The sequence below is a fragment of the Cryptomeria japonica genome, chromosome 4 (genome assembly GCF_030272615.1).
Source record: "Cryptomeria japonica chromosome 4, Sugi_1.0, whole genome shotgun sequence".
NCBI classification, from domain to species: domain Eukaryota; kingdom Viridiplantae; phylum Streptophyta; class Pinopsida; order Cupressales; family Cupressaceae; genus Cryptomeria; species Cryptomeria japonica.
In genome coordinates this window covers 507,367,211-507,439,299 of record NC_081408.1, presented here as the reverse complement: position 1 = coordinate 507,439,299, position 72,089 = coordinate 507,367,211, and positions in this window count along the sequence as shown.

Below are 72,089 nucleotides of genomic sequence, written 5' to 3'. Positions count from 1 at the left end.
TCATCCAATTTATAGACAAATTGGAGAAATGACAAGATTAGCATGAAGAGATTTGAAAGGAAATTTCAAATCAAGAATGACAAATATGACAAATTATGACAAATTGACACTTTCTATGTGAGATTGATTGATTGACAAATTATGACAAATTGCTATGTCAAAATTGATTGATTGACAATTATGACAAATTATGACAAATATGCTATGTCATTCCCATGAAATTAGGAGAAATATTAGAGAAAATAGAAAATTAGATGAATTAGAAATTAGGAAATTAGAAAATTGATGAAAATTAGAAAATTAGGAATTAGGAGAAATTAGTAAATTGGAAAATTAGGTAAATTAATTAATAATTTTTCATTCATTAATTAATTCACAAAGAGAGGAGGAATTAGTTAGCCAATTAAATAAATATTTAATTGTGACAAGAAGACTTAGGATAAATAAATAAATAATTTAACCTAGAGAGAAAATGGACAAACAAGATTAAATGAATAAATCATAAAACCCTAGAAGATGAATTAGAAATGCAAGGATGACAATTAGGTCTTGACAAAAGATAATTGATGTAGGATCGATTTGATCATGATTTTGATTAACAAAGGACCAATGCTGACAAACGATTTGATTGATAAATGCGCCAATTGACGAGGAACAATGACTAATTGATCCAAATTGACATGATTGAGAAGGATGACGATCGATGACAAATTGATCGCAAAATGACAAGATTGAAAATGACAACAATCGATGGCAAATCGATCGCCAGATGACAAGATTGAAAATGACAACGATCGATGACAAATTGATCGCAAGATGACAAGATTGAAAAGAGGACAAAAACCCTAATTAGGATTGACGATGTCCAAAATGATGACAAATGAACATGCACATTGATGCGACAAGATAAGATCGACCAAAATCATGACTAAAAGATTGTTATTGACAAGACCAAATTCAAAAGCGAGGCAAATGAAGAATGCAGAAGAAGGACTCGATGCTCACAAATGATAAAGACCAAGTGTGTAACATAGGAGAAATGTTAATGCGATGCAAAAACCCTAAAATAAGGCAATGCGCCAATGTTAAAGTATGACTCCGCAAGCATTGACCAATTTTAGAAGTCTACAACTACAAATGAAAGATGAGATTTTCATTACTCAATCCAAGTACATAAAGGAAATATTGAAGAAATTTGGAATGGAGGATTCAAAACCAGTAAGTACTCCTATGACTACCAACTGTAAACTATCAAAGAATGATGAATCTGCATCTTTTGATGAGAAACTTTACCGATCCATGATTGGAAAGTTGCAATATGTTGTTCACAATAGACTAGACATAACACATGTAGTAGGTATAGTTGCAAGATTCTCTGCAGATCCCAAGGAAACACACATGACAATGATCAAGATAATTTTCAGATACTTGAAAGACACTGAGGATTATGGCTTAGTATATCAGAAAGGAAATGTTTTTGATTTAAAAGTTTATACTGATGCTGATTGGGCAGGCAACATTGATGATAGAAAAAGAACAAGTGGAGGAGCTTTCCTTTTAGGAGAAAGACTAGTGAGTTGGCTTAGCAAGAAATAAGGATATGTTTCACAATCAATAGCAGAATCTGAATACGTTGTTGCAGCATTGAATTGTACCAGTATAGCATGGATCAAACAATTGCTAGATGGTATAAATGAGAAAGTTACCGAGCCAGTAACTATATTCTGTGACAATACTAGTGCCATTAACATTTCAAAGAATCATGTTATGCACTCTAAGACAAAGCACATCTCTATCAAATATCATTATCTTAGAGAAGAAGTTCAAGAGAAGAAAGTGGTGTTGGAGTATGTTAGCACAAAGGAACAAACAGTAGATATCTTCACCAAGCCACTACCAAGGGACACTTTTGAGTATCTCAGAAGTAAGTTAGGGGTCCTACCGGTATCTTCCATTCACTGACCGAGTTCGGTGAAAGCATCAATTTGATGACTCTACAGAATATCTTTTAGGAGTTGATGCTGATTTACACACTTTAGGATGTTTTCTAAAGGTGTACAGGAAACAATAACAGGGAACAGGAATTGAAGTCAAAATGGTCTGACTAAGACTAAGTTGACACATAACAGCAAGAAATCACTTCATACAAGAAGAAATTATGTTTTAGTTCTTTACTTTTTGGCATTGTTGTCAAAGGGGGAGAAGACCAAAGAAAATGAGAGAAGAATATTGTATGGGGGAGAAGACTAATGATAGGGGGAGAGCATTTCGGCATGTCAGAATCTCACAACAATCCAAATCAATTAGGTCAAATCAATTGGTTTTGCCATCAATGCCAAAGGGGGAGATGGTTGGCATTATAACAGACAAAGGGAGGCATTCCAATTACAATAAGAGATTGTTGGCATTTCAATAAGGATATTGAGAAGGTTGTTGATGATTATGGATATAACTGATTAAGGATGTTTACTCTCTTAATATTATTATTTTTTCATTGATGTCAAGAAATTGATTTTCTAATTCAGTATGATGTTGCCATATATTAAGAAGTATGATTTGGTGAGTATAAAGATGTCGGTAAAAGACACATAAAGATTGTGATGAATAAGGGGAGGAATAAGTTATTCAATGGGCAACTATTACCGAGTTGGACAATGATGAGATCATGATGTTTAGATTATTTTGATATCCTACATATGTTGTTGATTGTAAGGTTAATACTATACTATGTTACTGAGCAAAGAACCTAGTCGGTAAATCCTAAGGTTATCGCTATCGGTTAATGAAGGCAGAATGTCTACCGAGTGAAGTTTAGTATTTATTGAGTTGTAACTGAGTAATAACATAATGAATTGAATTATTAAAAGCATTATTTAATGAAGGAAGCTGATGAGCTAGTTATGATTAAATGATTGGTATGTCGTGCATGAAGTTTCTTAAAGAATATATGGCAAAGGAAAATCGGTAGGAATATCTATAGCTCAGATTGAACCGCAATACCCTAGCACAAGTTCCAAGAAATGTATGCAAGTTCCAAGGCAGGGTAAAACATTTTCAGATTGAAGGATACATTGAACATGGTCAAGTTTGAAGATTTGATAGCTATGATTGATCATGGGAAATGTGATCAAGGAGATTAAGCAGTTGGCAAATTGTTTATAAATAAGGAACTGTTGATAAACAGTGTATGCGGGCAAGTGTATGCACAGGGTTGCTACATAGTGATTACCGAGCATAGAAGATTGAAGACTTGTTTGAATAACAGAGTATAGAGCCTAGCAGATGGACAAGATAATTCCTATGACTAGATTGTATTGAGCAAATAAGAATCTGCTTTAGCATTTCAAATGTGAAGTTGCAGATAGATTTTTATTATTGTTATTTTGTAAAGTGACAGAAAATCTCTTAACTAAGTGGACTTAACAGTCTTATTTGTAAAACCCTCTAGCAAGGTGACATTCTGATTGAGTTTTTGAAATCCTTTAACAAGGTCACTTCTTACAAGGTGAAGATCCTAACAGATCTGAGGGAAATCCCTTAACCGGGTCACATCTAGCAATGTGTTTGTAATCTTTAACAAGATTTTCTTTTAACCGAGCATACTCTAGAAGAGTATATTTCTTGGTGGGTCCGAAATCCCACAGTGGTTTTTCCCTATTTGGGTTTCCACGTTAAATCTAGTGTTATGAGTGTTATGATGTTTATATGCTTATGAGTTTGCATGTTTAGCAGTTTTGGTTATATTGCTGAAGTATATGTTACTAAGGTTGAATCTGTTGTTTTTATGAAAGATTAAGTTTGTATGATTCACCCCCCCTCTCATCTTGTTAGCTTGGCATCTGTACTTAACATTAAGTATCATAACTATCAGACATTAGAGCATTGACATGCTCTACATTAATGTTTGATGATAAGTTTATGTAGTCATTAGAATTTAGGGACTTTGTCCTAAAGAACAAAAAGGAACAATTTCCCTATTATGGTTAGAGAAAGGTTGGCATCAAGAACTCATGAATTTATCAATCAATTTATATTTAAAGGCTTAGAGGAAGTTAATTTTTATATATTGAAGATGACCCCTAAGGAGGCAACGTGTATTGTAAGGAATAGTGGATGACTATTACTAGAAGGATGGGACCTCTCTTCTACAATTGTATTGGATTCCATAAGAAGGGAATCTTTAGACTTCCTAGCTTTACCAACTAAAGAGCAGGCTCAGGAGTTGTATTTTGGATCAAGTTATATCTCTCGATATGAGGCACTAGCAGTGTGGTCAATATTTCTTGATGACCATAAGCATCACATTACAAACAAGGTAGGAGATTTTACTGTCAACTTGATGTTACAAGGTCAAGTGACACATCTACAACACAAGTAGTGTACAATTAAGAATTTGTTGACAAAATCAAAGCTAATTTTAGTAAGTTGAAAATTGTCAAAGAAAAATTGCTTGCAGAGTATTATAAGGTGGTGTCACTCCTCCCTTCTCCATATGCTAGTTCTACTTCTTTTTCTCCTTCATCTTTCCATCCATTAGATGATAGAGAGAAAAGAGTCAATGATTTTCTTGAGGATAATAATAAGGTTGTTTCACTCCTCCCTTCTCCATATGCTAGTTCTAGTTCTAGTTCTAGTTCTTCTGCTTCTTTGTCTTCCGAGCCATTGGTGTCAAATCAAATTGCTTCAAATTGAGTTCAAGAGATACAAGCCCTCAAGGATGAAGTAGTAAGTTTGAAAGACGATATCAAAAGGAGTAAAGAGGCTAAAAAAATTTCAATAGACGATGGAGAAAAAAGAGTCAGTGATTTGCTTGGGGAGTATAATAAGGTGGTGTCACTGTCAAACCCTTCTGAATCCCTATCACCAGTGTCAGATCAATATGTTTTAAGTGAGTTTATTATAAACCTACTAAGCCACATGACATCCAACATGATTGGAAATGCTGAAAAGTTTTGGGAGTGTTATTAAATATTGTTGAAGAGGCACAAGTGAGCTTGCTATGCTTCAAAAAAAGTTGGTCTCCTCAAGTTAAATTTATAAAAGTCTTACTTGATCATGCAAAATTTGATGATAATAGTCTTAGTTCTATCACATGTAAAAATTCATCTAATGTAAAGTAAACTAGGAATGAATGGGAAAATCACAAATCCCTATCCTAATCAAAATTCAAACAAACAGACAACAAAATAACACAAAAAACAAGAAACAAGAATATAATTAAAATCAATCAATCCCCCCTATTCCAAGACTGCGTATAGCTTTCATTGCTCTTCTCCTCTTTGTGGTATGGTGGCTCTCAAATATTGCACTGGAAACCTACAATTGGCACAAATATTCAAAATAGATCAAGAGGTGGAACTCAGGTGAGCTCACATGCTGATTGATAGTTGAACTGTTGATTTGGAGGTGGACCAGAATAGATTGAATAGATGGAGGAAATAGTTAACTGATTGAAAGCTAATTGAGAGCTTTATTTAGAAAAAAGCTAACTAAAATATAGAAATAGGATTTGGAGAGATAATTGAATTAATTAATTTAGCATGCGCTTGCACTTTGACTTAGATTTTCAGTTTGATCTTTGCATGAGATTTAATTCAAATATTGAATTTATTTTAAATTCAATTTAGTGTTTGAATATATTTAAACTTGACTTTGATTTTCAATTTGATTTTTTAAATCATGCACATATATTTGAAATTAGGAGAAATTAGAAGAATAAATTAATTAAATTAAATTAAATTAAAAGAATTAGAATTAATTAGTTAATTATATAATTTAAAGAAATTATTTAATTATTTAGAAAATGGACTTTAATTAAATAATAAATATTATTTAAATTAAAGGATTAAAATTACAATTAATTAAATAATAATATTTAATTAATATTTAGAAGAGGGTTAATGATTAATTGATTAGAGATAGAAATTGAGAGTTAATTTATTTAAATAATAAAGATTATTTAAATTGAGGAATTAATCAGAATTAATTAAATAATAAATACTTAATTAATATTAGAAAGTGCAATCTATTCCTCTGTTGGAATTAGTATTCTTCAAGCTGGTAAGACAAGATGTGCTCCCCTCGGCCTCGTTCCATGAAGCTCTAGCAAAATATAATCTATGGTAGGGGTCGGCTCTCCTTGGGGCCTTTTTCTGCATCACTTCAATCAATCTAGCCATGCTTACATGGTACTCTATGACCAAATTAAGAATGGCCTTGAACGACAAAATTTTTGCCATGTGAAGAACGGCCTGTATCAATTCGACAGACAATTGGATGACCACATTGTACACAAGGTCAAAACTAAAGTTGGGGCTCTAATGGAAATCCTGGAAATAGAAAATGTTGACCCTTGTTTACAAATATCGCACCCTGTGGAAAGAGGTCAGACCACAGATAGGGTTCCTGACCTCAATGTACCGACGCAGGATGAAGCCATGGGATGGACTTCCTCCTTCATGCCTGTCTTCGATGCCTCCGCAAGTCAGACCTAGGAAGATGCTGCCATGGAAGAGTAAAGTCATTCTGGCTTTGTTTTTGCTATCCAAAAATTGCTTCTTTTTGATGGATGGAAAATCTAATGATAACCGGTATGACACTATGTTCTGTTTGCCCCTAGCTTTCCGGTGATTGGCTCTTGCTTTTATTGCAACTGGTATTTCAGAACCAGTAGAGGAACCATTTTTGCTTGACAACTAATACCGGTATTGGAGGCTTTTCTTTTTATGAACCGATCATCAGGACTTCATACTGGTATCAAAGCACGGGTACAACAAAATCAACAACCGGTTGTCACAACTCTTCAGTGCTGTGACATTCAGAGCCACACTTTACAGTTGCCATGGTAACCGGTTAAGGGGGCCGGTTATTTATGATTTCCTCCGGTCTTGCCCCGACTGGTTACTCTAATTTTGGCCCCTAAGCGACCCATTCTATGAGCAGTCCCTATCTATCTCTCTGGATTGGGTGGCTTCTTCTCTTTGCCTCCTTTCCTCTTTTTCATTGTATCTGAGCAAGGATATAGGGTTTTCTTCCTAGTTCTTTCCCTATTGAGCTCTTGAATCGGTTTTTTTTTTATTAATATATATATCAGTGGCTTGCCACTTTTGCCAAAAAAAATAAAAAAATTAGAAAGTGGTTAAAATTATTAAATGATGATAGAATTGGTAATAGAATAATTAGTAAGATGACGAGGAAATATGAAATTAGAAGAATGAGATTAATTAACTCAATTAAATAATTAAAGAATTATTTAACTAATTTAGAGGAATAATTAGTACATGATCAAGGAGACATTTTTAGGTGTCTACATTTGCCCCTCTTTGAGACAAAGTCGAAATGACATTGTTTCAGAGAAAATGAAAAAAATTCTACTCCAGTATGCCTTATTATCACTGTATAGTGTAAATATGCCCCCTTAGAAAAGGTGGTTGAAAAATTTGGTAATTGAGACCATATTTTCGATATCAGTATAATGAGAAATCATGTGAAGTTTCATGCATTTTTTAGACCATTTGAGTAGCCTACATGTTGTTTGAAGTTGGCAGGGACCACGGGCATCGGAGTGGTAAAAAACCCTAATTTTGAGCTATAAATAAAGATTTTAGCTTTTCATTTGCTCCTTTGCATTGTGGTGAGTTCTTGGAAATCCTTGCAAGTTTTGTGCTTTCTTGTGAGTATTTGATCATCATGACTAGCTATAGGGCACGAGTGCACTTGTCTGACCAAGTATGTTCTTATCAGAGACCTCTGAGACTGGTAGCATGGTATTTTTCTAAATTTTTGCCTGATTTTTTGCCTATTTTTTGCAATTTTTCCAAAAAAATTCCAGAGACCTAATTTTTATTCATCACGCATTCGCCTATCAGTTTTAATGCATTAGAATTAAGTGTTATACATTCGCCCTAAATGTACCACAAAAGCTTAAGTGTTACACATTCATTTTTCTGTTTACGCATTAGATGTAAATGCTACGCATATGTTTCAATTGTTATACATAAGCATTAGTTGTATCGCAATAGTGTTAAATGTTACGCATAAGTGTTTAACTTCATGCATTCATTTGTAATTGAATTTTTTTATCATGCATTTAATAATTTCTTGTAATCTCGTTATCTAATATCTAACATTTTTAATATTTTCTCTATGTAGGAGAATATTGGAGTGTTATACTACTGACAGAGCAGACCCAGTGGACTTGATCTTCATGTTGATTTACTTGATGAGGAGATTGCACATATCCGACATCTTGACTATATCATGTTTTACATTTTTCAAAGGTTACGGCCAACAGGGCCTTGATTACAATGTTAGTAGAGCAGTGGCATTCTGAGATGTGCTCCTTCCATCTTCCTACTAGTGAGGCATCCATTACTTTATAGGATGTATGGCATATACTGCATATTCCCATTCATGGTGCAAGATTTTTCTACAATCATGATGATGGCATTGCTGGACTGTGTGCCCTTTTTTAGTGTGAGGAGCAGGATTTACAGATTAGTGGACATTATGATATCCCTTGGTCTTGATTGGACTATGATGATCTGACTATCATATTGTGCAGTATCATAGGTGGTTTGTTGATTCCTAATAGACGAGGTCATGGTTTTCCAGTTGGATGGGGCAGAGTGCTCCATGATATGATTGTTCATCATCAAGTATATGCTTGGGGTCCTTGTCTTTTAGCCATGGTTTATTATCAGATGCACGACATTGTATACCTAAGATACTGATCTATCCGTTGTGGTGTGACATTACTCCAGACTTGGGCGTGGGAGTACATTTCTATCTCGAGATCAGTTATTCATGTTGACTTGCAGCCTGGTGAGCCTTGTGTGTTTAGATACACACCTGGTATTAGACACAAGGGTTCGGGTAACACCTTGTATTGGTGACATCAACTTGATATCTTGTAGCATTTCATTTGGAGACCATATTTAGATTGCCCCGGTTGGGTAGATGATGCACAACACTTGCCTTTCTGCAAATAATAGAGATATATTATTGGGAGGACCATTGAGAATCAGAGGATCATTGAGATGTCTCTTCCAGGATGGGTACTCAGATAGTTTGGAAAGATATAGGTGACACATGTTGTTACAGCGTACTTTTCTCATGTTTCTCATGAGGTTTCTGATAGGGGTGTATGCATATAGCCACATGTTGTTGTTGTCAAGTTTGATGCTCTTCAGGCATTACCGTGGGGTTGGAATGCAAGTGCAACAGATCCAGGGAGTACTGCGGAGTATGATGCATGGTGGGCCAGACATAGGCCTATTCCACTGACTGATCTAACTATTCTAATGATAGCATAGCAGATACGACATCCTAGACAGTGACAGAGGATCGACATGGGGGAGAGGAGGGGAGATGATAGGGAAGAGGAGGGAGGAGGAGGAGAGGGGGGTGAAGGAGATGAGGGAGGAGATGAGTATGTAGACATTGGTGGAGACACCAAGTCTATGAGTAGTAGAGATGATGATGATTCTTCAGATTCATTGAGCAGTGAGGACAAGGATGATGATGATATGCCAAAACTAGAGGACATGCCTACTGTAGAGGGGGGAGGAGGATAGGGTGGTGATGGAGATGAGGATGATCCATAGATTCTTAGAGTGCAAATTCAGAGTCTAGAGGATGAGGTTGCCAGACTTTAGGCAATGATGAGATGCTAAGAGGGAGGCATTCCACAGAGACTACAGTGCACCAGAGATCGAGAGGGATCGTCTCTAGAGGGAGAGACATGAGGCAGTCGGGAGAGCTCTGATCACCATGGATGCATATGATCAGTTATTTGGACTAGTGACAAAGGCACATAGCCAGGTAGATAGATATTTTGCTACTACATAGGAGGCTATTTATTATCGGCAGGATTATGAGAGATCTATTCCTAAGGGTCAGAGGGAGCCTAGTTTTAGTGCTTTTATGGGGAGAAGATCGAGTCGATCTACCTCTCTACGGACTGGTAGTGGAGGATTCATGGGTCCACCTCAACATCCTGGGGTAGGATCTAGTGGGTAGGATCCGTCTGTTGATAGAGGCAGTGTTGGTTGAGATGTTTGATATCATGTTATCTGAGCCTTCGGGCTTGTTTATGATTATTGTATTCGAACACATTACCATTTTTGAGTTATATATATGATATGCAGTTTTTTGGTGACCATCTATTATGCCTTGTTTTCCATGTATGTTATATGATGCTATGAGCTATGTGATGCATGTCTATATGATTTATGAATGATGTTATGAATGAAATGGTTTAATGTTTTCTATATGATTTATTAATGATGTTATGGAATGCACTTTAAACTAGATGAATGCAACTTTAAAACTATATGTATGCAATTTGAAGCTATATGGATGCACTTTTGTTTTTGTATGATAATGCCAGAATGTTCTTTTAACTCAGATGTACCTTGAAGAAATGTTAGTAAGATGAAAGAAAGAAGAGATTGATGAAAGAATAATGTTTTAGAAAAGAACATGATTTAGAAAGAAGATGAGAAATCAACAAACTATCAATAAACAAATGAGATGAGAATAAGAATGATTGAATCATGAACCTGTGTCATTATTTATTGCACAATATATATTCATCATTGAGCCTTATTATTGAACAATGAAGCTTAGCACATCAGGGTATAAGGAACCAATATGTAAAGGTATCTCATTGAAGAAACAAACACATAGCTAACAAGGAGTGAACCCCTCCATTCTAGGAAATACAGTAGGGGTCGAGGTATGTGTGGCATTTAATAGTTGAATGCTCCTATCACAGACACCCACTAGAGAAATTTCCCTATAAATTCATCGGTTCACACCACAAATAGCAAACAAAGAAAAAGATAATGCCCATCATGGCTCCTCTAGTCACTTGTGGACATCCTTGAGTAGCATAGGAACATGATCTGTCACCAAATGATAAAAGATAAAGACTGACCCAGACAAAATTCAGAAGCTATAATGACCTTGTGCCTTCAGTCTCAGTTGCTTGATGTGATGGTTGATAATGTCTGATCTCATAAGTTGTGGACCCCGTTTAAGACTGACCTGTCTAATTTTGAGTGTATCCTCTTCTATTTAAGACAACATAATGATCACTTGATATGAATATGTTACAATTGATAAGACAGATCGATCAGTTGATTGCAAGCATTTGACTGGATAGTCATATCCTTTGTTAACTTCATGTGAAGTGTTTGCTGGATATCTGCTAGGGTATTTGATTCTTGCGAGACATTTTATTGCAAGTTTTTGATTGATTGATTTTTTATTTTTAGTTCTTTTCCAAGAGATTTTTTGATGTTTTTGGATTATGTAGATTGACATTTGAATGTTTTTGGTTGACTCTTTCCTAATGTTTTTTTTATTTTTGAAGGATTTTCCAATGTTTTTGGATTTTATGTTTTCTCATATTTGAATGTTTTTGAATGATTTTTTTAGGATCGTATTTGATTTTTAGGGTTTTTTAGGACTTTATATGATTTTTAGGATTTTTTCAGTTATGACCCCAATGTACAGACCTATATGACATAATGATCTGCAAAATGTATGTGGAGACAATGAATTTTTGATATGACCTATGTTAATGCAGTATGCATGATGAAGATGCATTTCCTATTCAAACAAGGATGATTGTGTTTGTTTAGCATTTTGTAATACACCGATTGAATTGGATGTACAAAACATTTAGTAGATAAGCAGTCAATTGATCCTTAAGGTCCCTTGGAACATCCAAATTAACACACTTAGTGACTAGGATTTACAAATGGAGACGCGGAAAACTTCCCCATTGGTTCTTGAAACTTTGATTTTCTTTTGCCCATGTGTGTGCAAATGAGTTAATTCTTGCTCTTGTGTTCACTAAAGATCCTTAACATCCCATATGACTAGCTACATGGATTATTCTAACTTCAAAACCATCTCAATCAGAGCCTCGCTACCAGCAAGCTTTTAGAGCTCCAACGAGGTTATAGACTGTAATTTCTCAAATATTGCTCCATTGCCAACAGGCATTCATAGCCCTGATGGAGTTACTTGCATGTTCCTATAGTCAAGCTTTTTGTCGCACTTTGTATGTGTGATATTTTAGTTATATATCATTGCTCTTTTGCCTTGAGATGAATATTTGGCATAACACTTTTTTTTTCTTGCCTTGACTTGTAAGTAATGAAACCTACTTGGGTGTGACAATTACAATGGCGCTGAAGTAGAATTTTAGATTTTTCACTAGTCATATGATCAACTAGGTGTCTAGAATGAATTAGAGATTTTGTTAATGTGTTTGAGATATAGCAATTGATAGCTTTTGGGTTAACAAGTCTCAAATAGTGAAATCACTACCCAACCATAAGTAAAGCGTCGTCACAGGGTAATGCTAAAAATGAATGACCTTAGGACCTCAAAGACTTCCCATCTGAATATATAGGAAAGGAGATGACCCTTGTTTCTCTTGAATGCAAACATATGATAACTTTGACAGTTGCCTTGTTTTATTGATGCTGCTATATGCTAATGCAAAAATTTTATGAATGCGATGCATTTGAAAAAGGAAACTATATGCGATGCAATGTTTTGAATAAAATGATATGCAATGCGGAAAGTAAAACCTGAACTAACCTAGCCCTTAGATATAATATCGTTTAAGGTGCATGTTGTTCATAGGGTTAGAAAGTGGATCTCCCTCCATGGTAGCCAAATTGTATGCTCCATTGCCTATAACCCTTGTTATGATAAAAGGACCTAGCTAGTTAGGTTCAAACTTCCATGGCTTTTCTCATTCCGCTAGGTTCCTTTGGTTCTCCTTGAGAACTAGATCTCCCACTTAAATCCTTGGGTGTACTCATTTATTATAACTCCTTCTCAACCTGTTCTGGTAACCTTTTAAGTGATTGAAAGCAGTTTGTCTCTTTTCATCTAGCGTTTCTAGCTCTTGTAATCTTGTAACCCGATAGTCTTCCTCTAATATGATTTTTTTAAGGAGACTCTTAAAGATGATAATTCTATTTCAAAAGGTAGTATTGCTTCTATACCATAGACCAAGGAATATGGTATTGCTCCTGTAGGGGTGCGTACTCCTATTCTGTAATCCCAAAGAGTAGGATTTAATTGGAGATGTCAGTCCCATCCTCCGTAAGTGACAACTTTCTTAAGGATCTTCAATATTGTCTTGTTTGTTGCCTCTGCTTGTCCATTGCTTTGTGGATAATATGGTATTACAAATCTCTGTTGTATTTGAAATTTTTTCACACAATTCTCTCATTTCTTGATTTTTGAATGGACTTCCATTGTCTGTCACTGTGCACATTGGAATCTCGTAGCGACAGATAATGTAATTAAGCATGAATTTTTCTGTTTGCTTGTGAGTGGTGTATGTAAGGGGAATTCCGTCAACCCGTTTAGTAAAATACTTAATAGTTGTTAAGATGAATTTATGCTTGTTGGAAGAAGTAGGATTGACTTTATGAACTAGATCCAACCCCCATTGTGAAAATGGCCATGGTGATGTAATAGGTTGAAAATCCTGTGCCAGTGCATGATTGAGATCTCCATACATTTGACATTGTTTACATTTTTGTACATATTTATTGGCATCCTTTTCCATAGTTGGCCAATAGTATCCAGTGATGGTATGATGAGAGAATAAAGATCTGATCAACTACTCAGAAGGGGGGGTGAAACAGTAGATAGAAAAACTGATATAAACTTTCACCAAACTCAGAAATAACCTCTCAAAGTAAACTTAGAACTACCAAGTTAAACCACTAAACTATAAATGCAATATCACTATCAGAATTGATGGTATGATGAAAGAACAAGGATCCATCAACTATTGAGAGAGGGGGTGAGTCAATAGATAGAAAAATGGATAAACTTTCACCTTTCTCAGAAATAACCACTCAAAGTAAACATGGAACTATCAATGCAATATCTCTGTCAAGATTAAAACTGTCAAGCTAAACCGGTTGACTGTTACAATAGATAACAGTAAACAACTTGAAACTCATAAACATCCAAAATACTTTTACTGACATAAGTAAAACTTCATTTCATATTGTTGCCAGTTATCATGACTTATCAAAGTGGATTAAGTAGTTAAGAAAATCAATCATAGAAAGCATAACCACAAAAACATTCACCACTTGACACAATATTTTTGACGTGGAAACCCAAATGGGAAAAACCACGGTGAGATGAGACTCACAAGATAACTATCTGAACTCTTCTGAAGTTCTCTTTGTTAGGAGCTAGGCCTATTAAAGCTTTTACAAAAGTCATGTTAGAACAGATCCTATTAGGGACCACCCGGTTAAGGGATTGACTATAATGCCTTGTTAGAAGAAATACCCTATGAGGAGTAACCTTTGTAAAGGATTTAGAATCCAAGCTAATGGATCACCTTGTTAGAGGATTTGAGTAACACTAAGCTTGTAAGAGCTTACTTGGTTAGGAGATTTAACTACTATAATTGTTAGAAAACAATAGGAGTTTGCTTATTTGTTTGAATAGAACTTCACTTGCTTGTTCAGATCCTTTTCATGCTCCTATCTGCTTTTACTCAAACTGCAGATACATCATTTGGCTCGGCAACCATGCACTCAATTCAACTTTGCCAACTCTTAAACTAAAACAACTCATCAACCTTATAAACAAATCAATTAGGTCGGTAACACAAAAAAAACCTAATTCTCTCATAGAGATTACAAACAAGTTGGTCCAGGTATGATCGTTGGATTACATAACAATCTCTACACATCATTCAAGAAAGCCTCAACCGCTCCTTCATCACCACTTCATTGAGTTGAGTAACTCATCACGCCCTTTGCATTTAATGCAATATACTTGCTCATTCCCAAGACAAAAAACATTAACTCAATGCACCAAAAACTCTTTGTAACTCTCTTCATACAATATGCATATGTGTCATAATCATTACCACTCATCATCAGATCATAAACCAATATAAACAATTCACCAAACTTAATTGGTTAGGGTTTATCAAAACAACAGGTAGGGTTTACCGGTTCAACTCTCTAATACTTAGCAATACTGGTTCAACTCTCCAATACTTAGCAATATCGGTTTACTCCACAAACTTACCTACCGGTTATAGTTCCTTTCACTAGCTCTTCCTAGCCGTTACAAAATATCATTACAATAATAACATTACCGGTTTAATTGACATCAATGACAACATAACAAATCATTAGTGCAATCTTCATGAAAATGCCAACAATCTCCCCCTTTGGCATTGATGACAATACAAATATCAATACCATTGATTTTTGTGATTGTAAATTAGATCCTGGTTTATATTTTACCATGTACTCTCCTTGTCTTCAGTTTGTCACTAGTTCTTCTCCCCCTTTGACAACAATGCCAAAGTGAAAGTAAAATATACAATGTAAAACTTCATTGTTTAGCATCAACAACTTGCAACTTGATGCTCCCCCTATGGAATAACTCCACTTCTACATTAATCCTGCTAAAATATTTTGCAAGTAGCTCCAGGACTGATGTAATCTACATCATGCTCAATTAACCTCATGAAGGGGTACAACCCCTAGCTGACTTCTAGATACTCAAAAGTAGTCTTAGACAGAGGTTTAGTAAAGATATCTGCAAGCTACTCCTTGGTAGAAGCATGCTCTAAGATCACATCTTTACTCTATACTTTTTCCCTCAAGAAATGATACTGCAATTCAATGTGCTTGGTTCATGCATGCAACACAGGGTTCTTTGAAATATTTATGGCACTGGTATTGTCACATAAGATCTTTACAGGTTCAGTAAACTTCATCTTGAAACCTTACAAAATGTGCCTCATCCTGATAGCCTGGGTACAATTCATATAAGTTGCAACATACTCAGCTTTAGCAGTAGACTGTGAAATACAACTCTTCTTCTTTCTACTCCATGAAACAAGTTTTCCTCCAAGAAATAATGTTCCACCAGTTGTGCTTTTTCAGTCATCAATATTGCTTTCCCAATCTACATCTGTGTACACCTTCAAGTCAACAATACCTTTCAAATATCTAAAAATCCTCCTGCTTCCTATCAAATGTGCTTCCTTAGGATTCTTCTCAAAATCTTGCAACTAGACCAACTACATGAGCTATATCCAGTCTACTATGAACAACATAGTGCAATTTCGCAATCATTTACCTATACTCTTTCTCATCAATAGATGTGGCCTCATCTTCCTTAGAAAACTTACAATTGATAACTCAATGATGAACGGATAGTACCAAACTAGTACTGAGAGGGGGGGTGAATCAGTACAGACAAAAATCACAATCCTAAACTGGTTTGTAGCAGACAAAGTGCTTTTACAGACAAATAGTAACACTGGTCTTAAATAGAGTACAACCGGCAAAAACCAGAATAACTGAAACAAGCATAAACTGGTTGACACTTATCTTCTCACACAATCTAATACTTCATTTGCATTCATCCTAGTGCATGAACAGGTAAACTATCATCAAAGACATATATGTAAACAGCCAGATCAACATGATTCACCGCTTGACAGAAAACAACATATCATCACATGAAAAGGACATCACATATGACACACATATTTTTCACGTGGAAACCCAACAGGGAAAAACCACAGTGGGGATGAATACCCACAAGCTTGTTTTTGAACTCTTTAGAAGTCCACTTTGTTAGGAGCCTTGTCTGATTAAAGACTGATACAATAGGTTTTGTTAGGAACTAATCCTGTTAGGGATCGCCCAATTAAGGGATGGCTAGAATACCCAGTTAAGGGTTAAACCCTATTAAAGGCTACCTTGTTAGAGGATTTCAAGAACTCAATGGTTTTGAGTCACCCTGTTAAAGGATTTATAGCAAGCTGGTTAAAGCTACCCTGTTAAGGGATTTCTTGACTGTTGAAGTGGTTAGAGATCAATAGGTATTACAATGATCTGGTAACAACACTCAATGCCAATGCAGATCCGCTTTAGCTCCTCTTCACCTTCTACACTTACACTCTATAGGGATCACTTCTCTCCTATGGTCTAGCAAGAATCATGTATCTCTTCACTTTGATACACACACAAAACTTTCGCCAACAATCTCAGAAAGAAACACAACATCGACCTTATAGGAAAATAGATAGGTCGGTAGCATAAACCCTAAACCCTAACCTATTAGGTTAAGGAATTCAAACGGTTCAATCCTGACCATTAAGCACACTGCATTAAATGCAATAGTCTTGATCCAGTCTCAAGACATTCTCCATCGTTCATTTTCCACCGATTTCATGGTGGCTGATAACCCATCACGTGTTATCATGATTTATAGGCTTCACACATTCTTGAGGTAGATGGGAACAATCTCCTTCATGCCACATCCTTCATGCGCACAAGGCTGACGTGGCAACATGATCTATTCTTTGTTACAAAGATAACTCATCACACAAAGTCACCGATTGAGTCCCACAGGCTTGAGACACTTTAACCGAAAACCCTGAAGTTGTGACTACCAACCAGTAGTCATACAAAGCTTCCATGTGCCGATTCCCATAACCACATGCTGATTCACCTTAAGCAAACACACTGCTTCACTTTGGCACAAATGTCGGTTCGCAGTGTTATATTAGTTCTCACATATACCAGTTCTCTCATCTTCAGCATATTGACATCAGTGACAACATACAATGTCATTATGTCCTCATACCGGTTCACATAATGCCAACAATCTCCCCCTTTTTCATTGATGGCAATAAACAAAGATATCTCTCCACTTCACATCTTCTCCCCCAATTTTTGCAGATATCTTCTCCACTTCTCTTCTTCTCCCCCTTTGACAACAATGCCAAAGTGGAGGCACAAGATTCCCTATTCCATTATGTTGCTCCCCCTGAGGAGTAGCATCCTTTAACACATCAATCCTAAAGAAAAATTTGACTATGCAATACCTGACTGATGTGGAGCATATACCTTTAGTTCACCTCTTGAAGGGGAAGCACCCCTAATTCACCTCTTAGGTACATAAATGTAGCCTTTGGGAGAGGCTTGGTGAATATGTCTGCTAACTGCTCCTTACTGGAAACATGTTCCAGTGCAATCTCTTTGTTCTGAACCTTTTCCCTCAAGAAATGATACTTAAGCTCAAAGTGCTTGGTTCTTGAATGTAAAACCGGATTCTTGGAGATGTTAATTGCACTAGTATTGTCAGAAAATATACTTACCGATTCAGATATAGGAACTTTGAAGCCATTTAATACATGCTTCATCCAAATTGTCTGAGTGCAATTCATGAAAGCTGCAACATACTCTACTTCCGTTGTAGACTGAGAGATACAACTATGCTTCTTACTCATCCATGAGACCAGTCTACCATCGAGAAAGAATGCACCACCGGTTGTGCTCTTCTGATCATCTACATTACTAGCCCAATCAGCATCTGTGAACACTCTTAGGTTAAAATCATTATTGTATGGATACCATAACCCATAGTCAATAGTTCCCTTTAGATACCTAAGAATCTACTTGATTGCAACCAAGTGGGATTCTCTTGGACTTTTCTTGAACCTTGCAGTAATGCCAACTGCATGTGCAATATCTGGTCTGCTATGCACTACATAATGCAACTTAACAATCATTGATCGGTATTCCTTCTCATCAACCAATGTTGGGTCATCCTCTTTGGATAGTTTACAACTAGTCACCATCAGTGTACCAACTGGTTTTCTATCTTCCATGCCAAAGGTCTTCAACACCTCTTTGACATACTTGGACTGGGTGATAAATATTCCATCTTTCATCTACTGGATCTGCAGTCAAATGAAGAACTTAATCTCCCCTATGAGTGACATCTCAAACTCATGACTCATCTTGTCATCTCCACCAAAGATAATGTCATCAACAAATACCTCACAGATCAAGATCTGATCTCCTTCAGACTTCAAGTAGATATTGCTATCTTCACTTGTTCTCTCAAATCCAATCTTCACAAGATGGGAGTGTAGGCGTTCATGCCATGCTCTAGGTGCCTACTTTAGACCATATAAGGCTTTATGTAGCCTACACACCATGTCACTATCTTCAGATAGGGAAAACCCATCTGGTTGCTCTATATACACTTCCTCTTCAAGTACACCATTTAGGAATGCAAATTTTACATCCATTTGATATACTTTGAATCCTTTAAAAGCTGCATATGCAAGAAGCATATGAACTCCTTCCAATCTGGCTACAGGAGCAAAGGTTTCTCCATAGTCTTCACCTTCTTCTTGGGAATATCCTTTACACACCAGTCTGGATTTGTTTCTAATCACTATTCCATCCTCATTCAACTTATTTCTGAAAACCCATTTGGTACCAATGACATTTTTATGCTTCGGTCTGGGTACCAAAGACCATGTAGCATTTTTCTCTATCTGGTCAAGTTCCTCTTCCATTGCCTTGATCCAGTCTTCATCTTTATGTGCCTCTTTGAATGATTTAGGCTCAAATTCAGAGATCATACATGATTTTTCTCTGACCTTTCTTCTTGTAAGGATTCCTGCATCCTTATCTCCTATGATCTTCTTAGGATCATGATTTAGCTTGACATACCAAGGAACTGTCTTGATAGATTCCTCTTTCTTTTCTTCTTCATCCTCATCTCCATTAGTATCAGCATCTACACCTACCGATGTAGGAACACTATTACTGGTACTCAGTTGACTGACAACTAGTTCCCAGAAGGTTACAACCGGTTCATTTACTACTTGCTCACTATCGGTTTCCTTAGTTTTCTCAGAGGTTTCATCAACTCTTACATTGATGCTTTCCATAATTCTTTGAGTCCTATTATTGAAACACTTGAGATCTTTGCTCTTGGTGGAATACCATAGGAATATTCCCTCACATTTCGCATCAAATTTGCTCTAGTGTTCCCTCCTCTTGATGTAGCATTTTCTACCAAACACTCTAAAGTAGCTAACCATAGGTGTCCTACCGGTCGAATACTCATAAGGAGTTTTATCCTTACCTTTCTTGATGAGTACCCGGTTCATTGTGTAGACTGCAGTGCTCACCACTTCTCTCCAAAAGGTGTGAGCCACCTTTCCTTGAATCAACATGGTTCTAGTTGCTTCAACCATAGTTCGGTTATTCCTCTCTGCTAGGCCATTCTGTTGTGGAGTCTTGGGGACAGATAGTTGCCTCTTGATGCCATGTTCTTCATAGTAATTGTTGAATTCACCAGACGTGAATTCCCCTCCTTGATCAGTTCTCAGGCACTTGATCCTTTTACCGCTTTCCTTCTTCACTAATGCTCTGAAAGATTTGAACTTTACAAAAGCTTCAGACTTATCTTTCAAGAATGTGACCCACATCATTCTTGAGCAGTCATCAGTGAGAATCATGAAGTACCTATCACCCTGCACACTCCTAGTTTTCATAGGACCACACAAATCAGTATGCACAAGATCAAGCAAATTGTCAGTAGTGAAAGGTTTACCTTTAAAGGTTGAGGAAGACATTTTCCCTAGTTGACATTCTCTGCACAAGGTATTGTTCGGTTTGCTTAGCATCTGCAACCCTCTAACTACCTTGATCTTACTGGCCTTCACAATGTTATCAAAGTTTACATGGTAGAGTCTCCTATGCCATATCCAGCTATCATCAAATTTAGCCATAAGACATGTACTTATATTTGCATTCAGCTGAAATAGGTTACCTTTGGTCTGCATACCAGTAGCCACCAATTCACCATTCTTTCCTTTGATTCTGCACACTCCATTCTTGAATTCTAGAGTGAGACCACTGTCATTCAGCTGGCCAACACTCAAAAGGTTGTGTCTGAGACCATCAACCCAATACACATTGTCAGCACTACTCTTTCCATTCAAAGAGATGAACCCTCTACCTTTGACCATGCATGGTGCATCATTACCAAAGCGAACCACACCACCATCATACTCTTCCAGGGATAGAAACTTGATTTGGTCACCAGTCATATGGTGAGAACAACCACTATCAATAATCCACTCATTGGAATTATCAAACCGAGAGACAAGAGCCTTCTTGTCTGACACATCTTCCTTGACAACAACAAATACAATATCTTCCTTTTCTTCATCTTCTGATTCCTCATCTATGACACCTTCATCAACTGCTACAAAACAGTTTCTCCGATTTCCTTCTTTGAATTTCTTGAACCTTTCTGGTTTGTCCTTGTTGTCGCTATTAGGACAATTTACAACAATATGTCTTATCCAGTTGCAAGAAAAGCATTTCAAAGGGAGCTAACCTCTGTATTTGTCAGTTCCTTTAGGAAGTTTCCTAGAAAGAAGAGCTTCAAATGCCATCAGAATCTCCTCATCATCCATTTCTTTGCTCTGACTTGGTTCACCACTAGTGCTAGCTTCTTTTCCTTTTCTGGATGGTACAACAAAAGCTTTAAAAGTTGATTCAGTCTTTTGAACACTGCCATCAAAATTGTTTAGTTCATATGTTGTCAACTTTGCAATGGAGTCTAAGGATACCTTAGTCTTGTCTATTGATCTCAACTCCTGAATAGTAGCAACCCTTATTGCATAGACCGGTAATAAGGATCTTGGGACTTTTCTCACCACAGTGGAATCTTCTATTTTACCACCTGCACTCTTGATATCTCCAACAATGGTTTCGATTCTTATTCCATACTGTTGAATGGTCTCACCTTCAACCATCCACATGTCTTCAAACTTCCCTCTAAGGCTTTCTTCCTTAGCTTGTTTTACATGCTCATCACCGCCATAGATATTTTCAAGAGTATCCCATACCTCTTTGGGATTTACCTTATCTTGGACATCAATAAACTCAATGTCAGATAAACTACTAATTAGGGCTTCCATGACTTGCCCATTCTCCTGCATCTCTCTCTTTTGGTCATCGATGAGAGTACTGGTAGGAGCAACATAGGCATTCTCAACATAACTCCAGTGTTGAGCACCCATGCTTCTGCTGTATATCTTCATTCTATCTTTCCATATACTCAAATTTTCTCTGTTGAACTTTGGACCTTCCCTCGTCATCATTAGACTGGGATCTTTACCTCAAACAGTTAAGCTTGTAACACAGAGGACCCAGAGGACACTTTGATACCAATTGATAACTCAATGATGAATGGATAGTACCAAACCAGTACTGAGAGGGGGGGTGAATCAGTACAGACAAAAATCACAATCCTAAACCAGTTTGTCAGTAGACACTGTGCTTTTATAGACAAATAGTAACACCGGTCTTAAACAGAGTACAATCGACAAAACCCAAAATAACTGAGACAAGTATAAAAAGGGTGACACTTATCTTCTCACACAATCTAATACTTCATTTCCATTTCATCCTAGTGCATGAACAAGTAAACTATCATCAAAGACATATATGTAAACAGCCAGATCAACATGATTCACCGCTTGATAGAAAACAACATATCATCATATGAAAAGGACATCACATATGACACACATATTTTTCATGTGGAAACCCAACTCAGAAAAACCATGATGGGGATGAATACCCACAAGCTTATTTTTGAACTCTTTAGAAGTCTGCTTTGTTAGGAGCCTTGTCCGGTTAAAGACTGATACAATAGGTTCTGTTAGGAACCGATCCTGTTAGGGATCATCCAGTTAAGGGATGGCTAGAATACCTGGTTAAGGGTTAAACCCTGTTAAAGGTTACCTTGTTAGAGGATTTCAAGAACTCAATGGTTTTGAGTCACCCTGTTAAAGGATTTACAACAAGCCGGTTAAAGCTACCCTATTAAGGGATTTCTTGACTGTTGAAGTGGTTATAGATCAACAGGTATTACAATGATCTGGTAACAACACTTAATGCCAATGCAGATCTGCTTTAGCTCCTCTTCACCTTCTGCACTTACACTTTGTAGGTATCACTTCTCTCCTCTGGTCTGGCAAGAATCACGTATCTCTTCACTTGGATACACACACACAACTTTTGCCAACAATCTCAGAAAGAAACACAACATCGACCTTATAGGAAAACAGATAGGTCAGTAGCATAAACCCTAAACCCTAAACTTGTTAGGTTAAGGAATTCAAATGGTTCAATCCTGATCATTAAGCACACTGCATTAAATGCAACAGTCTTGATCCAATCTCAAGACATTCTCCATCATTCATTTTCCACCGATTTCATGGGGGCTGATAACCCATCACATGTTCTCACCATTTACAGGCTTTGCACATTCCCAAGGTAGATGGGAACAATCTCTTTCATGCCACATCCCTCATGTGCACAAGGTTGACATGGCAACACGGTCTGTTCTTCATTACAAAGCTAACTCATCACACAAAGTCACTGATTGAGTCACACAGGCTTGAGACACTTTAACCGGAAACCCTGAAGTTGTGACTACCAACCAGTAGTCATACAAAGCTTCCATGTGCCGGTTCCCATAACCACATGCTAATTCACCTTAAGCAAACACACCACTTCACTTTGGCACAAATGCTAGTTCACAATGTTATACCGGTTCTCACATATACTGATTCTTTCCTCTTCAGCATATTGACATCAATGACAACATACAATGTCATTATGTCCTCATACCAATTCACATAATGCCAACAATAACCTATAACCATTTGTGTCCCAACTAGTTTATAGTCACTCATACCAAATGTCTTTAATACCTCTTTCACATACTTAGACTGTGTAATGAAAATACCACTCTTCATTTGTTATATTTGCAAACCTATGAAATTTTTTATCTCTCCCACTAGAGACATTTTAAACTCACTTTTCATTTCATTTCCAGAATCATTTCTCATGTCATCATTTCCTCCAAATATGATATCATCCACAAATACTTCACTAACCAATATTTTATCTCCTTGAAATTTGAGATATATGTTGCCATTTTCACTGGTTCTCTAAAATCCTATCTTCATCAGGTGTGAATAAAGTATTTCATGTCGGTGCTTGCTTTAATCCATATAGTGCCTTGTGCAACTTACATACCATGTCCTTCTTACCAGTTAAAGCATAACCATTAGGCTGCTCAATGTATACTTCTTCTTCCAGTATTCCATTCAAAAATGTAGATTTCACATCCATCTGATATACTTTGAATCTTTTATGAGCTGCAAAAGCTAGTAAAGTTATGACACCTTCCCATCTGGGCACTGGTGCAAAAGTCTCACCATAATCTTCTCTTTCTTCTTGTGCATAACCTTTGCAAACCAATTTAGCTTTGTTGTGAACTAAAACACCATCTTCATTCAACTTGTTCCTAAAAACCCACTTAGTACCTATTACATTTTTATTTACCGGTCGGGGTACTAGAGTCCATGTGTTGTTCTTCTCAATTTGTTCAAGATCCTCCTCCATAGCTTTAACCCAATTATCATCACCAAATGCTTCCTTAGTAGTTCTAGGATCAATAGTGGAGATCATGTAATAATTTTCTCTGATTCTTCTTCTGCTTAGCACTCCAGCATCCTTATCTCCAATAATCTGTTTAGGATTGTGATTGAGTCTCACATACCTCAGAATGACATGATCATTATCTTCAGATTCATCTTCTTCATTATCACCATCTTCTTCTGAGTCTCTATTCCAGTTGAACTGGTACATCAGTATTTGCTTTACCAGTTTTAGGTTTCACAGGTTCTGGTTCCAAAAACAAAATGCAAGGTTCTTCATCCTTTTTCTCCACACTGGCTTCCCCCGAAACTTTAGGATACTCATCCACTTGAACATCAACACTCTCAATGATTCTCTATGTCCGGTTGTTAATATTGGCTTGATGATGATTGTAATGAATGACTTCATATGTTTTCATTGATGGAACAAGTACACACACATATGATCACATTATCTATCAGTGTTACTTCAAAAGTTATTTGTATTATATTGCTACCAGTATTAGATGTTTTGTTTAGAAAGTATCAAACCAGTACATGGAGACAACCGATATATATATATATATGAAATACAGGAATGAATCAACACCAACCTAAAGATCAAGTGGAGATTATCAAAGGAACAATGAAGGACAATCGATTTACATGTTGATATGGTTAACTCTAACCAGTATTGATGTTCCAATCGATATTCATTAATTATGTGATGAGTTACCCTAACTGACAATATTTGGTGGTAATTTGTGATGTGTTATGTTTGATTGTCTAGATACACTGCACCAAGGAAATTTTGATATAATTTCTAAGGCCGCCATGAAATCAAAATGTCTATATAATGACTTATGGTGAGATATGAGATATGTCGATTTGATGAGAAGATAGAAGTGTTAAGGTGTTGAGAGTATTGCAGAGTATGTTGGTAATGAATTTTTGAATGTGCAGAAAAGGATCTATTCAAGCAAGTTGTGCTACTTCTAGATCACACCACCTGTTGTTTTCTAATCACTACAACAATCAAATCCCCTAACCGAGTAAGCTCTAACAAGATTCATTGTACAAATCCTCTAACTAGGTGATCCATTAGTTTGGATTTAGAAATCCTCTATTAAGGTTACTCCTAACATAGTACTACCTTTAACAGGGTATAGCTTTTAACAGAGCTTTGGGATCTTTAATAGGATTCGCTCCTAGCAGAGCACTTTTGTAGACCTTAACCGGTCAGTTACCTATTACTACAGTTAGTTAATGTGTGAGTCCCATCTCACCGTGGTTTTTCCCATTTGGGTTTTCAAGGTATAAACACTTGTGTTATGGTGGATGTTTTACTTATTATGAATTCTTTAATATCATTCTAGATAGCATGCATAGTGTTTAACAAACTTGTTAAGTATATCTACTGGCTAGTGTTTAAAGTAGTATTGTTTTGGTTTCATTGATTCACCCCACCTCTCAGTGCTTTATAAGTCCATCAATTGGTATTAGAGCCTAACTTCTTTAAGGCTTAATCGCTTGGAAGGAAACCCTAAAGCCATTATGGGGGATATGAGCTACTTTGAGATGGCTAGAGTGCTTGAAGCTACTAAATATGAGCTTGAAACCCTAAGGGTCAAATTCAAAGCATTGCAAGTCAAAAGGAGAGAGCTACCTGAACAATTGTTGGAAATATCTGACAATAGTTCTCTAGATGAAGCCAAAATTGATGCTTTAGCTGAAGAAGTTAAAAAATTGAACGATGAAAAGCTAAATTTGAGGAGAGAGCTAGAAAGCTTAACTATTTGCACGAGTCAAGACCTTGAAGCCATGAGAACTGATGAAGATATTATCAAAGAAAGAGATCATGAAATTGCTAAGTGTATGGGGGAAAAAGTGAAACTAAGCAAACATGCCCTAATCTCACTTTCAATCACACATTTGTGGAATACGAAAGAGCCTAGAGGTATCACACAATTGGCTACTTCTTTTTTGTGGAAGAGAGAGCCACGGGCTACCTATTAGGATTTCTATTCCTTTGTTGTAATTGAAAGATAAAATGATGCAAGTTCAATCCCTAACCCCAAAGTGCAAGTATGAACTAATAACAAGATTTGCAGAATTGAACTTAAATAATGGAAAGCTGTAAACACAAGGACAAGATAAGAATGTAAATGCATACCCGGTGTTAAAATATGAATGAAAATGTTCGGGACGGGGGCGCAGGTGCCACTGTCCTTATTCTGCCCCTGAAACTACTCCGGAAACTGCTATTTTTGCAACCTGAAAAGCTGTCAGAAAGATGCTGAAAGTTGCTGTCTGACAGAAGGACCAGGGTGCCCAGCACCCCTGTCCCAGGGACCAGGGTGCCCAGCGCCCCTGTCCTGGCAGGACCAGGGCACCCCATGCCCCTGTCCTGGTCTTTTTCTCTGCAATTTGGTGTGAAGTTCTGTCTCGGTCTGCTTCTTTCGGATCTGCAACTTGCGGCGTCGTCCGAATTCTGAAACCTGCACTTATATCTGAAAAGGTGTGGTGGGCAGCTATATAGGGTTTTGCCTTAGTCAAACCCCCGCTTTGGTGATTTCCACCTCCATGAATAGCCAAGTTGTATTGTAAAAGTAGTGTGTGTGCAGATCTTGTGTGTGTGCAAGATCCTAAAATGAAAGTAAGCAAACTAGAGCAACCTAGAAAGTAAACCCTAATTGCTTACAAATGATAATGTAAATGCTCCAAATCAAGATGTAAAGAGATCTAAAGCATGAATACAAGTGATATAATGAGGCTTATGCAAAGACATGAAAACAACATGAAATCATACCCAACCCCAAGGGAGGGGTACAAGCCAATCTTCAGTCGGTGATCCCTTATTACTCTTCAATGCCTTCAAAGCCCTAAATGGATGAATGAAATTGATAGATGCTTGATGGATGGATGTTGAATGTTGTTGAAGTCTTCAAAGATCTTCTCTTTCGCTGCATAGAAGGTCCTTTAAACCAAAAATCTCTGGATCCTTTCAAATGAAGAAAGAGAGTTCTTATATATGAAACCCTAGGTCTTAATTTCAACTTTTGGCCGACCTAGAGATTGAATCTCCCACCAATTTCTTGGGGTTAAGCTTTATTTTATGATTGGATCGCGCTCCTAAAATTTCGGGAAAAATGTCCGGGACCATGTGCACTCCGGGCACCATGGTCCTGACAACTTTTCACCAAATTTTCAGGGCCATCGGATATGATGATTTTAGAGCGAATCCCAAAGTTACAGGTGATTTCGAGATGTTTTGACTCCCGAAATCAAGCCCCCAAGTTCAAAATAGGACCTAATTAGGGTTTTTGATTAAATGATGTATTGGAAGAATAAAATGAAAGGGGCACACTTTGATGAAAAGGGCCCAACTTTATGATATGGGAGATGATAAAATAGAACCCTAGACCTAATTAATTTGATTAATTAAGTGCTAAAGGGGAAATGCAATGCAAAATGCAAAATGCACCAAGGCGGGTGCTAAACTAGGTGTGAAATTGTACTGCGTACAATTTACGACGCTACATTTAGCCCCCACTTTAGCGGTCATATGAACACTACGTGCATATGCAAGCTAAAGTACAGAAAAGTAAACATTAGTTGAAAAAGGATATATCCATAAGTCTTTCGAACGAAGCCCCCAGCGGTATCTGCAGTACACAGTTAGGAACCGCACCCTACAAAACACATGTTAGATCACAAAATCACCTAATGCTTACTAAGGAAGGTGATGAAAATTTGAGGGTAGCTATATGCCCCCCCCTGTTTCGGCTTGCTAATTTTAATGAGTTGAAACAGGGTATCATGTTTACCACTTTGAATTGTTAAAGAATATTGATGACAAATGCTCACAAGAAGATTTGATATGAGATCAAAAACTAATGGAGAATCATTTGGTAAGAAAGAGGACTAAATCTCAACTCCAACACAACAAAGAGTGCGAGGGTTTGAGAGTTCTCTAACACAAGATGAAGGATGTAAATGGAAACAAAATGCAAAGAGAAGAAAAGAAAGGAAAAAAAGCATGAATACACACATTGGTGATCCATGAGAAGAATAGTGAGAGAGAAAACATGGACTTCTCGCCCCTAGATCTTGTCTAGGTGATCCATGGGAAAAAGGACATGGAAAACTAGCCCCTAGAGTCTGTCTAGGTGATCCATGTAAGGGAGAAGAGTGAGAAAGTCTAGCCTTATGCCGCTAGTTCCACTCAACCTCGTGCATGTGTGTGTAAGGGAGGTTAGAAGCACCTCATAGGAGTCTATGCCCGATTATGCTACAACCTGTATATGTATAGTAAAAAAGCGTGACATCTCGCTCTAAGAGTCTGTGCTCTGGTTCTGAGAATAATCACCTTGCATAAAAAAAATGGAAACATCTCGCTCTAAGAGTCTGTGCTCTGGTTCCGAGAATGACCCATTTCTCAAAAAGGGTAATGTTTATGTCATAAGCAAAGTAGAACAAGGATACCTACCTTCATCACAAAAGAAGATACCCCAAAAATGCAACAATGTCATAGATCCAAGCAAGAGAGTTTTGCACTCTTTAAGCAAGGATAAGATAGTTGAAAAGGGATATCTTGTAGTATGTGTAAAGGAGATCCTTAGAGGAGAAGAGATCTTTGTACAAAAGACACCTATCCCCGAGAGGAATTGTTTTAAACACCTTTTAAAATAAGGCAAAGAAGAGAATAAGAATGCAATACTTCCTTCTTTTGCGAGGTGAAAGTGATTCTTAATGAAGGATGACGCTCTTTTTAACCCAATTGGGAGAGTGAATTCATTATGGATGTATTTTACCAAGTGCAAAAGAGGTTGTAGTCAAGGACTTACACCTCTTGTAAGAGAGAATCCTTGAACAAACAACAACAAATGCATACAAGGAATAACATCAATTAATAAAGTTCACACCATCCATGAAATAGGAAAAAGTGGATCCTTAGATAAAAATAAGAAAAGATCATTGCCTCCCAAGGATAAGGACAATGAGAAGGACTTACACAATCTTCTAGGGAGAGATTTAGACATAAGCAAAATGTACTACATACTCACATGAGTTCATGCAAGCAAGACATTAGTGTATGTAAAATTCTCCTCACAAGAAGTGGGCAGGATAAGAAAGGGAATACACATCTTCTCCCATATCTAGGAAAAGAGGATTCTAAAGCAAAGATGATCAATATTTCCACACTATTACCCCAAAGGGAAATTTTAACCATAAAAAGAAGAGATGTATGAAGTCACTCTTGTCCCCATAGGAACAAGAGATAACATAGAAAATTAGGCTATTATGTTGCTTCAAAAATATGATTGCACTTGAAATTGTACCATCATGAATGACAATGAGCCCCCAGTAAATGAGCTACCAATGTCACATAATGATGAGCAACATAATAGCCATTAATGTTATTTAAAGACATGATAGATTAAATGAGCTATTTGAATATGACATGCTAAATGCTCAACTATAAGTGAGATCAAAAACATGTATAAAATGATAAAAATTGAAGAAGAAAAGTCACAAGGAATCTTAGAAGAGGGATGAGTGTAATTTATTAGAACCTTATCCCTAGAGGAAAGGACTTTATGATGAATAGGAGATAAAGATTCATAAGTGGATTTAGAAATTTGAGGGGAGTCATAAAGAGATTTTTTCATCACCAAGATTTCCTTATGAGGGGAATAAGAGTTGATAGAAGTAGAAGATGATTTAGTTGAAGTGAGATCATCATCACTACTAAATATAGCATTCACATTGAGAGATGGTCTTTTAGATGCTTTGGTGGGCTTAGAAAGATTATATCCAAGTCCAAATGAATATTCATGCATGTTATGTTCTAAAGGAACTTTAATTCCTTGTTCATTTGCGCCACAACCATTTCCACTATAGCCACTCTTAGCCAAAATATAAAAACCACGACCATAATGATTAGCCATTTCAGAAAGAAAAGGTGGTTTTTCATAAGACAAAGAATCAAATTCTTCAGAATTAGAGGTGTGAGGAGAAGAAGTTTGAGAAGCGGCCACAAAATTATTGCTCATAGGTTTAGGTAAGACTGATTGATCTCTAGTTTCTTCCTTCTTCTTAACTTTAAGATCTCTAGGAGGAACCCTATACTCACCTACAAAGGTGGGATTGAAATCAAGAGATCCCCAATCGTCTTCTGCGAGAACCTTCTCAGGATCAAAAGCCTTTTCATGTGTAGATTCAAGTTGAGAAAAATCTTCTTCAGGAACTTCAGGCTCATCCAAAGAATTTTGATTATCAGAGGGTAATGATTCATCCATAGGTATCTTATTTAATAAGTCATCACTAGAAGAGGAAGGCTTAGAAGAACTCCCTTTGGAAGTAGATGTTTGCAAACAAGCTTGAAAATTAGTATCACCTATCAAGGTATATGTCTTATTGTTATAAATAAATTTAACTTGTCTATGCAATGTAGAGGGGACAGCTTGCATACTGTGAATCCAAGGTCTCCCTAATAACAAGTTGTATGTTAGATTTCCCAACATAACATGGATAGGAGTAGGCAAAGTAATAGGTCCCACTATGATGGGTAAGGTGATAATACCTAATGAAGACTTAGCCACATTATCAAAGCCTCGAATGGGATGAGAGTCAGGCTCAATAAGGGATGTATCCACATTCATCTTATGCAATATATTAATGCTACACAAATTAAGGCCAGAACCATTATCTACCAGTGTTCGTCTTATAGCAGTGTCATTTATGATAACCACAATCATCAAGGGATCATATTGATGTTGAATTTCACTAGTAGGCAACTCATCTTGAGTAAACACAATTTGAGCTTTAGGATTCATCACAGAGTTAACCAAAGACAGTATATTACTAGATGTATTAGGTGGAGGAACATTCAAATCTTTCAAGGCATCTTGTAACATTCCATGATGAGCGGAAGAAGTTTGGATCAAATCCCAAAGGGATATCTTAGAAGGGGTAGCTTTAAGTTGTTCTATGAGATCATATTCCTTACCAAGAACTTGCGAAATACGTGGAGCTTGAGGAAGAATAGGTTGGGATAACTGGAGGAGGATTAGGTTGCCTATTGTTCCTAGTATTATAAGTATGAGCAACCGTATGATAACTTTCTCTAGTCAATTGCTTAGCATACTCATAAGGGCTCTTAGAAGAATAACCTCCTTGCATAGTAATAATAGGTTTCTTAGGAGTGCAAAAAAAATCATTAGCATAACCACCTTGAACCACTAAGATAGGCTTGTTTAAAGGTTGAGAATTTTGAGAAGGAAAAGCACCTTGGATAGTGAAGAGAGGTTTGTTAGGTGTTTCATTCACATGTATCAAATTGATTGAGGAGGGTTTAGGGGAATGAACAAAAGTGTTGGAAGAATTATTGATAGTCTTCTCTTGCACTAAAATCTTATCAATTTTAGGAGAGAGACAAGGGGTAGGCATTGATGTTCTAGTAGGTAGAGTAATACTAGGAAAAGTCATATCATCCTCTATCATCAAAGGATCTACATGGGGAGTAAACTCTCTAGGAGAAGGATCAACATTACTCTCTAAAGTCTCACTTTTGAGAGGGAGATCTTTGAAAGAGATGTTAACTATCTTGCTTTGAACTAGAGTTTCCTTATGAGTAGAACCAAGTTGAGGAGAGGGGGATGCTTTATTTTTAGAGGGAGAATAATTGAGATTCAAGGAAGGTGAGAAACTATCAAGGGAGTTTTCAATCTTGATTTCATCCCCTTTGGCTAGGGGTAGAGAATAATCTATACCTTCTTCTAATGGTTCATCCCAAATAGTGAGGTTGTTGAAAGGAATGTTTGAAGTATTGTCAATTTTGGGAGAGGAGATAACATTGTTTATTAATTCCTCATCCTTAGGAGGGAGAGCATCAATAGATGTGTTAAACTCATCCTCTTTCCTCAAAATATGTTCAATATGATCTTTAGGGGAGAGAGAATTAAGGAAATTGCTTATTATTTCATCTTCTTTCTCTAAGGGATGCTTATGGGTAAGACAAACTTTAGGAGAAGAGTAAGCATTCATCATTAACTCATCATCTCTAGTGGGAATTTTGTTGGAAAAGGAAATGCCATTACTAGGAAATGTAAGGATAATGTCATCTTCTTGCACAAAAGGATCCTCATGAAGGGAGTGTTTTTTAGGAGGAACATGAACATATTTCTCCAAAGATTCATGCTTAGGAAGGAGATCTTTGAAAGAAGTGTTCATAACCCCTTGTTGCACTAACATGCCCCCATTGGAAGGACCAACTTTAGGAGAAAATAAGTTAATGTCCATCAATGCATTTTCACTTAGAGAGGCATCATGTAGGGAAGGTGAAGTAACATTAAGAAAGGTGTTTATGATATCATTCTCTTCCTCTAGGATAGCTAAATAGGAAGGGCACATTTTAGGAGAATTGTCAAGATCACTCTTAAAGTCTTCATCCTTAGAGCATGGGAGAGTCTCAAAGGGATTGGTAGCAACTCTTTTAGGCACTAAAATGTTGTTATAGATGGGGGGAGGTTCTTTAGGAGAAGGAAAAATTGAAGCAAAGGAAGCTAACCCATTGTCACATCTATGAAATGAATGCATCATGACAACAATTTTCCTCTTTCAAATGATAACACATGCAAAATAGAAGGAAATGTTTAATTTTAACCAATGCAAGCACTTAGAATGTAGATTTAGAAAATGAAATTTATGATTCAAATGAGTTCCTAAATCAGATTTGAAATTATTGATCCCAATTAAGCTATCCACAAGTTCAACTTTGAATTGAAAAATTAGGGTTTTAGCAAAAATTTCCTCTAATTTTTTGAATCTTGCAAGAAATTAAAACTTGTAAATACAAATTTGAATTTGAAATAGCATAAACACTCAAATTTGAAAACATAAATCAGAATTAGAGAAGATTGGAGTTCACGTCAGGTTCACCAAAAATGTGTGGGGGAAAAAGTGAAACTAAGCAAACATGCCCTAATCTCACTTTCAATCACACATTTGTGGAATACGAAAAAGCCTAGAGGTATCACACAATTGGCTACTTCTTTTTTATGGAAGAGAGAGCCATGGGCTACCTATTAGGATTTCTATTCCTTTGTTGTAATTGAAAGATAAAATGATGCAAGTTCAATCCCTAACCCCAAAGTGCAAGTATGAACTAATAACAAGATTTGCAGAATTGAACTTAAATAATGGAAAGTTGTAAACACAAGGACAAGATAAGAATGTAAATGCATACCCGGTGTTAAAATATGAATGAAAATGTGCGGGACAGGGGCACGGGCGCGGGCGCCACTGTTCTGATTCTGCCCCTGAAACTGCTCCGGAAACTGTTGTTTTTGCAACCTGAAAAGCTATCAGAAAGTTGCTGAAAGTTGTTGTCTGACAGAAGGACCAGGGTACCCAGCGCCCCTGTCCCAGGGACCAGGGCACCCAGCGCCCCTGTCCTGGCAGGACCAGGGCGCCCCACGCCCCTGTCCTGGTCTTTTTCTCTGCAATTTGGTGTGAAGTTCTATCTCGGTCTGCTTCTTTCGGATCTGCAACTTGCAGCGTCGTCCGAATTTTGAAACCTGCACTTATATCTGAAAAGGTGTGGTGGGCGGCTATATAGGGTTTTGCCTTAGTCAAACCCCCGCTTTGGTGATTTCCACCTCCATGAATAGCCAAGTTGTATTGTAAAAGTAGTGTGTGTGCAGATCTTGTGTGTGTGCAAGATCCTAAAATGCAAGTAAGCAAACTAGAGCAACCTAGAAAGTAAACCCTAATTGCTTACAAATGATAATGTAAATGCTCCAAATCAAGATGTAAAGAGTTCTAAAGCATGAATACAAGTGATATAATGAGGCTTATGCAAAGACATGAAAACAACATGAAATCATACCCAACCCCAAGGGAGGGGTACAAGCCAATCTTCAGTCGGTGATCCCTTATTACTCTTCAATGCCTTCAAAGCCCTAAATGGATGAATGAAATTGATAGATGCTTGATGGATGGATGTTGAATGTTGTTGAAGTCTTCAAAGATCTTCTCTTTCGCTGCATAGAAGGTCCTTTAAACCAAAAATCTCTGGATCCTTTCAAATGAAGAAAGAGAGTTCTTATATATGAAACCCTAGGTCTTAATTTCAACTTTTGGCCGACCTAGAGATTGAATCTCCCACCAATTTCTTGGGGTTAAGCTTTATTTTATGATTGGATCGCGCTCCTAAAATTTCGGGAAAAATGTCCGGGACCATGTGCACTCCGGGCGCCATGGTCCTGACAACTTTTCACCAAATTTTCAGGGCCGTCGGATATGATGATTTTAGAGCGAATCCCAAAGTTACAGGTGATTTCGAGATGTTTTGACCCCCGAAATCAAGCCCCCAAGTTCAAAATAGGACCTAATTAGGGTTTTTGATTAAATGATGTATTGGAAGAATAAAATGAAAGGGGCATACTTTGATGAAAAGGGCCCAACTTTATGATATGGGAGATGATAAAATAGAACCCTAGACCTAATTAATTTGATTAATTAAGTGCTAAAGGGGAAATGCAATGCAAAATGCAAAATGCACCAAGGCGGGTGCTAAACTAGGTGTGAAATTGTACTGCGTACAATTTACGATGCTACACTAAGATCAAATGAGAGAATGCAACCTTGCATGATCATTGGCATGCTCAGTGTAGACACCTAAAAATGTCTCATTGATCATGTACTAGTTATTCCTCTAATTGATTAAATAGTTCTTTAATTATTTAATTAAGTATCTTATTCTTCTATTTCATATTTCCTCATTATCTTATTAATTATTTTATTTCTTATTCTATCATCATTTAATCATTTTAATCATTTTCTAATGTTAATTAAATATTTATTATTTAAATAATTTTAATTCTCAATTTCTATCTCTATTCATCTAATCATTCAACCCTTTTCTAAATATTAATTAAATATTTATTATTTAATTATTTATGATTTAATCCTTTAATTTAAATAATCTTTATTATTTAATTAAAGTCCATTTCTAAATAATTAAATAGTTTCTTTAAATTATTTAATTAACTAATTATTTCCTCTAATTCAAATTCCAAATCCCCAAATTCTAATTTCATTTAATTTCATATTCTTCTAATTTTATTTAATTTCATAATTCTTCTAATTTCAGTTAATTTCATAATTCTTCTAATTTTAGTTAATTTTATATTCTTCTAATTTCAGTTAATTTCAATTACATGTGCATGATTTCAAAAACCAAATTGAAAATCAAAGTCAAGTTCTAAATATATTCAAATACCAAATTGAATTTAAAATAAATTCAATTATTTGAATTAAATCTCATGCAAAGATTAAATTGAAAATCTAAGTTAAAGTGCAAGCACATGCTAAATTAATTAATTCAATCAATTAATGAAATCATTTATCTCTCCAATCTCTATTTTCATCTTCTAGTTAGCTTTTTCTAAATAAAACTTTCATTGTCATCTTCTTAATTTCCTCCAATCATTCTTTTTCTTCCCTTAGTTAGCTTTTTCTCAATCAGTTAACTCCTTTAATCTTTTCAATCTATTTTGTTTCACCTCTAAATCAACAGTTCAACTATCAATTTTCATGTGAGATCACCTGAGTTCCACCTCTTGATCAATACATTCCACCTTTCAATCAATCCTCTCCAATAATCTATAAATTGAGCATTCAATCTCCATTTTTCAACAATCACAAACTTTGAATCTGTTAGGTCCCGGAGACAACTGAGAGGGGGGGAGTGAATCAGTTGTCAGGTAAATTCAAACCAAAAACCAATTAATCAACTTGATGCTTAATACCAGTAAACTAGTTAAGTATGCCGGTAGACAGTGTTAACAGTAAATTGCTATACCGGTAAGAATTAATGCATGAAACATAAACATAAAGTCATCCACAACACATAACACCAATATTTGTACGTGGAAACCCTGTAAGGGGAAAAACCATGCTGGGAAACCTTACCCACAATCAGATGATACTACTACAGATAGTAAGTGTACATAAATGGGGTCTGCACATGCAGAAAGGCCAACAGCCTAGAGCTCACTGCTCAATCACAAAATGGGAGTCACACTGACTACAGTTGGATGGTTAAATCCAATAAGAATGTACTGCACAAAATGGCATCTTCATATGTTGGATTCAGTACTAGTGTAATGTTGATATGCTTATACAAAAACCTAGCTTCACCTTCAAATGATGTCTTCGTGTATACCTCTGCTTGATCTCGCATATACCTTCACTCAATTCTTTTTCGCATTCCACACTTGATCTTACAAATAAGATCTTACATTTATACCATAACCTAAGACCAATTTTAGTAGGTCATCTCTACAAGATATTACAATAAACATTTTACATACATTATAATATCCGATGCAATAACTGATTAAACATGTTAGCTTAATGCATTTACATCAATAATAAATCATCTCCATAGCGTGCCATGCTGATCTGGAAAACATAAACCTGCTGGTGTAACCCTAGATAACCTGGACCTATTTGCTGGTAAAAGTAAATATGCAAATATGAATATACCAATGATCAATTCTTCAAAACAAAGTGTCCATACGATGTCTTTGACATTACCAAGTGTCTTTCATATCATTCTAGATATCGGTGAACATTATATCCTACCGGTGAATTTTGCTAGATCTCCAAACTACTTGTTTTCAGTAGGTGTTGACATCAATGACAAAACCATACCAAAATACCAACAATCACCCCCTTTGGCATTGATGGCAACACAAGATGGAAAAATCATCAAAGTGCCAAAATAGAAATGCCAAATACCAAAAACCAACAATCTCCTTTAGACAACAATTTCTCCCCCTGGGAGCAACATGTGTTTATCCAAAGATTTATTTTCAATACCAATCTCTCCTAAAAATATAATGTGTTTTGCCATAGATATATCTCCCCCATTGACATCAAATGCCAAAGCTACAAAATTTCAAGTTCATACAAAATACCAACTACTCCCCCTGAGAAGTAGCTTCCTCATCAAAGACCGGAATAAAAGATTTGTCTTTTAATTCTGCTTGTTGATGACAATCATCAACTGTCTAAGTCTCTATCGGTGGTGGTATGAATCCAAGTTGATCTCTGAGATATTCAAAAGTCTCCTTAGGCAAAGGTTTTGTGAAAATATCTGCAAGTTGTTCTTTAGTATTCACATAAACCAGTTTTATCTCTTTTTCTTCAACTTTTTCCCTTAGAAAATTCAGTTTGATAGAAACATGTTTTGTTTTAGAATGTAATACCGAATTCTTAGATATATCAATTGCTGCAGTGTTATCACAATATATAGTAATGGGTTCCTTGCATTTTACCTTTATGTCTTTCAACATTTATCCAAGCCATAGTACCTATGTATAGTTAGTTGCTGCTGCAACATATTCTGATTTTGTTGTTGATAAAGATGTACAACTCTGTTTCTTACTCAGCCAAGAAACTAATCTCTTTCCAAGAAAGAATGCTCCTCCAGTGGTGCTTTTTCTATCATCCACATCTCCTGCCCAATTTGCATCTGTGTATGCACATAGATCAAAATTTTCATCTCTAGGATACCATAATCCAAGATTTGTTGTGCCTTGTAAGTACCAAAAAATCCTTTTTACTGCTGATTCATGATTTTCCCTAGGATTACTTTGAAATCTAGAAACAATACATACTGCATTCATAATATCAGGCCTGGTTTGTGTCAAATACAGTAAACCTCCTATCATAGATTTGTATCTAGTTGGATTAACAAGTGTAGATTCATCCCTTTGAGATAATTTGTCATTTATAGTCATGGGTGTGCTTACTAGTTTAGAGTTCTCCATCCCAAATTTCTATAGTAATTCTTTCAAGTACTTGGATTGACTCAAAAATGCACCTTTATCAATCTATGAAATCTGCAAACCTAAAAAGAATTTTATTTCTCCAATCATAGACATTTCAAATTCTTGTTGCATTTTAATAGAAAATTCCTTACATAATCCATCTTCTCCTCCAAAGATTATATCATCAACAAATACTTCAATAATCAAGATGTCATCATTAGTTATTTTGTAATATAAATTGCTATCTACATTTCCTTAGTAAAACCAATCTTTAAAAGATACTTATTCAACCTTGCATACCAAGCTCTTGGGGCTTGTTTTAATCCATATAGAGCTTTTCTTAACCTGCAAACCATATCATTGTCATCTGTCAAAGAAAATCCATCAGGTTGTTCAATATATACTTCTTCTTCAAGATCTCCATTGAAATATGCACATTTAATATCCATTTGATAAACTTTGTAATCCTTGTGAGCTGCAAAAGCCAAGAATAATTTGACTACCTCAATTCTGGCTACTGGTGCAAAGGTTTCATTATAATCAACTCCTTCTTTCTGAGAATATCCCTTACACACTAGTCTTGCTTTATTTCTAACAACCTTACCATCTTCATTAAGTTTGTTTCTAAATACCTATTTGGTTCCAATTACATTTTTATCTTTAGGCCAGGGAACTAATGTCCAAGTATTGTTTTTCTCAATTTGTCCTTATTCTTCTTCCATAGCTTTAATCCAAAATTTATCTTCACATGCCTCATTGATAGATGATGGTTTGATTTGAGAAATAAGACATACCTCTTCATTTGCCAATCTTCCTCTTGTCATAACTCCTTTAAATTTGTTTCCAATTATCTGATCTTCAGAATGATTCAATCTTACATACCGGGGTGTCTTAGTTTGTTGTTGTTCTTCAATTACTATGGAATCCTCTAATGATACCGAGGTAACTGGATCTTCATTCTGTACCAGTGGATTCAGTGTAGGTTCATTTGTCACAATTTCTGTTGCTGGTTTAGAGTCTATATACCTTGAAGTTCCTCTGAATTGTTCATCAATCTTTACATTTGTACTCTCAACAATTTTCTACAATCTCTTATTAAAACATCTATATTCCTTGCTCTTAGATGAATAACCAAGAAATATTCCTTCATCATTTCTAGGATCAAATTTGCCAATATACTCATCTCTTCTAATATAACATTTACTTCCAAAAATTTTGAAATACTTAAGAGTAGGAGTATTACCAAACCATAGTTCATGAGGGGTCTTACCGGTTTCACCTTTGATGTGAACTTTGTTGAATGTATAGACAGCAGTGCTAACTACCTCTCTCCAATATACATGTGGTAGATTTGCTTCTAATGACATACTTCTTGTTGCATCCAAGATAGTTCTATTTTTCCTTTCAACAACTCCATTCTGCTATGGTGTCCGAGGTGCTGATAACTATATTCTGATTCCATTCACTTCACAGAATGTATTAAAGTCCTTAGATGTGAATTCTCCTCCTTGATCTGATCTCAAACATTTGATTTTCTTACCAGTTTCATTCTCAACCATTGCTTTGAATAGTTTGAACTTCCCAAGTGCTTCTGATTTTTCTCTGATAAAAGTAATGCAGAACATTCTAGAATAATCATCAATAATTAGCATGAAATATCTATCACCTTGTAAGCTTTTAGTTCTAGCTCGACCACATAAATCAGTGTGAATTAAATCAAGAGCATTATTGGATTTTTCTGGAATACTTTTGAAACTAGCTCTAACTTGTTTTCCAAATTGACATTCCTTACAAATTGTATTCTAAGGTTTCACAATTTTAGGTAGATCTCTAACTACCTTAGAAGTACTAATTTTTATCACGCATTCAAAGTTTACATGACATAGTCTCTTATGCCATAACCAACTTTCATCTATATGTGCAATTAAGCATGCCTTTTCATTGTTATTCAAGTGAAAGATATTACCTCTAGTCTGATTACTGGTTGCAATTTCCAAACTAGTTCTATTCATGATTTTGCATTTTCCATTTTTAAATTGTAACTGAAATCCCTTCTCAACTAATTGACCAACACCTAAAAGATTATGCTTTAATCCTTCAACATAGTAAACATTGTCAGTGTTATGCTTACCATCAAGAGATATTGAATCCTTACCTTTGATTTTACAGGCTTTGTCATCTCCAAATCTTACTAAACCTCCATTGTATTCTTGAAAGTTCAAGAATTTACCTTTGTCTCTAGTCATGTGATGTGAGCATCCCGAGTCAATGGTCCATTCATCCTTTGCTTCAACTTTGGCTACTAGGGCTTGTTCTATCGGTTGAGTAGTAGGTGCCAGTTGATCCTCTATTATAGCAACAAAAACCCATCCATTGTTTCTTGGATCCTCATCAGAATCATCAGTCACACCTTCATCAACAATGTAACAAGATTTGTCTTTGTTCTTCTTAAATCTGTATCTCTGATATTCAGGATTAGGCTTGTATGTTCTTCTAGCTTCTTCTCTTAGTCTAGCATGTCTATCAAGGCATCTTGAAGCCATATGACCAATCTTATTGTAGTTAAAACATTTAAAGGGTGCTTTACCTTCATACTTACTTCCAATAGGACCTTTTGGCATTTTTCTTGCAAATAGTGCTTCAAGTTCTTCAAGCTCTTCATTCTCCTTCTTGGTTTCTTCAAGTTCTCTTGCATAAAAGGCTTTCTAGTCTGATTTGTCAAATGATGGAGCAGATGATGTTGATGCTTTAAAGGCCAAATCAGTTTTTACAGTGGCAATAGGACCAAATTCCTCAATTTCAAAGGCTGAAAGTTTTCCAATCAATGTATCCCTAGTTACTGATGTATTAGGCATTGTTCTCAACTCATTTATAGCAGTAACCTTCATTTTGTATGCCGGTGGCAATCCTCTTAAGATTTTTGAAACAATTTCATCCTCACTCAGAGTTCCTCCACAACATTTAATACCCAAAAAAATTTCATTTACTCTTTCCATAAAAGCATAAATCCTTTCATCTTCTTCCATTTTCAGATGTTCATACCTAACTCGGAAGCTTTCAAGTTTTGCAATCTTGACTATGGAATCTCCTTCATTTAGTGTTTCCAAATGATCCCAAATAGCTTTAGCAGTAGACCTATCTGATAATCCCATGATTTGTTGATTTGATAATGCACTCAAAAGTGCTTCTCTTGCTTTGCAATCATTCTCTTCATCTTTAGCTAAGGTAGTTGGAGCAGTCTGACCAGCTACAGCAGCAGTATAACCATTCTTTGTCACTTCCTAGATGTCTTTACTGATGCAATTCAGATGTGTCTCCATCTTGATCTTCCATATCCCATAGTTGGTTCCATCAAGTTTTGGACTGTCCTTCCTAAAGTAATTAGTAGACATTGGATCTCCTCAAGTTGTTAAACTACTGCAAAAGAGGACTAGGCTCTGATACCAATTGATAGGTCCCAGAGACAACTGAGAGGGGGGGGAGGTGAATCAGTTGTCAAGTAAATTCAAACCAAAAACCAATTAATCAACTTGATGCTTAATACCGGTAAACTAGTTAAGTATGTCGGTAGACAGTGTTAACAGTAAATTGCTATACCGGTAAGAATTAATGCATGAAACATAAACATAAAGTCATCCACAACACATAACACCAATATTTGTACATGGAAACCCTATAAGGGGAAAAACTACACTGGGAAACCTTACCCACAATCAGATGATACTACTACAGATAGTAAGTGTAAATAAATGGGGTCTGCACATGCAGAAAGGCCAACAGCCTAGAGCTCAGTGCTCAATCACAAAATGGGAGTCACACTGACTATAGTTGGATGGTTAAATCCAATAAGAATGTATTGCACAAAATAGCATCTTCATATGTTGGATTCAGTACTGGTGTAATGCTGATATGCTTATACAAAAACCTAGCTTCACCTTCAAATGATGTCTTCATGTATACCTCTGCTTGATCTCGCATATAACTTCACTCAATTCTTTTTCGCATTCCACACTTGATCTTACAAATAAGATCTTACATTTATACCATAACCTAAGACCAATTTTAGTAGGTCAGCTCTACAAGATATTACAATAAACATTTTACATACAATATAATATTCAATGTAATAACCAATTAAACATGTCAGCTTAATGCATTTACATCAATAATAAATCATCTCCATAGCGTGCCCTGCTGATCTGGAAAACATAAACCTGCTAGTGTAACCCTAGATAACTTGGACCTATTTGCCAGTAAAAGCAAATATGCAAATATGAATATACCAATGATCAATTCTTCAAAACAAAGTGTCCATACAATGTCTTCGACATTACCAAGTGTCTTTCATATCATTCCAAGTACCGGTGAACATTATATCCTATCGGTGAATGTTGTTGGATCTCCAAAGTGCTTGTTTTCAGTAGGTGTTGACATAAATGACAAAACCATACCAAAATACCAATAGAATCTTTATGTCATTTGCAGGTTGCCAGAACAATATCTGAGAGCCATCATACCACAGAGAGGAGAAGAGAAATGGAAGTTATACGCAGTCACGGAATAGGGAGTTTTGATTGATTTAATTTATAATTCCTATTTTGATTTGATTGTGTTATTTCATTGTCTATTTGTTAGAATTCTTTGATTAGATAGGGATTCATGATTTCCCTTTGCTTCTAATTGATATACTTTGGATAAAGATGAATTTTTACATGCGCCACTGAGAAAGAAGAAAAAGAGGCATTGCAGTTAGATCTTGAAATGGCGTCATCCTTAAGAGAGACCCTTGCAAAACACAATGAAGATCTTACTAGAGAACTCACTAAAGCTAATGGAAAGCTAGAAAAGTTCAACAAAATTTCTACCTTGCTAGATGAGCAGATTCAATCACAAAGGATGAAAGGTGATACTTCGGGACTTGGTTTTAACACATCTGAGAAAGGAGAGTCTTCTGGTACAAAGAGAAACATTCATAAGGACAAAAATACTTCTAAGGCTAACAAGCCTACCGGTAAGAAAGTTTTTAAACCTATTTGCTTTGTTTCTCATAAACCTGGTCATATTGCAAATGTTTGTATAAGCAAACACAATGGAAATACAAGTTACAATGCAAGAACTAGGTATGTATCTAAGATATTTGAAGGTCATTGCTTCGCATATAAAATGTATGGACATAGATCAGTTGAATGTAGATATGGAGAAAATAATCCAGTACCTCACATGAATCCAATACCTAATGGCAACTAGATGAGAACCTATGATAATCGGGGTAACATGAACTAGCAGAGACCCTATGTCAACTGATTTAGTCCATTTGAGATGGAAAAGGTAACGAATGTCATTTGCACCATTTGTAATAATTTTGGGCATGTGGCTATGAATTGTAGAAGAAGAACTGGAAGAGGCAATGCAAGACCTTGGAGATCATCTGGAATGGTTTGCTATCATTGTCATAAATTGGGACACATGGAAAAGTTCTATAGATCCAGAGAGAACAAACTGGTTAATCATTTTGATGATAAAAAAGGAAAGCAGAAGGTAAATGTTGAGGAAACCAGAGAAGAGATGAACCAATTATGGAAAAAGAAGAGTGATGATATACTTGTAGAAGAAACTAATCCTTCAACCAGTGTGGATAATCTTGCACTGGTGAACTAAGCCTTTCAACAGGGCTAAGGGGATCATAGCGGTAAATCTACTTCTGGACCCCTTGAAAGAAGAGTTCTTATTTTCTTGAAAATTTTGAAGAAGAACATATCCGAATAATTTCAATTCATGTTCATGGGGAAAATATGTCTTTGGAAAGAACACACACTATAACCAAGGAGGCTATTCAAGCAGTGGCTGGTTTTTGCTCAACGGTGAAGTCCCTAAGCTAAGGCAAATTTAAAAAGAGACAGTAAACACTTTAACTGCATCAACCTCTGATGGGTGTGCTTTTTCTGTCAATAACATTAAGGACCCAGTGGTTAAACTAGCTACTATGGTTATAGGCTACCAGATATTTTATTCCAGTAGAATGAATAGTGTACCATCTGTAGCAGTACATACTTCTTATAAAATGATAGCTGAAAATGTAGATTATGACCTTTGCAAGGCCATAAGGAGCCAATTAATGTTGAATCTTCAGTCTATCAAGAAGCACAACATTCAAAATTTTAAATTTGGTCAGTTGTTGATTTGTTTATTCTTCTATTTCCATAATTTCCTATCGGGAATTGGTGATCTTGAATGGTCTAAAGATCTACCGGTAACTCCCCAGATCAAGAACAACATCAAGGATGTGAAGAACACCTTCTCTTCTGCAATGAATAAATATTTCAATGAATTTCAAAAGAAAATGAGTATGAGGGTAAGGCTACCTGAGGATGTGGTGAAAAACTTTGCTAAGGATATCATTTTCACAGTTACCATTGATTTCTTGTCTAATGGAAGCTATTGAGCCAAGAGAAGAAGAAATGGAAGACATAAGTAATGAAGTCAATTATGACTTATTGATTGGTTATGCCAATAACCTGTTGGCATCTCTAGTAGACAAAAGGAAGATAAGATTGGATACTGTTGTAGGGAAAACTGTAAAAGTTGAAACCAGTAGTGCTCCAACTAGTAGTGGTAAAGGTAAGAGGAAGAAGGCTGAGCAAGCACCTTCGGTAACAAAAAGTACTAGAGTGACATGAAGTGTCCAAACTAAAAAGGAACCGACACCTAAAGTATACACAAAGAAGTAGACTGCAATAAAGAAAAGAGGTTGGAAACTGATTCTCCAAATAGAATCTAAAGATACTGATACTTAGGAGGAACCCAAGAAAATGAAAGCAATTGGTAAATCAACCAAACCAGTGAAAGAAGTACCAAAGGAAACTGTGCCTATTAATATCTTATCTTACAAGCCTGAGACTAATTTTGAGAGAACGGTAAAGACATTGGGAAGAAATAGATTTGATAATGTCAAAGAACATGTTGATTCATTTAATGAAGATCATAAGGAACAAATTGCTCAATAGCTAATCAGTTCTTTGTGTCATTACAATCGATTACCACATGATCTTAAGAAAGATATTTCTGATTCTTTATATACTATTCTTTTGAATAAATGGAGGAAGTTGTGAAGAAAGAAAAATAAATTATTGATGATGTGTTTATACAATATTTTTCTGATTTGTCAAAAGAAGAGTTAATTATATTGCTTGATAAATAAAAAGTTCAATTCTCTTTCAAGTCAAGAAGATTGAAGTTACTTAGTGGAAAGGTGGAACCTATTGAAACTGAAACTCATCAGATAGCTCACAACATTCAACGGATGTAAAATCTTATACAATGTTCTAAGGATGAGCAAGATGTTGTTGATCTACTAGAAATAGATGAGGAAGAAACAATGCAAGTTGATGTTGTCTATCCTATCAAGAAGAAGGATGACACTATTTCCCAACCGGTCATATTTGTTGATGATATTCAGGATACAATTGATCTATCTAGAAATATCATTGCACTAGATATGTAGCCACCAAAAATTATAGATTCACAAGTTTATACAACTGTTATACCGACAACACAACCAAGAGTGGATATTCCACCTCCACTAGCAAAAGAACAACCAGTAAAACCCCAACCGGTTTTACAAGCAACCCAGGAAAAACCTATTGAACAAGTTGCTGCACAGATCTCTGAACTAGCAAAGATGAAGGAACAAAAGGAAGAGACAATTAAGATAGAGAAATTTGTTCAACCGGTAAAAGAATTAGTCATACAATAGACTGATGAAGATGATGATGACTCATTAGGCATCACAGGGCCTATAAATGTTGATAACATGAGCGCATCAGAATTGATGTAGATTGCAACTGTCATGCAATCCAGGGCACAAAATAAGAGGCTTAAAGAATAGAGAATGGATGCTAAAACCATTCAAAATGTTGTGGATATTTAGACAAGTTTACTACCGCAAACTACTACAGGGCACTTGTCAACTCTCATTGGCAAGCTTGGCCAATTGGTTGCTGATGCATCTGATCAACTTAAGTCCCTAACAGAAGTAGCGCAGACCTATGTTGAGAAGAGCTATAGAAAGAAGCATGGAGAACAGATTATGAAAGATATTGATACGGGAAGAATTTCTCTATCTCTTAATAAAGATTTATTAAGAAAAGTTATTGAACCATGAGGGAAAATTATTGCATCTACATCTAATGTTTCATTTTTTTATACTGATATCAATCAAAGGTGAATAGAAACAGAGCAAGAACTAAAAAAGATATGTAATGCCTATGTACTGTTACAAGATTCAATTTTTGCTTTTGGAAAATTTGTGGATGATTTGGAAAAATGGTTAGACACCTATGATTTTGAAAAGGCAAAAAGATTTTGATCCTTGAAGGAGTTGAAGAGTCTACTCAGACCCCAAGTGGACATATTACAAAGAGCCTACAAGAATGCAAAAGCAATTTTGGCTACTCCAGAGACATGTACACTTGATTCAATGGAAGAGTTTTGTACTCAGATTATAACCACAATTGAGATCACTGAGAACCTGATGGAGACATGGGAACATGATTTTTCTCAATTGAAGAGTAACTTTAGTGACATTTTTTTGAGGATTGCACTGCATACGTCTTGATTCAGATTTTCAAGTTTTTGTATACATAAAACATTTTGATAGAATTTTTTTTTCTATATATATATATATGTATTTTGCTTTTCAATTTGGCATTGTTGTCAAAGGGGGAGTAGAAATATGTATGTGTGTTGTGAAAATTTTGTATGAAGTAAGGGGGAGTAGGAGTAGAAATATATGTGTACAATTTTTGTAAGCACACTTATTTGTATAGTTGTAAAATTATCTAAGTGTTGCCATGAATGCCAAAGGGGGAGATAGTTGGCTTGTTGATTACTGTAATGAATCACTTCATATGTTGTCATTTATGGAACATGTACACACACATATGATCACATTATCTATTGTTGTTACTTCAAAATTTATTTGTATTATATTGCTATTGGTATTAGAAGTTTTGTTTAGAAAGTATCAAACTGGTACATGGAGACAATCGGTATATATATATATATATATATATATATATATATATATATATATATATATATATATATATATATATATATATATATATATATATATATGAAATACAAGAATGACTCGACACCAACCTAAAGATCTAGTGGATATTATCAAATGAGCAATGAAGGACAATCGATTTACATGTTGATATGATTAACTCTAACCGACATTGATGTTCCAACTGGCATTCATTGATTGTGTGATGAGTTATCACCGATTGCGATGAGTTACCCTAACCAACAATTTTTGGCAGTAATTAGTGATGAGTTATGTTTGATTGTCTAGATACACTGCACCTAGGAAAATGTGATATAATTTCTAAGGCCAACATAAAATCAAAATGTCTATATAATGACATATGGTGAGATATGAGATATGTCGATTTGATGAGAAGATAGAAGTGTTAGGGTGTTGAGAGTATTGCGAAGTATGTTGGTAATGAAGTTTTGAATATGCATAAAAGGATCTATTCAAGCAAGTTGTGCTACTTCTAGATCACACCACCTGTTGTTTTCTAATCACTACAATAGTAAAATCCTCTAACTGGGTAAGCTCTAACAAGCTTCATTGTACAAATCCTCTAGCCAGGTGATCCATTAGTTTGGATTCAGAAATCCTCTATTGAGGTTGCTCCTAACAAAGTACTACCTTTAACAGGGTATATCTTTTAACAGAGCTTTGGGATCTTTAATAGGATTCGCTCCTAGCAGAGCACTTTTGTAGACCTTAACCGGTCAGTTACCTATTATTGCAGTTAGTTAACTTGTGAGTCCCATCTTGCCATGGTTTTTCCCATTTGGGTTTTCCACATATAAACACTTGTGTTATGATGGATGTTTTACTTGTTGTGAATGCTTTAATATCATTCTAGATAGCATGCATAGTGTTTAACAAACTTGTTAAGTATATCTACCGGTCAATGTTTAAAGTAGTATTATTTTTGGTGTCACTCATTCATCCCCCCCCTCTCAGTGCTTTATAAGTCCATCAATTAAAACATTTGTAGGCCTTACTCTTGGTGGAATAACCAAGAAATATACCTTCATCACTTTTAGCCTCAAACTTACTAATATAGTCACCTCTCTTAATAAAACATTTGCTACCAAATATCTTGAAATAACCAACATTAGGTGATCTACCATACTAGTATTCATAAGGAGTCTTGACCTTACCTCTTTTTACCAAAATCCTTTTCATTGTGTAGAGAGTTGTGCTGATAGCTTCTCTCCAGAAAGTTTTCGCTACACCTCCTTGTGTCAACATCATCCTAGTAGCTTCGACAAGTGACCGGTTGTTCCTCTTTGCAATACCATTCTATTGTGGTGTCCTTGGTGCAGAAAGTTGTCATTTGATTACCATTTTCTTCACAATATCTAGTGAATTCCTCATAAGTGAATTCTTCATCTTGATTAGTCCTAGACACTTTATCTTCTTCCCACTCTCCTTTTCACCTAAGGCCCTGAATGCCTTGAACTTACCAAATGCCTTTATTTTATCTTTCAAGAATGTGACCCACATCATCCTTGAGAAATCATCAGTGAAGATCATGAAATATCTATCACCTTGAATAATCTTAGTCCTTATTGGTCCACATAGGTTTGTATGAACCAAATCTAACAGATACTCTACTAAAAAAGACTTGCTCTTGAAATTTGAGGATGTCATCTTTCCCAATTGACATTCCTTACATAGAGCATTAATTGATTTGTCCAACTGAGGCAAACCTCCCACTATCTTTGACTTACTCACTTTAACAATGTTATCAAAATTCAAATGAAAAAAACTCATATGCCAAATCCAACTTTCATGTATTTTAGCAATTAAATAGCTGCTAACTTTAGGATTCAGGTGAAATAGGATACCTTTAGTCTGCTTGCCGGTTGCAATCAGTTCACCTTTGCTCCAATAGATTTTGCACATACCATTCTTAAACTCCAATGGGTATCCTTTGTCATTGAGTTGATCAACACTTAAAATATTGTGCTTTAGACCTTCAACCTAGTAGACATCATCTGCGCTACTCTTTCCATTAAGAGAAATAGTTCCCTTACCTTTAACCATGCAAGGTGAGTCATTACCAAATCTTACAACTCCACCATCAAATTCCTTCAAAGAAAGAAATTTTCTCCGGTCACCGGTCATGTGATATGAGAAACCACTATCAATGATCCAATCATCAGAATTATCCATGCGAGAAACTAAAGCTTTCTCATTAGCTATCTCCTCTTTGATGGCTACAAAGACAATGTCTTCATTAGAATCACCATCAGATTCCTCATCAGTGATACCACCATCAACTGCAATAAGACAATCTTTTTTTCCTTTTCCCTTGTACTTCTTGAACTTCTCTCGCTTGTGCTCATTATCACCATTAGAATAGTTAACAACTATGTGTCCAATCTTGTCGCATGCAAAACATTTCAAAGGTAATTTACCTCTATATTTACCGGTTCCTCTAGGAAACCGCTTGGCCAACAATGCTTCAAGCTCAACTAAACTGTCTTCATCATCAATTTCTCTGTTGGATCTAGATTCATAACTATGATTGACATCTCTACTTTTCCTCATAGATGGGTTAGAAACAAAATCTCTAAATGCTGATTCAGATTTCTAAACACTACCATCATAACCATTTAATTCAAAAGCAGCAAGCTTACCAATTATGGAGTCAAGGGTTACCTTGGTTTTGTCAATAGATTTCAGCTCCTAAATGGCTGCAACTCAGATAAAGTAAACCGGTAGCAGGGTTCTCAACACCTTACTAACTACTGTGGCATCATCCATTTTACCACCAACACTCTTGATCTCACCAACTATCTCTTTTATCCTCTGACCATATTGTTGGATATTCTCACCTTCAGCCATCTGCATGTCATCAAACTTTCCTCTTAGACTCTCTTCCTTGGCAATCTTTACATGGCCATCATCACTATAAATATCTTCAAGTTTTTTCCATACCTCATATGCAGTCTCTAGCCCATGAACATCAACATATTCAACATCAGCCATAGAACTAATAATAGCCTCTAGTGCTTGATTGTTTTCTTGTTTCTCTTTCTTCTGATCATCAGTCATAATCCCACTAGGTGCAACATATTGAGTATTAACATGTTCCCAGTATTGATTTCCAAGACTCTTGATATAAATTTTCATTCTATCACTCCATATTCTATAGTTCTCTCTATTAAAACTTTGGACCTTCCTTCGTCATCATGTTCTTCAAGATCTTTACCTCAAGCTATTAGGATTAAACCTTAGAGGACCTAAGATGCTTTGATACTAATTAATGGTATGATGAAAGAACAAGGATCTAGTCAACTCCTGAGAGGGGGGGGTGAATTAGTAGATAGAAAAAATGATAAACTTTCACCTTTCTCAAAAACATCCACTCAAAGTAAACATAGAACTAGTAATGCAATATCTCTGTCAAGATTAAAAATGTCAAGCTAAACCGGTTGTTAGTTACAATAGATAACAGTAAACAACTTGAAACTCATAAACATCCAAAATACTTTTACTGACATAAGTAAAAATTCATTTCATATTGTTTCCATTTATTATGACTTATCAAAGTGGATTAAGTAGTTAAGAAAATCAACCATAGAAAACATAACCACAAAAACATTCACCACTTGACACAATATTTTGACATGGAAACCCAAATGGGAAAAACCACGGTGAGATGAGACTCACAAGATAACCATCTAAACTCTTCTAAAGTTCGCTCTATTAGGAGCCAAGCCTATTAAATATTTTACAAAAAGTATTGTTAAGAATATATCCTATTAGGGACCACCCGGTTAAGGGATCTACTATAATGCATTGTTAGAAGCAATACCCTGTGAGGAGTAACCTTTGTAAAGGATTTAGAATCCAAGCTAATGGATCACCTTGTTAGAGGATTTGAATAAAACCAAGCTTGTTAGAGCTTACTTGGTTAGGGGATTTAACTACTGTAATTATTAGAAAACAATAGGAGTTTGTTGATCTATTTGAATAGCACTTCACTTGCTTGTTTAGATCCTTTTCATGCTCCTATCTTCCTTTACTCAAACTGTTGATACATCATTTGGTTCGAAAACCACACACTCAATTCAACTTTGCCAACTCTTAAACTAAAACAACTCATCGACCTTATAAACAAATCAATTAGGTCGGTAACACAACAAAAACCTAATTCTCTCATAGAGATTACAAACAAGTCGGTTCAAGTATGACCGTTGGATTACATAACAATCTCTGCACATCATTCAATAAAGTCTCAACCGCTCCTTGATCACCGCTACATCGAGCTGAGTAACTCGTCACGTGCTTTGCATTTAATGCAATATACTTGCTCATTCCCAAGACAAAAAACATTAACTCAATGCACCAAAAACTCTTTGTAACTCTCTTCATACAATATGCATACGTGTCATAATCATTACCACTCGTCATCAAATCATAAACTAATATAACCAATTCACCAGACTTAATCGGTTAGGGTTTATCAAAACAACATATAGGGTTTATCGGTTCAACTCTCTAATACTTAGCAATACCGGTTCACTCCACAAACCTACCTAGCGGTTACAAAATATCATTACAACAATAACATTACCGGTTTAATTGAGATCAATGACAACATAGAAAATAATTAATGCAATTTTCATGCAAATTCCAACAAGAATAAACCAGTTGACTGTTACAACAAATTAACAGTAAACAACTTGAAACTCATAAACATCCAAATACGTTTACTGACATAAGTAAAACTTCATTTCATATTACTGTCGGTTATCATGACTTATCAAAGTGGATTATGTAGTTAAGCAAATCGACCATAGAAAACATAACCACAAAAACATTCACCACTTGACACAATATTTTTGACATGGAAACCCAAATGGGAAAAACCATGGCGAGATGGAACTCACAAGAATTTTGAACTCTTCTGATGTTCACCCTATTAGGAGCCAAGCTTGTTAAAACTTTACAAAAAAGTCTTGTTAAGAATAGATCCAATTAAGGACCACTCGGTTAAGGGATTTATTATAATGCCTTGTTATAAGCAATACCTTGTGAGGAGTAACCTTGATAGAGGATTTGAAATCCAAACTAATGGACCACCTGGTTAGAGGATTTGAATAACACCAAGCTTGTTAGAGCTTACCCAGTTAGGGGATTTCAAACTGATGTATTTGTTAGAAAACAACAGAGGTTTGCTGATCTATTTGAATAGCACTACACTTGCTTGTTCAAATGTTTTTCATGCTCCTATCTGCCTTTACACAAACTGCAAATACATCATCCGGTTCGACAACCACGCACTTAACTGAAACTTTGCCAACTTTGAAATAGAAAAACTCATTGACCTTATAAATAAATCAATAGGTTTGTAACACAACAAACACCTAATTCTCTCATAGAGATTACAAACAAGTCGGTTCAAGTATGACCATTGAATTACATAACAATCTCTATACATCATTCAAGAAAGCCTCGACTGCTCCTTAATCATCGCTTCATGAAACTTAGTAACTCATCACGCACTTTGCATTACATGCAATATACTTGCTCATTCCCTAGACAAAAACTGTTATCTCAACATGCCAAAAACACTTTGAAACTCTCTTCATACAATATGCATATGTGTCATAATCATTACCGATCATCATCAAATCATAAACCAATACAACCAATTTACCAAACTTAATTGGTTAGGGTTTATCAAATCAACAAGTAGGGTTACTGGTTCAACTCTCCAAACTTAGAAATATTGGTTCACTCCACAAACTTACCTATCGGTTACGGTTTCCTTCACTATCTCTTCCTACCCGTTACAAAACATCATTATAACATTATCATTACCAGTTAATTGACATCAATGCAATCTTCATGCAAATGCCAACATCCAGTTCTTAACAATTTCTTTGATAGTGGCAGGCCACTTTGATGTGCCCCACAAATTTATTCATGTACCTCCTTTAGGGAAATTTGTGCTTCTCTTTCATCAAGACATCAGAGAAGGGTTCCATCAAAGCCCTTTCTATAAAACGTGTCAGCAATAATAGTGTGTTTGGATGCCTAATGAATAAGAGTTTTCTTTTGATTTCTAGACAAATCAAGAGACATATACTGAGTATGTAAGTATGTGTATATCTCATTATACCATGGGGATTCTGGACTCACAATTCCACATAAATATTCAGTTGAGGGAATGTCATATGTTGGTATCATCAATTCTTCTACAATAAACTCAAATTGAGTTACATTATTAGGCATATTTAGTAGAGACCCTATTGTAGCCATAGCGTCGATTGCCTTGTTCTACATCCTTGTAATCTGTTCAAAAGTGATGTTACTGAAATGTTGTTTGTAATCTTCTACCTTTTGTTTATAATGCAACAGTTTATCATATTTTGTGTTATAGTCATCATTGACTTGATTTACAATCAGTTGTGAGTCACTGTAGACCTGTAATTCTTTTATCTCCCACTAGACAGTAGTACAAAATCCTATGATGAGAGCTTCATATTCAACTATATTGTTGATAAAGGGAAAATTTATTTTGAATGACTTAGGGATAGAATCACCTTGAGGGGTAATAAAAAGAATCCCAGCTCTAGTTTCATGATTTGTATAGGACTTATCAAAGTATAATTTCCACATTATGGATGTCGTTAATGTAAATACGGATTCATCAGGAAATTCTATTAGTAGCAGGTGATTGTCTTACAAGGGAGCATCTGCTAACTGATCTGCTATAATTTGCCCTTTGATTGTCTTTCTATCCACATACTCTATATCAAACTCACTTAAAATCATGACCCACTTATCCAATCTTCCAATCAATGTTTATCTGCTTAACAAATATTTGAGTGGATCAAAGCGTGCAATGAGTTGTACTTTGTGACTCACCATATAATGCCTAAGTTTCTAAGATGTGATAATCACAGCTAGACATGCTCGTTCTATAGGAGTGTAATTAAGCTCATATCCAATTAAGGTTCTACTTATATAGTAGATTGCTCTTTCTTTTCCTTGATCATCATGTTGTGCCAACAAGGCTCCTAAAGATGAGTTTGTTGCTGATATATATAGTAATAGGGGTTTTCGTGGAGTTGGTGGAACTAACCTTGGAGTATTCATAATATAGTCTTTTAAAGCTTAGAAAGCTTCTTGGCACTGCTCTGTCCATTTGAAGATAACTCCTTTTCTGAGTAAATACTGGAATGGATGACATTTGTCTGCTAGCTGTGCTATGAACCTTCTTATCGACTGTAGTCTTCCTTATAACCCTCTTAACTGCTTAAGTGTTGATGGAGGTTGCATATCCATAATTGCTTTGACCTTTGCATCTACTTCAATTCCTCTATTAGACACAATAAACCCTATAAGTTTTCCTATTGTTACACCAAACACACACTTTTTTGGGTTTAGCCTGACATTGTACTACTCTAATTGATCAAATATCTTTGCCAGGACTTCAAGATGACCTTCTCTTGTCTATGATTTAGCCAATAGATCATCCACATAATCTTCCATGATGTTGTGGATCATGTCATAAAATAGTTTCGTCATATCCCTTTCATATGTTGCTCCTACATTTTTAAGACCAAATGATATGACGTTCCAATAGTATGTTCCCCATGGATAGGTAAATGTCATCTTGTGTTGATCTTCTACTGCAATCTTGATCTGGTTGTACCTCAAGAAATTATCCATTATTGAAATCATTTCATTCCCAACAATTAAGTCAACTATCATGTCTATGTTGGGTAATGGGAAATCATCCTTAGGACGTGCTTTGTTTAGATCTCAGAAGTTGATATAGATTCTTATGCCTCTAGTGGGCTTAGTCATAGGTACCAAATTGGATATCCATTTTGCATAGTCAATAGGTCGAATGAAGCCCACATCCAATAACTTTTGGAGTTATATTTTGAGTTGTAATGCAATCTGTGGATGCATATTTCTTAGCTTTTGTTTGTATGGTTTAATTCCTGGTAGCAATGGTAGATGATGTAACACCAATTCTGGATCTAAGCCTAGCATGTCCACATAGGACCAAACAAAATTGATAGGATGTTTCTTGAAAAACTGTATGGATTTGTCCTTTTCTTCCTAGTTCAATGATTTTGCTAAGTAGATATTATGTACAACTTCTCCATCTGCTATATTTACTTCTTCAGTTTCTTCCATGAGTAATGTTGAATTATCTTTTTCAATAGGGAGATTGTCTAATTCACTCTTGCCATTGTGATTACTTTGATCCATATCTTTTGTTACAGAGGTGCTTGCCTCTCCAAAGTATGGTGTTCTATCCAAGTCTACAACAAATCCTGCCTTGTGATCACCTTGTGGAAATCATTCTCTGACACCAAGGATTTCTGCAATAGCTTCATCATTTTCAAACCAATCTAGAGTTGGTTTTCCTTCTCGTCCCCAATTAATCATATGTGAGTGTACAAGGGGTAACTCATTACTCCCTTTTGTCGTAACAAATTATGATAACATGCATACCTAGTTACTTGAGGGGCCTATGATGGACTTGAAAAGCACTGAGAGGGGGGGGGGTGAATCAGTGACACCAAAAATAAAACTACTTCAAACACTAATCGGTAGATGAACTTAATGTTGCTTTTAAACACAATGCTTGCAATCCAAAATGATATAACAACATCCACCGTAACACAAGTGTTTGTATGTGGAAAACCCAAATAGGTAAAAACTACGGTGAGATGGAACTCACAAGTTAACTATATGCAGTAATAGATAATTGGTCGGTTAAGGTCTAAAAAGTGCTTTGCTAGGAGCGAATCTTGTTAGAGATCCAAAGCTTGATTAGAAGCTTATACCCTATTAAAGGTAGTACCCTGTTAAGAGTAACCTTGGTGGAGGATTTCTGAATCCAAACTAATGGAACACCCTATTAAAGGATTTATACATTGAATCTTGTTAGAGCTTACCCGGTTAGGGGATTTGATTATGTTGTAATGGTTAGAAAACAAAAAGAATGGTTTGATCTATTCTAAGTAGCACAATACTTTCTTGATCAGATCTGTCTAAACATATTCAACACTGCTCTTTTGCATACTCTGCAAATTAACTCTTTTTTCTTTCGCATATAACATAACAATTTCACTATCTTTAAATAATTCATTGCGATGTCAATATATAGACCTTATGATTTCATGTCAGCCTTAAGAAATCATAACACAATTTTCTAGGTGCAGTGTATCTGGACAAGTGATCATAACTCATCACAAAAATTACTGCCAAGCAGTCGATGCTAGTAACACATCACGAAATGTGGTAACTCATCACAAAATTACCAAATACCAGTTTGAGTAAAATGTATGAACCATTGTCCTTGAATCTCCGCTTGATCTCCATCTTGATCTTCATCTTGATGTCGACTTAGTATAATCATAGGTTATCTCTTATACACATATCATTTGGCACAAAGTACCGATTAGAGATAAACCTCTTAGTATAACCTCTAACATACTGGTTGACGGAGTAAACAATTGAGGTTACACCAGTAGTCAATATAATCATATGTGTGTGTGTGAGTGTTTCATCAATGACAACAAATGATCAATACATTACAATCATGATCAAGCCAACAATCTCCCCCTTTGGCATTGATGGCAACACTTAAATTTTTTTATAGTAACATCGTTAAGTGTGCATATACAACAAATTTACACATATACTCATGCTCCCCCTTAATGCATACATTATACAAAATTTTCAAAAACACACATACATATTTCTACTCCCCCTTTGACAACAATGCCAAATTGAAAAAGGAAAAAATATATATATATAAAATTTGTATCAAAGTGTTCAACATATACAACAATAACTTTTTAAAAAGTTCATGCATTAGATAATCTCATAAAATTATCCTTAAAGTTTTTCTTCAAATGTGATATGGCATTTGACCATGTTGCTAGCACGTTCTCAGTGTACTCTTTTGTAGACATAAGCTGTGTATGGAATTCTTCCATTGAGTCTAGTGTGCAGGTTTCAAGAGATGCTAAGATAGCTTATGCATTTGAGTAGGCTCTCTATAATATGTCTACTTGTGATGTGAGTAGACTCTTGAGTTCCTTGAGAGATCGGAGTCTCTTTGCCTTCTCAATATCATGGATATCCAGCTTGTTATGCAAATCATCTACAGATTTGCTAAAGGCAAATATAGAGTCCTGAAGTGGGATATATGCCTTGCATACCCTTTCCATATCTTGCTCTATTTCTGTTTGTCTTTTTGAGATATAAGAATAATAGAAAGAAACATTAGAGGTGGAAGCAAGATAATTTCCTCCTATTTCAATAGCTTTACTCAACAAATATTTGTTGTGCGACAGAGCCATTCTTCCATTATCAATATCCTTTACCAGTTTTTCTTCATACTTCTTGTGACTCTTTTCAGCATAGAGTTGAGCAAAATCTTCTAGTGACTTGATTTGATGAGATGCATCTGCAACTAACTGACCAAGTTTGCCAATAGGTGTAGGTAGATGTGTTGTAGATGTTTCTAGTAGCAAACCAGATAAAATATCTACTGCAGTCTGAATAGTTTCAGCTTCAACCCTTTTCTCTTTCAGTCTCTTCTTATGTGCTCTAGATTGCATGACACTTGCAATCTTCATCATTTACGATGCGCTCATGTTGTTCATATCAATAGGTACTGAAATACTTAAAGAATCATCATCATCTTCATCAAGATGTTTCTGCTTTGCTGGTTCAGAGGATACAACCTTAATGATTGTTTTCTCTGTATTCTTCTCCATTTCCTTTTCAAAGGACTGTGTAACAACCTTTTCAGTAGACTCCTTTTTATTCTCTTTAGTGACCGGTGGAGATTGGGGTTTCTCCAATTGTTCTATTTCTGATAGATTGTCCATTTTTAGTTGAGTTGTCAGTTTCTCAACTAAGGTAACCTATACATCAGTATTTGTAGGAGGCTCCATATCTAGTGCAGTGTTGTCTCCAGATAGATCAAGTGTGCCCTGAACATCATCAACAACATGAATAATGGAGTCATCCTTTTTCTTGAGAGGATAGAGCTCATCAGGTTGAATAATCTCTTCTTCATCCATTTTCGGTCGATTAACATCTTCTGCAACATTATCCTCATTCATAGAGGATTGGATGAGTTCTTCCATTCTTTTGATTTCATAGGATATTCAATGGGTCTCAGTTTCAATAATTGCCTTCTTTCCATTGAGTAACTTCATTCTTCTTGCTTTGAATGTAAACTGAGATTTGTATCGAGCAACTAAGGCACTAATATCATCTTTAGAAAGTTCAGAAAAATATTGTACAAATACCTCATCAATGATTTCTTTATCTAATTTTATAGCTTCCTCCCATTTCCCCAAAAGAATAGTGTACAAATAATTTGAGATATCCTTTTCTAGTTCATGTGGATATCTACTATAATGACACAACTGAGTGATTACCTATTGGATCACTTGCTCTTTCTCATTTACAGTGAAGCAATCAAAATTCTCTTTGACATTGTCAAACCTATTCCTCCCTAGTGTCTTCATTGTTCTTTCAAAATGGGTTTCAGGCTTGAAAGATGCTATATCAATAGGCACAGTTGCCTTTGGCACTTCCTTAATTGATTTTGCTACCCTAACAGTAGCCTTTACCTTCTTAGGTTCTTCTTCTTTAGTATCTAAACCTTCAGTTTCTGGTCGAAGGTTAAGTTTTTGATTCCTCTTCTTTGGTGCATTCTCCTTCTTTGTATATACTTTAGGTGTTGGTTCCTTTTTGGTTATGACACTCTGAGTCACCCTTGTAGTCTTTGTCACTGGAGGTGAGTCAGTTTTCTTTTTCTTTCCTTTCATATTAGTGATAGGAGTAGTACTGGTTTCTGCTAGTGCATTTTGGACTACCAGACTGCCCAATTTTGCCTTCTTTTTGTCTTTGGGAGATGCTAATAGGGTATTAGCATAACCAACTAGTAGATCATGGTTCACCTCATAACTCATGTTTATCTTTTTTCTGAAATTCATTAAAATACTTATTCATGGTTGCAGGAAAAGTATTCTTTACAGCCTTAATGTTGTTCTTGATTTGTGCAGTGACTGGTAGGTCTTTTGACAACTCAATGTCTCCAATTCTTGGTAGAAAGATCTGAAAATAGAAGCATAACCCGACCAATAGCTGACCATACTTGAATTTTGGACTGTTGTCCTTTTTAACAAATTGCAAATTTTAAAATAATTGCCTTTTGATGGCTTCACAGAGATCATAATTTTCATTATCAACAATCATTATGTGAGTTGTATGAATTGCTACAGATGGAACACTATTAAGTCTACTAAAGTAAAATACTCGGTAGCCTATCACCATTTCTTCTAGTTTCACTGCAGGATCTCTAATATTGTTGATAGAAAAGACACGCTTATTAGAATTAGAACTGGTTAAAGAGAATACTGTGTCTTTTGAAATTCTTCTAAGAACAAGTACTTCATCAGTTGAGAAATAACCAGTTACAGCCTGAATGGCTTCCTTAGTTATTGTGTGAACTTTCTCTAAATACATATTCTCTCCATGAACTTGACTCAAAATGATTATGATATGCTCTTCCTCAAAATCTTCAAGAAAGTAAGCAACATTATGAAAACCTTTTTGAAAACCCTAGCATACTTTGTTTCAATTTTTCCATTCTCATCACAAAGTGGTTTGAGTTGTGTATAAATGTATAGAGATCCTAAATCTTCTATCTTGCAGTCAATATAAATAGATAAATCACCTTTGATCAAAACTCCACTCGGAACTTGTGACAGTGCATTATACGACACAATTTGTTCTGCCTCTATAGCTTCCAAAGGCTCAGAAGTAATCATTAACCTCTCTAGAGTCTTTGAAGTTGATGCCATTCCATATGAACAAGTTTCAAAGTAAGATGTTCAAAGAAAATACCTTGTTTCATGCACGTTGCCCCGTTTACCAATTGAAATGCCCAAGTGCACACTAGTTCGATCTTCTACAACCTTCAATTCAGCTTAATTTCATAAATCATGAAACAATTTGACAATTAACAGCAAAATAATCTTTCTTAGCTCAACAAGCACTCCAAAACTTCTTTCTCAAATGCGTTAGGGTAAAAATAACAAAGTAAAACTCACCTTTATCCTTTTTACCTACTGCATTAAATTCTCACCTGTTAGGGTTACAAACCCTAATTTCACCGATCAAGGAGAAAACCGATTGATAACATACTGACAAAAAGTTACCAAAATTTCATGTTTCAAAATTCTTTTCCTGCTCATTTTTCTCAAGGGGTCTAGAGGTAATTTGACCATTAGCTCCCCTTAGCCATATTAAAAAGGATTAAGTCATCGGTGCAAGTTTCTCTTCACTAGGTAAAGGAACAGTTTCATCTCTAGGTGAGTCATCACTTTTCTTCTTCCAAATCCGATTCATTTCCTCTCTGGTTTCTTCAACATTAACTTTCTACTTTCCTTTCTGATCCTTAGAAGAATTGACCGATTTGCTATTTCTGGATCTACAGAACTTTACTAAGTACCCCGGTTTGTTACAGTGATAACAGGCCATACCAAATGATCTCCAAGGTTCTGCATTGCCTCTTCTTGTTCTTCTTCTGCAATTCATAGCCACATGACTAAATTTATTACAGATGGTGCAAATGACATTTGTCACCTTTTCCATCTCAAATGGACTAAACCGGTTGCCGTAGGGTCTTTGCTAGTTCAGGTTTACCCGATTGTCAAATTTCCTCATTTGGTCACCATTTAGTCTTGGATGCATGTGTGGTATAGGATTGTTTTCTCCATATCTACACTCAATAGATCTATGTCCATACATTCCACATGTGAAGCAATGACCTTCAAATTTCTTGGACACATACCTAGCATTAGTATTGTAACTTGAATTTCTGTTAGGTTTGTCTACAAACATTTGCAGTGTGACCAGGTTTATGGCAAACAAAACAAATAAGTTTAAAGACCTTCTTACGAGTAGGCTTATTGATCTTAGGAGTAGATTTGTTCTTAGGAATGTTGCTCTTTATACCCAAGGATTCACCTTTTTCAGATGTGTGAAAGCCAAGTCCAGAGATATCACCCTTCATTCTTTGTGATTGAATTTGTTATTCCAACATGGCAAAACTTTTGTTGAACTTCTTCAATTTTTCATTGGCTTTAGTAAGCTGTTTGGTGAGATCTTCATTATGCTTTGGTAGGTTCTCTCTCAGAGATGATGCAAGTTTAAGATCCAGCTATAGGTTCTCCTTTTCTTCTCTTTCAGCAACCAAATTCTCATGCATAGTGACATTTTCACATTTGATCTTTGTAATCTCTTGATCCCTTGATAAGATCTTCAACAGCTCTTTTGGCTTCCAGTTCCTGACTCATGTGGATAGTGAGACCTTCTAGCTCTCTCCTCATATTCAGTTTCTCACCATTTAACTTTTCAACTTCCTCTGCTAAAGCATCAATATTGGCTTCATCTAAAGAACTATTATCAAATTTCTCTAATAGTTGTTCAATTATCTCTCTCCTTTTGACTTGTGAAGCTTTTAGTTTGACCCTAAGGGTTTCAAGCTCATTTCTGCTAGCTTTTATCTCTCTAGCCATCTCAAAGTAGCTCATGTCCCTCATGGTGGTTTCAAGGCACCCTTCTAAGCGATTAGGCTTCAAATAAGTTAGGCTCTGATACCAATTGATGGACTTGAAAAGCACTGAGAGGGGGGTGAATCAGTGACACCAAAAATAAAACTAATTCAAACACTAACCAGTAGATGAACTTGACAAAGATTTTAAACACAATGCATGCAATCCAAAATGATATAACAACATCCACAAAAACTAAAGCATCCACCATAAGACAAGTGTTTGTACATGGACAACCCAAATAGGTAAAAACCATGGTGAGATGGAACTCACAAGTTAACTATCTGCAATAATAGATAATTGATCAGTTGATCTAGAACTCACAAGTTAACTATCTGCTAGGAGTGAATCTTGTTAGAGATCCCAAAGCTTGATTAGAAGCTTATACCCTATTAAAGGTAGTACCCTGTTAAGAGTAACTGCGGTGGAGGATTTCTGAATCCAAACTAATGGATCACCTTATTAAAGGATTTATGCATTGAATCTTGTTAGAGCTTACCAGGTTAGGGGATTTGATTCTACTGTAATGGTTAGAAAACAACAAGAATGGTTTGATTTGTTTAGAGTAGCACAATACTTGCTTGATCAGATCCTTCTAAACATATTCAACACTGCTCTTCTGCATAGTCTGCAAGTTAACTCTTTTTTCTTTCACACATAACATAACACTTTCACTATCTCCAAATAATTCATTGTGATGTCAATATATAGATCTTATGATTTCATGTTGGCCTTAAGAAAGCATAACACAATTTCCTAGGTGTAGTGTATCTAGACAAGTGATCATAACTCATCACAGAAATTACCGCCAATCAGTAAGAGCTAGTAACTCATCACAAAATGTGGTAACTCATCATAAAATTACCAAATACCGGTTTGAGTAAAACATATGAACGTTGTCCTTGAATCTCTGCTTGATCTCCATCTTGATCTTCATCTTGATGCCAACTTATTATAATCACAGGTTGTCTATTATGCACATACTGGTTGACACAAAGTACCGGTTAGAGATAAACCTCTTAGTATAACCTCTAACATACCGATTGACAGAGTAAACAATTGAGGTTACACTGGTAGTCAATATAATCATGTGTGTGTGTGTGAGTGTTTCATCAATGACAACAAATAATGAATACATTACAATCATCATCAAGCCATCAACCTGGTGTGTTTTCATCATCTATAGGCGATTTGTGATACTTTATCATGTTAATTGTTTATGGGCTAGAATCATGATTAGATAGGAATTCATATTCATGAGTATTTGTCTCACTTTCTATGCATGTTTGAGCTTCTAAGGTTGTATCACTTATCTCCTCTTGTTCTTGTATCTGATTTTGTTTTATATTCGCAGGTCTCCTTTGTATGGGGGTTACCCTTCTTAAACATGTATAAGTCATTGTAATCTTTCTTTGTCTGATTCATTGGGTGGAGCTTGAGTTGTTTCCCTTGGTAGAAGTATTGACAACAATCAAGGATTAGGCTCATTTATTGGTGCTAAGCCCGTGTTTGTTACCATATTTACTTGTGCGGATGTGTCAGATACTGTATTGTTGGGTGAATCAGTGTTAGGTTCTTGTAGAAGTTGTCTCATATCTTCACCATCTAATTCCTCACTAGGCGATGTTGGTACTTCCTTTCTTGTTTGAGATGAAGAGGGAAACACTCATGTTGATGACTGACTTTGAGATATGTATTCTGATGGTAGCCTTAGTATGTTCAATATATCCAATGTACGTTGTCTTGCTTCCGTTATGTTTGGTACATGTTTATATCCTAACCCTTGATTCCTTGGATTGGCATTTGGTAGAACGGGTTCTAATCTTCCTTTCTTTTGTAATCCCAAACCTATGGTACCATCATACCCATGTTTTTGTAGCATCTTGAATCCATTGCCATACTAATCTAAAGGTAACCTGGGTATTATTATGTCATCATCCTCTCTGTATATCCAGTGATTGACATCTTCATTCATAGATTCTTCTTGTAAATCTCCCCACCTAATGAAAGAGCATGAATCTGAGTATTTGACTATTTATTTTCCTTTGTCTTGTTTCATTACTGCATTTTGAGGTTTCCCAAAAGAACTAGGAGACAAAGATAATTGTTTTCTATTTGAAGTACTCGAAATAGAGTATTCTCCACAACCAATATATTTTATTTGTAAAGAAGATGTTGTAGGTACATTCGTATGTATTTATGTGATTGTTAATGACTCCATTTGTGTAGTGAGGGGTTTTGCTTGATTAATTGGTACCTGGTTATCCACACCTACCTTTAAGTGATTATAGTGTTGGAATGGATTTGGATCACCTTTTATGGTGATTTCAATGCCATTGTACAGGAATTTGACACATTGATGAAATGTTGATGGTATAGCTTGCATGGTATGAATCCATGGGCGACCCAATAACACGTTGTACCCTATTTCTCTATCCAACACTTGGAAAGTAACCTCTATTGTTATAGGTCCTATTTACACTAGTAGCGTAACTATACCTTTTGAGGGATGCTCTTCATCATCATCTGATTTGATTTTTATTCTTTTTGAAGAATCAATATGAAGGTCAGAATATCATAATGCCTTAACCAACTTTAATGTACAAATGTTGAGACCATCTCCTCCATCTATAAGCACTCTTCTGATTCTTCTCTTATGTATGTAAGCTTCTAGATGTAGCGGGTCATTATTTAGAAGTCTATCACTAGGAATATCATGATCTGTGAATGCAATGCAAGTACCCTATGTCAAATTCACCACCATGGATTGGAAAGCATTTTCATCTATATTTCTTTCCACTACTGAATCTTGAAGTGTTGTGTCCAGAATAGATTTATGAGTTGGTGATATATGCAATAGTTCAAAGAGTGATATATGTGTTGGGGTTTTCTTGAGTTGCTCCACAACATTATAAGTCCCTACTGCTGGTGGTGGGTTTGATGGTACTCCTTGTAAAGTTACTTTAGATCTATGAGTAACTGTTGCACAGTCTCTGTCTCTGGGAGTTATCATGATTGTAGCCACTGTATCATCTCTTGTGAAGGAATTTTCTATAACATAGGCTATATTATCAAGGTTTATATCGTATCCCTCCCTATAGTCATAATGTGCAAGTCTGACATCCATGATATGTACTATAAGATCATCTTCAAACCATCTCGAATGAAATGGTTCTTCATGCCCCCAATCCATAAGAAAAATATTCTTGTCTTCATCATATTTTGGTGCTTCTGACAGCATGCAAATTTGGTTATCATCATTGTGAGTCTCTTGATATTGCTCATTATTATCAAGTACTTTTTGTGAATCATTGTTTACTCCATCTCCTGAGCTAATGACATGAATAGTGTAGTCGTATGAGACTTTTATGTAATTAACTATATTGTCTTGTGTTCCTGATGTAGATGCCTTCCCTTTGTCATGTTTGACAAATGGGTCCTTAAAGATGGTGTGATTCGTGTTTGCTGACGTTTTGTTGGTATCAATTGTGATGTCACTTTGATCAATCATGTCTTGGACTAAGTTTTTCAATTTATAGAAACTTGTCATTTTGTGCCCTTTAGTACGATGATAATCATAGAAATCACTATCATTCCACCATGTAGGTTTGAAAGGACCTCATTCATATACTCTTACTTTTGGTAAAGTGATCATATTTGTCTGTATCAACTTTTTTAATGTTGATTCAATAGGTTCCCCTAGAGGTGTTTAATTCCTTCTTAGAGCATTTACTCTTGGAAATTTTGTGTTCATAGTCTGTGCAGCGTTTACATTTGTCGAGATAGTGTTATCCTCTGTGTGTAGACTAAATGATTGACTTGGATCTTGTAAAGACAAAATCGGTTGAATTATGTTCACTATACAGGCGTCCACAATACCATTGTTGGTCACAATTTTTTTTTCGACCAAAATTTGGATTTATCATTGTTGTTGTTATTGCCATATTTTATGAGACCTTGTTCTACTAGTCCTTTCTCACACTTTAGAGATTTTTCGATGATTTGTTTAAATGTGGTCAAACATTGCATTTGTATCACACACTTGATCTTAGGGACTAAGTTTTTCATGAACATGTCAACTTGCTCTATTTCTAGAATAATAGTCTTGTATCTCCTATAGAGAGCTCTCCATCATTGTATGAAGGATACGAATGTGTCATTCTTATATTGCTTGCAGCACATAATTCCATCAAAGTGACTGGGGTTTCAATGTTATGTGAAAAGTTAGCAATGAAGTGTTCAGCTAATTCACCCCATGATGTGATAGTTGGTGGTAAATGTGAAAACCACTACAAGGTTGAGCCTCCTAGACTTTTAGGAAACAGTCTCATTAGATAAGTGTCTTCAGTCGCAACCTCTATACATGCCATAAAAAACTCTCTGATGTGATCTCTAGGATCACCTTTCCCTCGATATCTATCAAATTTTGGTGTTTCAAAATGTGGTGGGAAATGCAGCATGTATAATGTGTGATCAAAAGGACAAGGACATAAGTCCTGCATTGTGTATCTCTTTTTATTGTTACCGGTTTTCATAGTTGTCATTTGTTGTTGTAGATTCTGTACTTGTTGGGATAGAATATCCATTTGTTAGAGGTACACTTTGCACATGTATATTTCCCACAAAAGGATTTGTGGTAGTATAGCTAGGAGATTGTTGAAAAGTACCATAATTATAATTTTGTGTGTTATGAGTTCCACTAGGTACTGTGAAATAAGCGATATGTGAACCCATGTTTGACTGAGGTGTACTCGTTGTATTAGCAAAACCTAGACTTGCATTCTAATTACTATATGTAGATCCTATAGAATAGGAAACTAGAGGTTGGGTTGCACTTGTTGTATGAGGAACTTATGTTTGAATAGGTGCTGAGACACTTGACATCATTGGTATAGCCTGTGTTGGTGCGCTGACGTTTATTGTTGAGGATGACACACTTGATTGAGAAATCGCGTTTGAAATGTCATTTGTTTGTATATATGATGTTGATGTATTCTGAGGAAAATTTGAGGCTGTTGCTTGCATTTGTGTTATATGTGGTATTTGACTGCTATTTTGACCTAGAGTATTTCCTAGTGGTAAGATTGTTGTGATATCAAAAACTTCAAGTAATTTGGCCCCATTTTGTAATAACAACGAGAGATACTTGTCTCTATAATTATGTATAAGAGAATCTAATATCATAAGGACATGTGGGTCCTGTTGAGTTGATTCAATCTCTTCACGTGTTAAACTCTATTGTAGTTCATGTATTGTGGGCATTGCCTGAGAATTTGACTGTTGACTAGTTGATATGTCCATGTTCCAAGTTGGATCTACTGACAGGCTGTTGTTTGAGTCTATCTTACTTTTTGTCTTTTGTGACCTTGTGATGGGAATTTAAGACTTTTATATGAGGATGGTTTGGAACTTAATGCAAGACGATAATAATGCAAGAATCTAGACCTAAATATGGAATATGCAACACTAGACTAGACTCTCTATTGAGGATTTTGATGTGAGACTTGTTGAGTATTTTGAGATTTTTGTAACGCAAGATTTTAAAGCTCTTCTCTTAGACATTCTGCCTCAATTTCTCTATCAATTCTACAGGCAATTTTATACTCTATATTTAGTTCGTACTCAACTCCTATATAATTAGGTGCGTTTCTCTTCAATTTCTAGGCCAAGTTAACTAAACTATCAATGATTTCTCATTGATCATCATTTGGCACTAAATTAGGTTGCTCGAAGGGGAGAAAACCATCACTTGGGAGACCCATTAAGACACATTCTATGACCTTCTAGGATGATTATGCAAATGATGATGGACTAAGATAGATGTATATGAGATCTAGACAAGGAATTAATCTAAGGATGTATATGAGGATGATAATGAGGATGTAAATAGAGATTATGCAACTTCTAAGGATGATAATAAGGATGTAAATGAAGACTATGAAAGGACTATGCAAGGACTGAGGATTATAATAAGGATGTAAATGAAGACTATGCAAGGACTATGCAAGGACTAAGGATGACAATATGGACATAAATGAGGACTATGCAAGGACTATGCAAGGACTAAGGACGATAATAAGGACGTAAATGAGGACTATGCAAGGAATGTTCAAGGACTAAGGATGATACTAATGATGTAAATGAGGACTATGTAAGGACTACCTATGGTCACAAGTATGTACAACTTTGATTTTGTAGGATTGTCTGACGTTTCAAAATGGACTTTGTTTCCAGTAATTCAGTGTATGAGAAATTTGTTGTTTTTTAAGTCTAAGAATAGTTGTTTGGAGATAGGTATAGCTGACTAAACTTGTTTTCAAACAAACTCTAAGAATTCAGAGATACGTAGGGTAGGGCCTGAAATAGCCCAATACCGACTCAATATTGGTCTAACACAACGATACATATAAAAGCACAGAAGACAATCTTAGGCTGGAAATTGGAAACCATTCAAATGAGGCCCTTATGAAATATTGAAACAAAACGAACAACTAGAGAGTCTGGCAGCACTGGCTCCACTCCACGACACATACTTCTCAAGCATGCCAATCTCTCTTACCCCAAAGATCCGAAGATCTTATCATTGAGGTATTTATGTCTCATAATGCAAGGTACATGAAGGGGATCTATGGGGTATGATCCGCACTCCCAGAATCATTGAATGTAGGATTTGGGCTATTAAGTTGGTTCTTATTGTAAAATTTTGAGGGTTCCCAATCCAATGATGGATTCTAAGAGCAAGCCACTTAAGACTTTAGTTTAACTTATCGGTGCAAGGAAGTGCCCCCACATATGTCAAATTCACTCAACACTCTAGCTGCCTGACCAGTATATTTATATAGCGGCTTGAAAAACCCACTCGAGAGTACGTTGGGAGAGATGATATCCCCAATGCATCCCAATTTGAAGTACCTTTGTAGGGTGATGAAATCCCCAATCAAAGATACCCCTCACTACTTGAAATAAAATAAAATTGGGCATTGTTTTCACCTTCTCCCTTTCTCCCAAGACCCCAAAGGTGGGTGGAAAGGTAGTTAATGCAATAGTAGGTCCACCCCAAACATGATAAAAGATTGTTTCCCTTAAAAAAAAATGAAATGTGAGTTAATCTGTTGAGCACCCTGATTCACATTCATTTTAAAAACCCAAATTTAGGTGTTAGATATACATGTGCATGTCAATTTTAACCATTGTTAATTTTAAGCCCAAAACTGAAGTGTGATACATGCATGTCCATTTTAACCATTGTTAATTTTAAACCCAAAAATGAAGTGTGAGAGCATGAGTGTTTATGATTCAGTAATAATCTGATCCTCTCTATAAATTCACCACAGGATGCAAATAGATAATTTGTAACCCAATAAAATCCACAGAAAATAGGGAAATAAACTATGACAAATACGAATGTGTGATGATACTTGAGCGATTTTGTGATCCTGTATGACCGATTGTGTAATTCTGTCAGATCGATTGCGTGATCCAGTCAGAACGATTGCATGATCCTAACAAAATGATTGCATGATCCATTGACAGACCAAATAAAAAATGAAAAATAAAGCTAATTCTAATCCAAAACCTGAAAAACAGATTGTGATGCTCTAACAAGATCTCTCATCATCCATTCTATATTAAGAAAATCATATTTCACCCTATATGAGAGAACTAGGCTATTGTATCTGTTGATGGCTAGTTGGTCCTCTAGATCTCGTATCTTCTTTTTTGCTTTGAGGATTTGTTGATAGCGTCTAGCTTGTCTTCTTTTCTCCTTTGTCCTCCTGGCACCTGAAATTCTAAATTGTACCTTGCGTACCATAAAATGTCATAATTAAGCATGCAATAAAAGTAAACTGTATTCAGATTTACCTATTTCATACAAAATTTGACAGAATAGAGAGCACAAAATAAACAGAACAACAATATTCCTAACGAATGTGTGATCCTAACAAAGCGATTACATGATCCTATAAGGGCTTTTGCGTGATGGGTTTTACATGAATGCGTGACCCTATCTATTCGACTGTGTAATCTTATATATTCAATTGCATGATGATGCAAACACAATTGCGTGATGATGAGATCCACTTTGGAATCTGTACAAAACCTACAAAAAATGAAAAAAAATCGTACCTGCAAAAATCACACAAAAAACAGAGAGGTTAATTAGCTATTGTTCACATCGGGTTCACCAAAATGTCGCATGTAAAAATTCATCTAATGTAAGGTAAACTAGGAATGAAAGGGAAAATCATGAATCCCTATCCTAATCAAAATTCAAACAAACAGACAATGAAATAACATAGAAAGAAAGAAACGAGAATATAATTAAAATCAATCAATCCCCCTATTCCAAGACTGTGTATAGCTTCCATTGCTCTTCTCCTCTTTGTGGTATGGTGGCTCTCAAATATTACGCTGGCAACCTACAATTGGCACAAAGATTCAAAGTTTGTGATTGGAGAGAATTGATTGAAAGGTGGAACAGATAGATCAAGAGGTGGAACTCAATTGAGCTCACATGCTGATTGATAATTGAACTGTTGATTTGGAGCTAGACCAGAATAGATTAAATAGATTAAATGAGTCAACTGATTGAGAAAAAAGTTGATTGAAAGATGAAAAAGAATGATTGGAGGAAATAAAGAGGAGGAAATAGTTAATTGATTGAAAGTTGATTAAGAGATTTATTTAGAAAAAAGCTAACTAAAAGATAGAAATAGGAATTGGAGAGATAATTGAATTAATTAATTAATTGATTGAATTAATTAATTTAGCATGTGCTTGCAATTTGACTTAGATTTTCAATTTGATCTTTGTATGAGATTTAATTCAAATATTGAATTTATTTTAAATTCAATTTAGTATTTGAATATATTTAGAACTTGACTTTGATTTTCAATTTGATTTTTGAAATCATGCACATGTATTTAAAATTAGGAAAAATTAGAAGAATTGGAATTAGAATGAAATTAGAAGAATCAATTAATTAAATTAAATGAAATTAAAAGAATTAGGATTAATTAGTTAATTAAATAATTTAAAGAAACTATTTAATTATTTAGAAATGGACTTTAATTAAATAATAAAGATTATTTAAATTAAAGGATTAAAATCACAATTAATTAAATAATAATATTCAATTAATATTTAGAAGAAGGTTAATGATTAATTGATTAGAGATAGAAATTGAGAATTAATTTATTTAAATAATAAAGATTATTTAAATTGAGGAATTAATCAGAATTAATTAAATAATAAATATTTAATTAATATTAGAAAGTGGTTAAAATGATTAAATGATGATAGAATCAGAAATATAATAATTAGTAAGATGATGAGGAAATATGAATTTAGAAGAATGAGATTAATTACCTTAATTAAATAATAAAAGAATTATTTTACTAATTTAGAGGAATAATTGGTACATGATTAATGAGACATTTTTAGGTGTCTACAAGTTCCATTTCACATTTTGCAAAATTTGATGAGTTGGGAACCATTCTCCACACTTGTGAGTATTTTCATGTCTTGTTAGTTAAGCTGTAGTTAGAATATGAAGAAATACCAATAGTAGTAGATGAGATGTCTTGTATTTTGATAACATAAGGTAAGTTGGTGAATGTTCTTAATGAAAGACTAATTCTTTCCTTCCTATTTGTTACGCAACTCGCAGAATTAATAATGATGGCATTATAAACTTTAATATGCTAAATGTTACACTAGACAATCTTTATTGTATTGAACATGCAATGGGCAATCTTTGTACTGTTGTGAAGACAATAATAGGATGTTCAGGTTATGATAGTTACATTGATCATGTGGTAATGGTCAATCAATCTCTCCAGCCTGAAGCCTAGAGAGAATTTGGACAAAACAAAAAAATTCAGTTCCTCTATTGTAATTGTAATTTTATGTTTGAAAGTGTGTAGCATATGTTTTGATTAAGTAAAAGCAGGTTTTTGAAAGGAACCCAGACCTTTTACAAAGCAAGAAATATAGAAAGAGCTAGAAAACACTGCGCTTGATCACTTCAAAAACTAAAACAGATCCCAACTGAACAAAAAGGGATCACAACACATAACATTACATTAATAAACCAAGAAAAGACAACATCCAGAAAGTAGAACGACAGCAAAAAGACAAAAAACAAGACAATGACCAAGATAGAGACAGAGATAGCTATATAC